The following is a 72,089-nucleotide window of genomic DNA, read 5'->3' as shown; positions in this document are numbered from 1 at the left end:
AATAGCCTAGTTTACAGTGTTTATTAGCCTAATATTTGTTAATATTTTGTGTCTGCATTAGGTCTATTTCTGAATTAAATAATAATCTTTTTTTTATACGCGTAGCGTATTTTAACCATTCAGCAAACCTTTTTAAACCGTTTAATTGATTATTAATAGGTGAATGTTTTTTTATACTGTTTGATTGATTTATGAGTAATTGAAAACCGGTGACTGTGAACGAATCAGCAGAGCTTTTACAAGCTTTTGTCATCGTTGAATTTTTCTCAGACATTTCCAAACGTCGAAATTGGGTTGCGCATCTATCTGTGCATGATGGTGTCCAATGCTTCCGGCGAGCGGAGCTTTTCAAAGTTGGGAATAGTCAAAGGAGAGCTGCGGTCTTCAGTTGGGCAGGAAAGGTTAACCTTATGAGCATTGAGCATGAGCCGCTGCGCAGCCTTGACTTCACTGAAACGATCGAAGAATTCGAGCTTGCAATAGGCTGTAAGCAGCTAGCGCGGTAGTAAGAGTTATATGCTTATAAGTTTATCTGGTTTAGATTGTTTCTTTTTTCAGACAATTTCTTTTTAATGTTGATATTACATAGTTTGATGTTAATCTCGAGTTGTTACAATAATAAGTCGTTATTATTATTCATGTTTAATAAAGGCTGGCTGGTTGCGTCACTTCTCTGTCGGTCTGAGTGCGCGTGTATGTTGAGTGTCGAACACACATGCACCAATGCCGAGAAAAAATAGGCCCTTTTTGGGCTGCAGCATCAGACCCAATTTGGTCTTAATCCGGCCCTGGTTATGAATACAGTAATTTCTGTTTTGTCAGTATCATGCAGCAGCCGTGAAAATATATTATTTTATTTATTTTTATTATTATTAGCTATTCTTTTATCTTGTAAGCACCGCTAGCAAATAATCTGCAGGATTAACAACCCGATCTCACGGCAATTCGTACATATTTTACGAGGTGGTTTATTCGTACGAATTCGTACGACCACACTCGTTTTGCCAAATCGTCTGCTCTTATCACGGACAGCAACAACAATAACAGATAAAATAATAATAATAATAATAGCCACAGTAGTGGAACCTGTAGTAGTCGTAGGCTAACACAGTGCAAGCCAAGTTGATTAAAACAGAATTTCTGATCGGGACAATAAAGGTCAAGCACATGAAGCAAAATATTGAAGAAAAAATAATAGGCGATAATATGATTGTTTAAAGTTAACAAATAAAGCAAAATCAAACAGATAAAAAGGTGGATGAAAGAGCAATACTGGCAATTAGCACAAAACCTCTGAGAAATTGGAGCACCAACTTGTAAAAGTGCTTAAGGTCAACATAACTACAATGCGTTCTTTGATTCTCGGTCTTATTCTGCCCTCTAGTGGCTCATACTGAACTTGACACAAGCCTTAACATAATGAGACTTATGTCGAAATAACGACTTAATAAGTCGAAATAACGAGTTATTATGTCGAAATAACGACTTAATAAGTCGAATTAACGAGTTATTATGTCGAAATAACGACTTAATAAGTCGAAATAACGAGTTATTATGTCGAAATAACGACTTATTATGTCGAAATAACGACTTAATAACTCGAAATAACGACTTAATAAGTCGAAATAACGAGTTATTATGTCGAAATAACGACTTAATAAGTCGAATTAACGAGTTATTATGTCGAAATAACGACTTAATAAGTCGAAATAACGAGTTATTATGTCGAAATAACGACTTATTATGTCGAAATAACGACTTAATAAATCGAAATAACGACTTAATAAGTCGAAATAACGAGTTATTATGTCGAAATAACGACTTAATAAGTCGAAATTACGAGTTATTATGTCGAAATAACGACTTAATAAGTCGAAATAACGAGTTATTATGTCGAAATAACGACTTAATATGTCGAAATAACGACTTAATAAGTCGAAATAACGAGTTATTATGTCGAAATAACGACTTATTAAGTCGAAATAACGACTTAATAAGTCGAAATAACGAGTTATTATGTCGAAATAACGACTTAATAAGTCGAAATAACGAGTTATTATGTCGAAATAACGACTTAATAAGTCGAAATAACGAGTTATTATGTCGAAATAACGACTTAATAAGTCGATATAACGACATAATAAGTCGAAATAACGACTTAATAAGTCGAAATAACGACTTACTTCATAACGAAATAACGACTTAATAAGTCAAAATAACGACTTATGTCAAAATAATGACTTAATATGTCGAAATAACGAGATATTATGTCGAAATAACGACTTAATATGTCGAAATAACGAGATAAGTTTCCTTTTTTTTTTTCTCCACCATGCGGTTCAGGGCTTCCGTATTATTCTATGGAATCTCTGCAAAAAATTCCTTTTGGAACCTTTATTTTTAAGAGTACATTCACTGACGTAGGGCTTATCAATGGTTCTGTTCTATCTCATTCAGCTAAAATTGTTAGAGAAATGAGTCAGGATGCTAAATATTTATTTGTTTATTTGTTTGATGAATGCGAGGCGAACACACCTGCTTTGAGTTACAATGAGCTCAATCAGTATCCACCCACAGCAGAGTAATAGCACACCTGTGTTTTGATGTTTACATGCAGACAGAGAATTCGACTGTAATGATTATCTGCATGTCTGTGTTTTGTAAAGATGAAGCCACTTATGTAAACAATACTTGATATGTTCTTTGCCTTGCTTTATGAAGCACTGCATGATTCACAAACAACATCAATAGGTAGAGATGCGTATGTATAGGCCTGCTTTAATTATGCTTTTGAATCTTGAATCTTAAGAGACAGTCTGAGACAGAGAGAGAGAGAGACAAATGAAAGAGTGAGTGAGTCAGATGGCATCAGTGGTGGCCACTTTGTCATAATTTATTTGAGGATTTATAAATATCCTCCTGAAAAAAAAAGGTAATATAATTCATTCCATTTGCCCTCCTACTCTTGTCAATCACACTGAGTCTCAGACTCGTCTGTGCATCTCACTAATTATCTATTCCGCATTTAAGTTTTAATTCAAAGCAGACAAAAATAAATTTATGTGCCTTGTTTACAGTTCATTATACTGATAGAAAAAATGAGATTTGGCACCTGATTAAATAACCAAAGTGTGTGTTTGTGTGTGTGTGTGTGTGTGTGTGTGTGTGTGTGTGTGTGTGTGTGTGTGTGTGTGTGTGTGTGTGTGTGTGTGTGTGTGTGTGTGTGTGTGTGTGTGTGTGTGTGTGTCTGTAAGAGGAAGGGGAAGGGCAATAGACAGACAGATGGAATTCAGTGTTGTGGCTATACTGTTGCTTTAATATTATTGGTTCCTGTATGATAAATTGCTTTCATCATTATACTCTGACAAACCCTTGACTGATTTTAATATCAGTCATATCAGCAATGCCAGACTTTAACAGAGAGTCTCCAAATCTTAGGATAGAGAAGCTCAAATGTATCATTATATCTGAACCTGGCAGGATATTCAGTAACACTAAAGCAGGGAATGTTTTAAACAGGGCCGGTCCATGGGATAGGCGACATAGGCAATTGCCCAGGGTGCAAAATGACTCGGGGGCGCCACAGGAATTTTTTTATTTTATTTTTTTCTTGGAAGTTGTTGCCATCTTGCGCTTCTACACCCATATATTAAGCAAATTAGTTTCTGAAAGTTAACATCATTTTAGTAGGCTACTGATCGATCTGATTAAAATAATGTTAGAATAAAATGAAACAGACATCAATGAAAAATATTAAGATTTGACAACTAATTTAATTAATTAATAATAATTAAAACACTTTCTGCGTCATGATGTAATTATAATACATCATCATAACACATTAATTACGCATGGCGCACGCAGTTAAAGGGGTCAAAGTTGCAAAGACTAAAGTCTCAAATCTAAAGAGATATTCTTTATAAAAGTCAAGTCAATTTATGTTATGTTATGTTATGTTATGTTATGTTATGTTATGTTATGTTATGTTATGTTATGTTATGTTATGTTATGTTATGTTATGTTATAGTAAAGTTTTGAAAAATCTGCATTTTCAGAATTTGTTTTTAGTGGGGGGTGGGGGACATAAATCTAAAATCTCACCTAGGGCACTAACAGAGCCTGAGCCGGCCCTGGTTTTGAGTGAGGTGAATGTTGTTTTTCATGATGACAGCACCGTGGAGTACAAGACAGATTGATACGTTTCACACTCTTAACTATAAACACTTCAACAAATTCTAAAGAGTTTGCCTAAAGATGCAAATTGTTTTGGGTGGGGTGAATTCGTGGCCTAATGGTTAGAGAGTCGGACTCCCAATCGAAGGGTTGTGAGTTCGAGTCTCGGGCCGGCAGGAATTGTGGGTGGGGGGAGTGCTTGTACAGTTCTCTCTCCACCTTCAATACCATGACTTAGGTGCCCTTGAGCAAGGCATCGAACCCCCAACTGCTCCCCGGGCGCCGCAGCATAAAATGGCTGCCCAATGCTCCGGGTGTGTTTCACAGTGTGTGTGTGTGTTCACTGCTCTGTGTGTGTGCACTTCGGATGGGTTAAATGCAGAGCACGAATTCTGAGTATGGGTCACCATACTTGGCTGAATGTCACGTCACTTTCAACTTTTCACTTTCAAAATGAAAACTTAAGAGGTTAGAGACAGATATTATGGAAAAGATAGGATACTCCGATGTGAAATGACAGGTGAGAAAAGACATGTCCAAATAAGTTATTATCATCTAAATAATCTATTCATACCTTGCAGAGCTGGTCTGTTTTAGAAAGAAAAGGGTTCCAGTGAGAACACAGCAAATATCACCTCATGGCGTATCACTGATCTGGCAGCAAAGGTTAATATATTATATAATTTCCTGTTGGCAGATGTTTTGTGTATCTGCTTGGAAAGCCAAAAAAATAATGAATCTAATTTTAAGTGGATGCCAAAAAATATTGCAGTACTTCCGAAAGCACCTCTCATTAAAAAAAACACAGCTCAGTCCTAGAGAATTAGTTAATTACAGACCGATCCCAAATCTCCCTTTTCTGTCAAAGATACTTGAAAAGGCAGTGTCCTAACAACTGTGTTTCTTCCTAGAGAAAAATTGTAACTGTGAGGATTTATAGTCATGTTTTAGACCGTACCATATACTGAGACTACAAATGACCTGCTCTTCTGATCAAGGCTGTATTTCTCTATTAGTGTTGCTTGATCTTACCACAACATTCTTTTGAACAGACTAGAAAATGATGTTGGCATTAGAGGAGTTACATTAGCAAGGTTCAAATAATACTTATCTGACTGTCATCAATTTGTTCCAGTAAATTAAGAGGCATTATATCGATCACAAGACTGACTTTAAGGTTAGATTATTGTAATGCTTTACTGGGTGGTTGTTCTGCATGCTTAATAAACAAACTCCAGCTGATTCAAAATGCAGCAGCTAAAGTTCTTACTAGAACCAGGAAGTATGACCATATTATCCCGGTTCTGTCAACACTACACTGGCTCCCTATTAAACATCGTATACATTTTAAAATCTTGCTTATTACTTAAAGCCCTGGATGGTTTAGCTCCTCAGTACTTGAGCCAGCTCTTATCACATTATATTCCTTAAAGGAACACTCCGACTTTTTGGGACTTTAGCTTATTCACAGTATCCCCCAGAGTTAGATAAGTCCATACATACCTTTTTCATTTCTGTGCGTTCTGTAAGTGTTATTTGACGCACCCACCGCTAGCCTAGCTTAGCACAAAGACTGGATGTGAATGGATAATGCTAGCATAGTAATCCCAATAAGTGACAAAATAATGCAAACATTTTCCTATTTACATGTTGTGATCTGTATAGTCACAGCGTGTACAAATAACAAGGCTATATGAGACAGAGACCATTTTTAATCGTTTAAATACTGGGAACTATATTCTCACTAGGCGTAGGAGCACAGCTTACGTTACTTGGGCGGAGTGATTAGCGCAGCACCCGAGACGCGCCGTGGTGAGTTCGCTCAGAGTTGGAGTAATAGAGTCAGTAATTACTAGATGGTACATTTATAGTGTACAGTCATAGGTGTTCGCTGTATTGTAAAGAGCTGCGACAATAAACAGGGGAGACCAGGTAATACTATGATGTTTCATAGAATTCCAACCAAAAACGCTGACCTGATGAATCGATGGCTACTTGTTCTGGGTATAGTTCCAAACACACCTGTAAACACCATCACGAAGTATTTCGTTTGCTGTACATTTTACTGTAGACGACTATTTTGAAAAAATGCAAGTTGCCACACGGACCATGAAACGTGTGCTAAAGGATACAGCCATCCCATCGATAATAAAGACAGGACAAATTGGATCACCTGTTGCTGCGGTAAGTGTTCCGTTATGTTTTGAGATGACTAACATTAGCCATACTGTAACAGTGCCATGCTAATGTAATATAACCTTAGTAGTGACACTATTACGTGAATAGGGGATCCGTGTATCCCCTTTATTGTTATTATTGTGTTGTCATGAACACACTGTATCGCTCAATAACAAATGAGCGGCGCTAAATGTAACTCTCAGGACTAATACATTCAACTTGCTAATGAATTGGAGGGGGATGGGCAGTTTTCTTTTTTGAGAAAATGTTTGTGAAATAGTAGGCTAACGTTACTGTCTGTGGGTTCATTGTGCAAAAAACTATTTGCCTTTTGCTATTACTTTCCCCATATTCTTGGGCTATTGTAATGCAATTATCTAACATTACTGTATTATATGCTGTTGAATATATTTGCTCAGCTGTAATAAATTGCATTTCAAATATATCAATTCCTGTAATAATTCTTTATACATTTTCTGTGATAATTATTAATCAGGATGAGATGAGTGTTCTACAGCACTTTGTAACTCCTCGTCTGTGTATCCTGGCTCAAAACTATATGGTTCTGGATCTTGGTTTGATACACAGTAAAATTACTCTGAGTCTGACAATTCCTCAAAGTCAGTCATGATCACGAGTCACGTCTAGCTAGTTAGTCACGTTTGTTTTGTTTACGGAACCATCAACAGGGCATCTCGGGTGCTGCGCTAATCACTCCGCCCAAGTAACGTAAGCTGTGCTCTTACGCCTATTGAGAATATAGTTCCCAGTATTTATACGATTAAAAATGGTCTCTGTCTCATATAGCCTTGTTATTTGTACACGCTGTGACTATACAGATCACAACATGTAAATAGGAAAATGTTTGCATTATTTTGTCACTTATTGGGATTACTATGCTAGCATTATCCATTCACATCCAGTCTTTGTGCTAAGCTAGGCTAGCGGTGGGGTGCGTCAAATAACACTTACAGAACGCACAGAAATGAAAAAGGTATGTATGGACTTATCTAACTCTGGGGGATACTGTGAATAAGCTAAAGTCCCAAAAAGTCGGAGTGTTCCTTTAATGTCCGCTGCGATCTCAAAACTCTGGCCATTTGATAATACCTAGAATATCAATATCAACTGCAGATCCTTTTCCTATTTAGTGCCCCAACAATCTACCTAGTGTTATATGGAAGTCCGACACACTCTGTCAGATTAAAACTAAGTTAAAGACTCTTCTCTTTAAACTGGCATACACATAACACTATCACATTTCTATAATTCAAATCCATTATTTACAGGATTGTTAGGCTGCATTAACTAGGTCAGCCCGAACTGAGAACACTTCCCATAACCCACTGTTACATCTTGGTACATAGTAAGAAGAATGGCATCTAAGCTAATATTTGTCTGTTTTATTCTTATTCTGAAGTCACTGCAGCCACCCAGATCCACATGTATCCAGACCAGATCTGACTTGTGTTGCAGCCTGTAATTAGACCACACCAACATTCATCTTTACAGAGGAGAACTGGCCCCTCCGTCTGAGCCTGGTTTCTCCGAAGGTTTTTTTTTCTCCATTTCTGTCACTGATGGAGTTTTGGTTCCTTGCCACTGTCGCCTTTGGCTTGCTTAGTTGAGGACACGTAATTTCTGGCAATATTGTTGGCTTGATTGCACAGACACTATTTGAAAAAAAGCTGAACTGAGCTGGATGATGACATCACTAAATCAACAATAAACTGACTTTACCTGAAAACTATACTTTGCTATTGCTCTTCTGTATCACACTATTTTCTTGTTTAACACTGTAAAGCTGCTTTGACACAATCTGTATTGTATAAAGCGCTATAAAAATAAAGGTGACTTGACTTGACTTGATTTGTTGTATGTAGTTTTGTAATTTTGAAGGTGAATATGCAATGCTTTTGTTTCAACAAAAATTGCCATTTTCAACACATTTACTTAAAAAATTGAATGTATATCTGATTGAAACATAATTGGATTAACTGGAATATATAAACTGGACATTACAAACCAAAACAGAGCCAGAATGAATGTGAGTTTGCTAAAACAATGCTTAAATAACTACTTTTAATAACTGCCATTATCCAGTAGCCCAAATAATGAAAGGGAAAGTCACTTCAAAGGTAGAGTGGGAGGAAGTTACACATTTTGAATAAAGGTAACAAAGACAGATGAAAAAATAAATAAAAAAATAAAGGAGAGGCAGAAGAATGTTCTGAGAATGTTAAGAGTGAGAAAGAGAGCTGGATCCTCCACATACACACACACACACACACACACAACCACACATGCTTGTGTTGTATGCCTCCATCAGATCAGTGTCTCCAAAAGGTGTTATTTCAGCTGTTAATCACATACTTCTCACACACAGACACTCTTCAGAGAGATAGTTGTTGCAGCCCTACACAGAAATAGCATGGCATATGTGCCAAGCTGGCAAACAAAAGACATAAACTTGTGTGTGTCACATGTGTGTGTGCCAGATTTTGTCATGATTACACACACTTAATTTGTTACAGGAAATACATTAGCATGTGAATGATACATGTAAATACATGGCTTTTAGAGGTTTTAGAGGTGAGAAATTGTATGTGTGGGTTTCACCGTCGTGGTTCTCACCTGCAGTAATAAGTGTCAGCACTGCACTCTCCTGTTCTCTTCCTCTCTTCCTTCATTACCATCCCATCAACTGTCCTTCACTCCCAAGGGAGGCACAGAGACAGAGCAGAGGCACCCACATACGTGCACATCACTTAACAGCCATCTCCACAAGCCATTATAGCTGCAAGATTATCAGTAAATAACACTTTTTTTTTCTTTAAACAGCTATCATATGACTCCAGAAGCCTCAGAATATAGCACATAAATGTCATATGGACCATTTTTGTATGCTTTTGTTACCTTTTTAAAGTATTAAATATCTGATCCTTATTTACTGTAATTATATAGACACTTAGTGCATTTTATTTTTTCCAAACTATCCACAGAAGAAAGTCATACTGGAAAAACAAGAGGGTGAGTAAATGATGACGGGATGTTTGGGTGAATTATCCATTTATCCAATTTTCCCAATTAAAATGCTATAGAAATATGAGATACTAAAATATGAAATGGAAATCCTTTCATTTAATGACTGCGATTCATAGTCATCAGACAGGTGTTATATTTAATCAGAGAATGGCACTGTTTTTCCACTGTATGTGGTTTTTCTAATACATGAGAATCATGGGTTAAAGCGAATGACAAGATTCTTAAATCACTGTATCACTACACTTCAAACTGATAATGTAATTTCCATTAGCAATGAGGTCTCATAAAGAAATCCTCCTGTGTGTGCAGCTGTTCAGATCAATTCCCATTCATGCATAAGCAGGAAGTGACAGGAAGGCCATAAACCTCTGCACTGTACTTTTTGACACTCCTAGTTGTGCTCTTGTAATACATTAAACGAAATCACAGAAGGTTGCATATATGGTTCTCTTGCACACCACGTGACCTATACCGAAATATCAATATTTACTTGATCTATAATCATCTAAAACATTATTACTGGAACAAATGCATGAAACAGCCTACGCTCACGCACAATCACTCCCTTGGTGCAGCTAATTTGTTTGCCTGTCTTTGTAAACATGGCAAGCAATATTTCAGCAGTGTATGAATGTGTGCTTCTGTAGACTAGCATGAACGGGTCTGTTTAGACACCTTAAAATTATCATTGGACACACATGCACGTACATGCAGATCCACACACACAAATACACACAAGCACAGTTTATCAGCCAACCAATTTTAGGAAACAAAGAAGGGACAGGATGTAATTTCAGTCCAAAAAATCGATATTGTCATGATTGGTTGACTGTCTGGACACATCAAGAGCTCTGCTGTATGTTTAACTTTAATGAAAGTCAGCTAAAATTCAGCACGGAATAGATGATGTCATGCAGCTTAGTCTTTGATTATGATAATATATGTACATATTTCTGCAGCTGATTAAGAAAAGCAAATGTGCAACGCCTGACACGGTCAAAAGCATTTACCATGACTAATTTCCATGGAAAAGGGGCTTGTGTGTGTTGGGGGAAGGTTGCTTTTGATCTTCTACATGGGGATCAAGGGTTATAGTGGTTAAGATTTAGGATTTGATAATCTATAGGGTTGCTGGTTTAAATACCAGAAGAAATCACCACTGTATCGTCACACACTTAAAGTCAGTTCATGATGCACTATTTGGAAACATTTGTGATTGATGTCATGTAGCGATAAATAAAGACCCTGTCGGTGGGTCTGTTGACTTTCTTCATCAGGCTATAATAACACAGGAGTTTTCGAAATAATGAAGCCAAGAACCCCCTTCCAAAATATACACGGTGTACTGTGTAAGAAAAATAGTAGGCCTAAGTGAGAAATTACTGTTTTATATATATATATATATATTTCCATATAAACAGTAAAAACAGTAATATTGTTAAATATTATTACAATTTAAAAAAGTAACTGGTTTCTATTTTAATTAGGGCTGTCCATTTAATGTGTTAACTCAATTAATTAGTTATGTGATTAAAATATTTTAATGGCCTGCCCCCAGACCTGTACGTCCTGTATGTTTAGTTTCTGAATGAATCCTCCTTTTGAACGAATCGGGTGAACCAATGATTCAAAGGACAATTCATAATTCCTGGATGAATCAGCCGTTTGAACAAATCGAATTAATTAATGATTTATAAAGACATTTAACGCCACCTACTGGCAGTTTATTAGAGTATCACTTTATTTATAAAAAAAAAAAGATAAATAAATACACATTGGGATAGTTCACCAAAAAATAAATAAAAAAATAAATCTGTCATCATTTACTCACCCTCATGTCATAAAGCTGTTTTGGTTACCAGTGACTTTCAGTCAAATAGAGGTTTCTCAGATTATCTTCTTTTATATTCCATATTATGTTAGGGCGTTGTTACCTAAACATGTGTAATACATTTCATGTTGAATCAAATTTTTTTTTTTTTTTTTATAAAGCTACTATTTGTAATGTCTAATTGATACTTTCTCATTTAACCCAGTGATAGCTTTATATAATCTTTTGTAGGTATTTTCACAGCCACATTTAATCACACACCACGTAATTAATTAGATTAGAAATTTTAATCGACTGACAGCCCTATTTTAATATATTTTAAAATGTCATTTATTCCTTTGATGCAAAGCTGAATTTTCAGCAGACTTTACTCCAGTCTTCAGTGTCACATGATCCTTTAGAAATCATTCTGATTCGCTCATTTGCTGCTCAAAAAAACATCTATTATCGTTATCGTTATCACTACTAAAAATAGTTTTGCTGCTTAATATTTTTGTGGGAACCCAGACACAAGGCTTCATTCTTTGATGACTAGAAAGTGCAATAAGAACAGCATTTGAAAGTGAAAGAAATAAGAAAAAAGAAATAAAAATCTTACTGACCCAGAACTTTTGAACAGTACGTGTACATAATGTTATCTGAAAAATAATATTAATAAATCAAAATAACTGTTTTTTTTTTTTTTTTGGTTTTTTTTTCTTTTACACTGTCTTGTGGCACCCCGAGGGTGTTCAGACCTCGTTTGAAAACCCTATTAACAGATACATAAAAAAAATAGACAAAGTTGTCACAAAAAAACAAAACAACAAAAACAACAACAACAACAAAAACAGATAGACCACTTTCAGGTGGGCCAGCATCTCTGTAGGAAACTATTTTGGGAAGTGTTTAAGGCCTCCTGAAAGGAAAGGTGTTGTGGTTATCTGTCCAATTCACACTTCATGGAGGTGAGAAGAGAAGAGGAAAAAAATGTAAGAGATAGACAAGCTATCACATGTACACCAGCCCCCTGATGACCCTCATCAGAGAGTAAGGGAAAACAGTACGGTTGTCACAGGAACACTGATGAGGCGTACCGATCCTAACAGGCACACCGTGCACCTTATCTCCAAAGCAATACGAGCTGATACACGTGTAAAGAGGTTGACAAGGCACTGGTGTGTGGATCTGCAGCCCTCCAGCAAGGCCATCTGTCCACACACATAACACCAGCCCTAATGAGGCAGCTAAAGGTCAGCTGTACACCGCTCCAGTCAGGAATGCCCTCAGCCACCCCTATGGACGGCCAGATGTCCTGATTGCAAAGGGCCACTGGATTAGCAAAGGTGGTAACTGGTGCGGTACCTGAATCAATGCCCTGCAGTAGAAAGAAAGAAATCGTAAAGAAGATATTGGATGTTCTGTATGTTTAATATCTCATAAAACAGACAGTCAAGTAAGTTACAATTGGAAACTACACTCTAAAAACTAATATTATGGTTTAGCAACAAAAAATTAACACAGCAGTTTGCATCAATCTTTTTTTATAAGTTATGACAACATTTATTGAAATTGTTTAAACAAACTACATTGAATTAGAGGAACTTAATGATTTGCAATTTTTTAAAGTTGATTACTCACAAAAAAATATTAAGTTGTTCTAATGTCGACATAATTGGGTTGTGGTGCTCAAACTATTTTTTTTTTTTTTCATTTCAACTTAACGTTCATCATAGCACACACTAAAAGTACCTTATTTAGCATTTAAGTTAATGAACAAATAAGATATCTGTCACTGGCATTAGCACAGTCATTGATCATATGGGCAATGTAGTGTATACCTTCATGTAACCAACCACAACCTTAACCACGAGCACTTCAACATAACAGAAACTCTTTTAATTATCAAACATAACAAACTTTTTTTTTTATTAGTTAACACTGAAATTTAAGTTTAAATTACACACAATAATTTGATGTAATGATCAACATTATAATTTCAACAGAACACATCAACCTAATTAAATTAACTAAATCAATAGATTAGAGATTATGGATGTTACTATTGATCATGCTTAACTAATTTGTAATATGCAGCATATGCACAACATTTGCCAAAATGTGAAGTACCCAGTGCCCAGGTAAAAATAATAAAAATAACCTAGCAAAATGACCAAACAGGATGAAGCCAACATTTTTTTTTTTTTTTTAACTTGAGACTTGTGACAACAACATACATTTTTAAATATGTGTTGTATAATTAATATTCAGCATGAATATTCTACAGTATGCAGTACAGTAATATTCCTTTCTGAATAAATCGTGAATGCGTTCATTCTATCAGGGTAATTTTGGATGAACAACTAGCAGAGAAATGACGATATTTCTTATATATGGAAGCAGATTGACCACAGGTGTGCACTGAGCATTGAACCTGCAAACTACATCTACATCAGTCCACCTCCACACTGCACTGCACAGTAATCTTCCTCAGCCTGTCTCTATCAGGCTTCCTTGACAGCTGCTCTGATATCCATTGACAGCTGCTCTGATATCCAGAATTGAAAATCATGCATGCTCGTAGCTGGACCAGTACAGGACCCAGATGAACGCTATAGAATACCAAGCTCTAGACATTGTGATGACGACTATAGGGGAGAAAAAAAACTATTTTCCTTCAGTACCCGGTGCTCAGGGACCGCAACAAATTGAAATCTGTCGGTCATGAATTTTCTATTAAAAGGGAGAAAATCTAGAAATATATACTCTGCAACTTTTAAGCAGCTGTCACAAAAGGAAATCAGCCATACTAATGACTTTGGATCCATCTGAAATAGAAATATCCAGAAAATGATTAGATGTCAAATGAACTGGTTTCATTACAGTTCCTCTATTCCTCTCAATTGCCACAATGCATTATTATGCTTTAGATGTAATTAAACTGACTAAAAAATAATCCTTTGGCTGAACTTAATTTAATTCAACACAGTGGTTCCACACAGTCAGAAATGGGTTTCTTAAACATTAAACTGTGAACTACATGGATGCAATACGATTACACATCAAAGTAATAAAAGACAGGTAATGCAGCTGACTACTAGGGAACCACAGCATACATTAGTATGCTAAACACATCTATTTCATTAATGTCAACCCCAGCAGAAACAGAGAAACAAATAGAGACATAATTAGCACAGCTGCTGTTCCAATCAAGTAAAATTAATTTGTTTAACCCAAGCTAAAGAATAATAATGCACATTTGATCAGATATACAGTAACTGCAGTCCAAGATTATGAGATGCATTATTTGAATGCTAGGCCAAAGAGATGTGTCTTTAATCTAGATTTAAACAGAGAGAGTGTGTCTGAACCCCGAACGTTATCAGGAAGGCTTTTCCAGAGTTTGGGAGCCAAATGTGAAAAAGCTCTGCCTCCTTTAGTGGATTTTGCAATCCAAGGTACTACCAAAAGTCTAGCGTTTTGTGACCTTAGGGAGCGTGATGGATTGTAGCGTGGTAGAAGACTAGTTAGGTACACAGGAGCTTAACCATTAAGGGCCTTATAAGTAAGTAATAATATTTTGTAACTGATACGGAACTGAATAGGTAGCCAATGCAGAGACTGTAAAACTGGGGTAATATGATCTTATTTTCTTGACCTGGTAAGGGCTCTAGCTGCTGCATTTTGAACTACCTGTAGCTTGTTTATTGAAGATGCAGGACAACCACCTAGAAGTGCATTACAATAGTCCAGTCTAGAGGTCATGAATGCATGAACTAGCTTTTCTGCATCAGAAACAGGTAACGTTTCATAGCTTGGCAATGTTTCTTAGATGGAAGAATGCTGTTTTTGTAACATGGGAAATATGATTTTCAAAAGACAAATTGCTGTATAATATAACACCCAGATTTTTGACTGTAGAGGAAGTAAAAGTACATCTGTTTAGTTGCAAACTGTACTCTGTGAGATTCTGTGTACTGTTTTTTGGTCCAATAAGAAATATCTTCGATTTTAATAGGAGAAAAATTATTGATCATCCAATCTTTTAAATTTTTAACACACTCTGTTCACTGTAAAAAGTAATTTGTTAAGTTTACTTAAGTCAATTGTGCAAACCCCTTGCCTTAATTCAATTAAGTAATCTTAACTTTATTTTTTTAAGTGTCATTTAAATCTCTACTAATATATTAAAAAATAAATAAACTATGCAATTGCTTTGTTTTACAGTTGTTGTTTTATTTTCTAATTGTATTTGCTGTCTTGTGTCAGTAGTAACACAACAACAAAAAAGCAAATTTTACTTTTTTTTCCTCTTGTAGTCTAATAACTCCAATTTCACATTGCATTGCAGCATTAATAGAAAAAAAATTACAAGAATCCAAATGAAGTTCCAAGTGACCAACCAAAGAGAACGCTAATCACTATAATGGTAAAAAAAAAAAAAATATTTAATAAAAAAAAATAAAAAACCTTTTAGGAAATTCAACATCAATTTATGAAGTCAGCTTATGTTATGTTCTCTCAAATATTTCAGTTGTATTGACTTTTCAACATGACTTTGGGAGACGAGTGAATGCAATTAGTAAAAGATAACTGCAGACATGGAGGAAATGGGTGAAAAGTCTATTAAGACTCTTTCTTTTCTACTTCTTCTGTTGTTATGTTGCTCATTTGCAACATATTAGTGCACTGCTGCCTCTCACTTGTTTATTGGTTCCTTTGTGGCTACTTGAATAATTTAAATGTCACTCAAAAAAAGTAAATTGTTTTATTTGCCTTGAAAAAACCTGTAACTTAATAAAACCCAGTAAGCATAACAACTAATTAAAGATAACTAAATATATCTAAGTGGAACAGACCTTTAATCCAACAAACTAGATGCTCTTAAGTACTGTTTACTAAGTTGTTTAGTTTAACTATTGCATCCATCTGAAAGTTTGCATAACGCAGTGTAATTAAGTAAATTCAACAAATTTGTAAAAATCAGTTAAGTTTACTCGCTTTTTTAAGTAGATTCAGTGATTACTTTTTACAGCTTAGATAATTTAGAAGTTTCATCTGGTCTCGTTGAGATATATAGTTGAGTATCATCAGCATAACAGTGGAAACTAATCCTGTATTTTCTAATAATATTACATAGGGGCAACATGTATATTGAAAATAGCAGAGGACCTAGGACAGATCCTTGTGGCACTCCATATTTTACTGGGGATAAATGAGATGACTCCCCATTTAAATAAACAAAGCCTGCCCTTGAATACTCATATAGTTTTGTAATCGATCTATGAGTATGTCATGATCTATGGTGTCGAACGCAGCACTAAGATCAAGTGAAACTAGCATCGAGATGGAGCCTTGGTCTGACGCAAGAAGCAAGTCATTTGTAATTTTAACAAGTGCAGTTTCTGTGCTATGGTGGGGCCTGAAACCTGACTGACATTCTTCATAGAGATCATTGTCACTAATTTCAATGAAGCAACATACACTTCTTCTACTCATCATTCTCCTAAGCACAAGCTCCACTCTTCACCACAACTGCAACCATAAAAACTCCAGTGTAACTGAAACTATTCTCAATTTCAACATAATAACACTTTAAACACTATTAAGTCTTCCTCGTTTTTCATTTCTGCAGGGTGGGAACTGAAAATCAACTGCTCAAACCATGGACTCATTGTTTGACTACTTAGCACAACCCTGTTAGTCTTTGCTGGTAGATGTCGTAACTACACAATCTGGTTCCAGTGTTATTGTTAACTAAAACTAGCAAAAAGTGTTTTCATAATTTAAATAAAGTTTAAATAAAAGTGTAAATATTAGATTTATATTTTTTTACTTAAAAAAAGTACAAATTGGAAATGTGTCCTTGGCAGCTAATTTAAATAAAATATGTTTAAGTACTAAAGTTAAAGCTGATGCAAAATATTAATAAATACTATAAAAGTAGTTAAGAAATACTAAAATAACACTGTCTGGTTCTAAACAGCATCTTTCTCCACTGACCATTAAAAAGCATTCAGATAAAAAAAAAATGTTTACAAACAACATATAAATGGCAGAAATATTGCGATAACAGCTGATGTTTAACCATGTCCCGATTATTTTTTTAAGTGCTTTTAGAAGGTTCAAATGTTGAAGAATTATATTGCATTGGGCCATATTAATTAATAAATCAAGAAAGCAACTTTACTTGTCTCACAGATGTGTTTGTTACCTCACTCTATGGAACTGTGTATTATTTAAAAATTTGCATGATTTTGATTTTATTTAAATAATTAGATTAGATTCAAAATGCATTTTATAAAAACTGTTTAGAGCACACAATCGGTTAACAGATTAAATGTGGCTAGATGTGGAACAAGCAATATTTAGTTCAAATGTATTAAGCTGAAGCAAATTGGATTTTTTTTTATAATAAATATATAAACCTGGCTATTGTGTATTTAAAACACATTCAGTTTAGTCTTCTTACAAAAAATCTCATTTGTTTCATTTATGCCTGAGTGAAAAATATGCATCAGATTAAGTTTATTAGTTTAAATGATTTAATCCAAATGGATGGAAATTTGACGTGCAAATCAAGTAAATATTTTTTTTTTTCTTAAATATTTTTAGAGTGTATTAAATAAACACATGCAACCTGGCGATTTTACTTATGGTTATTTAAAGGTGCAAATAGCATGTATCTTAAATCAAGTTTTACAAAAAATACTGTATTGTACACTGTCCCCTTGCAACATTAAAGTGAGAAAGTAATGACAGAGAAGAGGAAGTAAATGGAAGTGATGAAAGCTTGCAGTCTTAGGTACGTGTACCGCACAGGTGAGATCCAGTGAGAGTGATTATTGACCTCTGTCCCTCAAGTCTCCAGTGTAAGAATGAACCGAGACACTCATCAGGCCTATATTAGTCTGCTTTTAGACAGAGAGATGGGGGAGTGAGAGATGGACACTACTGATGAAGTGGAAGAGGCTAAAACCTATTATAGCCCCTGTCATCTGACACATGTATAATCAAGTGAAAAATATAGTGTGTGGCTGTACAGCAAAATTACCTTCTGCTTCTGCCTGTGAAATATAACAGCATGTGTCAGACTGACACGTAAGAAAGATTATTAGCAACACATGTCATGCACACACACATACACCATGTGAGATGCACTGAAAATGTTTAATTTCCTTCTTGACCTCAGATCTCCCGCACATGCCCAGTCCCAAAGCGCCTCAGTAAATGTTAGCATTAGCATTTTGGCATTTCAAGTGTGTTTGCAACACTGAGTGTGTGCGTGAGAGTGTGTACTTATATCAACAGAGAATAAATGTTATAGGTCCCATCTCCTTATGCATACTTGTTAACCCCCATGACCCTATGGCTCACTAAGGCACAAAGCAAGATGGTGGAAGAGAGAGAGAAAAGGAAACAGAAGATTAATTTGGAGTTTCGGATGTAAATGTGCAAGGTGTGATTGAGTCAAGGAGACTGGGGTGCATTGTAACTTTAACTTTTTTAAATTAACAGATTTTTAAATTGTGTCTTAAATGCTTGCTGAAAGTGATGTGACAGGATGAATGGAAAACAAGATAAATATCATGTTTTTTTGTTGTTGTTTTTTTTTAACCTTAACATAAAGGTCTTCTCGTAATTTCGCCCACACACAATGATGCATGCTGGGAATAACATATAACCCTGGTTGCTGCTTTTGCTGTGTGTAAGTGTGTGTCCATATGCATCTGTGTGTTATTGTGTAAAGCAGTGTAACAATGAATTCTGTTAGAAATTTCCGAAAATGTCAGTCAGCGCGGTGGGCTTTTCTCATTATAACAATTCCACACAATGGAGGCTAAAGGTTATTTCACAGCACAAGTCAGAGATACTGTATAATTAAACTGTCCCGTGTACATCACTGAGTTAGCACATCGGCTGAAGTGCCACTTCAAGTGAGACACAAGTACATAATGGCTGGTTTTATCATTTTACCGTAAATGTGGTATGGTTTCATGCCTTGTATGCTACAACACAATAGATTCATGTTAACAGTAATTTCTGAGAGCAGTTTGATACTCAAGTGTGACTATCAACTATATGATTGATTCATTCCTAATACTACAAAGCAGCATGCCTGTGTGTGCATGTGTGTGAATAACCAAACCTAAAACCCAATAAATTATTTAATGAATGCAGTGTTCTTACCTTTACTGACATATTTCCTACTGAAACAAGAGCAAGACTTGTCATAATTAAATAGCTAATAGACTTTAGTTCGGGTTAACTTTTAGTCACTATATGTGACCCTAAACCACAAAACCAGTCTTAAGTGTCAATTTCTAAAATTGAGATTTATACTGTACATCATCCAAAAGCTGAATAAATAAGCTTCCAATTGATGTATGGTTTGTTATTATAGGACGATATTTGGTCGAGCTACAACTATTTGAATATCTGGAATCTGAGGGTGCAAAAAAATGTCGTTCCAAACCCATAAAAGCTTAGTTCATCTTCGGAACACAATTTAAGATATTTTGGATGAAAACCGGGAGGCTTGTGACTGTCCCATTGACTGCCAAGTAACTTACACTGTCAAGGTAATAACCGTAGTGCCATTTTGGAGAATATGACACAGGCAGCAGAACAAAGCTTTTACGGGTTTGGAACGACATGGAGGTAAGTGATTTTGACAAAATTTCCATTTTAGGGTGGAGTAACCCTTTAAGACCGGTTTTGTGGTCCAGGGTCACATATGTACTATATATTCTATTAAGGGGAGTGACATTCTCATATAGAGAGCATTTGATTGGACAAAGATCTGTTCATTCAACAGTTAGTTCCGATCCTATAATTTGATTGGCTGAGTGACATTTAAAGAGAGCTGATGTTCAGTATAACAGCTAAATATTAAATTGAGAGATTATAAAAGGCAACAGTGTGAGTTTTTTTGTGCCTAGATGAAACAAAAAGACTAAGACTCTTATTTCACAGAGTGAAGGTTCAAAATAAGGGTCATATATCATAGGTGAATGTGGTGTGAACTTGTACTCCTCCATTGTTTCTACTCAACTGTCTTTGTCTGACTGTTCAGAGATTTCCTCAGAAGCACCAAATATGTCCTTGTGTGTATGTGTTTAGCGTTCTATGTGAGTGCTCCAAAATACGTTTCATCTGCCAGCTGTCGAGTCTGAGACAGCCAAACTGGAAGCTCTTTGAAGTGTGAAACGCTGGAGCTGAGCTGCATTCAATCATGTGTAAAATGCCCTACACACACACACATATATAACAATATAATCCAGTTTCACTGAATGCTGCATTCATTGAAAGGTGGGCTTCAAAATCAGACATGTATACATCACAATTACTCATAATTAGGATTATTAAACTTATAGATATTATGGATGTATTATGTTTAGTGAACAAAGCACTAAATGGTGCAGATATGCAGTCCTAAAATCTGAGACCAGTAGTGAACATGCTTCTATTTTGCATGCTTTTCTAACTTAATACAAAAAAGTACACCACTGTTCAAAAGTTTTTTTTTTCTTGAAGTAAATTAACACTTTCATTTAGTAAGGCTGCATTAAATTGGTCAAAAGTGACATTAAAGACATTTGCATTGTTACAAAAGATTTCTGTTTCAAATAAACACTATTTTGAATATATATATATATATATATATATATATATATATATATATATATATATATATATATATATATATAATATATATATATATATATATATATATAATATATATATATATATATATATATGTATATATATATATATATTGTATTAATATTTGTTACCATTTATAACAGTATTACTGTTTTTACTGTATTTTATATCATATAAATGCAGCCTTGCAGTGCATAAGAGACAGAGCTCAAAAACATCTAAAAATCTTTTGTGTTCAGGATCACTTTTTATGGTTGTGTATTATCAACATTACAGAATTTGGAATTAATAAGGTTCCATCTGCATTTCGAGTAGTTTTAAGATTTTTAGCTTCATACTTTTTGCATTCCATTCGACTGTTTTAAATAAAAAGTCCCAAAATGTACACAACATTAAAAAATCTATCACATAATGTAAATAAGTTGCGACAGAATAAGAATATGTGAATAACTCAATTTTGACAAAAATGTCAGATAGAACCTTAATTCCAAGGGGACAACACACACACACACACAGTTCAATACACATACGTAACTATAACCTTGAACAATACCTCTCACAAGTGCAAAAATTTGTCTGTGCTTGCAAATGTCCTTAGTTGCATGTCCATAATGGACAAAAACCTCATTCACCCTGACCCTCATCAGCTAAACATCATAGGAATGCAACAAAACAAAACAACACAGGCCAATCAAACAGTGAAGGCCACAAAGGTGAGAAAACCAATTAGCATTAAGGATCCAACAGGCCGATGCAGATGTGATTACAGGGTCTAAATTACTTCATCATCCTCTGTGAAACTGCACATTCTACTGCAGTGTCTAAACAAATTGTTTGGAGGGCAACATTGGGGCAGGATGAAAAATACAGATATTGGTCTATTTTAATATATAGTTTTGGTCTATGTCTCACAGCCCTACTAGTAATAATTAAAATAATATTTTTCAACATAAAATACAATTTGTCAACTTTCTTTTTAATCTCCAGATAGGCTAGTTTACTCTCTTTCTCGTACAAAGTCACTGTTGGTTAGATGACTTATTTGATAACGGTATTCTGCACCATCTGGCTTTCCATATGATCACAGAGCACCCTGGGAATTACAATTCCTCCGGAGGTTATGGTGTGTTCTTTTTGTTAGACCCACGATAGGTTTATTTTCGTATTATGCCTCGTTTATCTTAATTCAGTTTATATATGGTGCTGTCATACAGAGATTTCTATACCACGACACATACTGCACCAGGTATTTGAAGCTTAGCATCAACACAAAAGCATAGTAAGGTGGACCAAAAACAGATAGAGTCTGTGTGTGCATTACTTGTGTGACTGTGTATCCCCTGGGTTTTGTTTCAGGCCTGTTTAAGCTAGCCAACATCAGGAGAGCATGCATGAAGTGGATAGCTTCTCTTCAGTAGATCCCCTCAGAGAGAGAGAGAGAAGATAGAGGAGAAAGAGTGAGTGTGCATCTGGGGATCTGGCTTACTTATCACACACTGGCAGGACAGACCACTCACCACAGGGACCTACAATCATTATGCTTAGTCACTCAGCATGTCTCCAGCTATAAAAACAAATACTCCCAAACTGAGGACACATACAAATACAGAAACACCCTCCCATGATCATTTCTATATTACATTGTCATATAAACATAATGTGGCCTTTCTTTGAATGAAGGGGTCGTAATCAAATACACCTGAAATACACTGGACAAGACATGTCTTAAAAGGTCAGCACACAAAAATGGAAATGTTATCTTTATTTACTTCTCCTTAGAAGTGTTATTTCAGTCCTATACATTGTTGTTTTTACCTGAAAGTTGCTGTTTTTATCTAATTAAATGAACATTAAAATAAAAGTATACTTTTATTTAACAAGGATTAAACAGTGAAAGTAAAAACATTTATATTGTTTCCAGTATTTTCCATATCATGTAAATGCTGTTTTTTTTTTATTGTTATAAGTATACTTTTATTTAACAAGGATTCAACAGTGACAGTAAAACTATATATATCTATATATATATATATATATATATATATATATATATAGATAGATAGATAGATAGATAGATAGATAGATAGATAGATAGATAGATAGTATAGTTTTTTTGATAGTATAGTGTCCCCGTCACAACAATGGGGCGTTAGGACCCACACAGACCACAGGGTGAGCACCCCCTGCTGGCCTCACTAACATCTCTTCCAACAGCAACCTAGTTTTTCCCAGGAGGTCTCCCATCCAGGTACTAACCAGGCTCAACCCTGCTTAACTTCAGTGGGCAACCAGTCTTGGGCTGCAGGGTGATATGGCTGTGAGAAGAATTAATTAATGCTCATGAAAAAACTGCTGATGTGAAATTGGATTACATCATCTCTATTTGCTGTTTCTGTGTGATTGCATTTGCATGTGTAAGTGAATAAAGCTCAGTTTTACACCCATACCTATAACTGTACATGTGGCATGTCTTCTCCATTGCATGATTTGTGTGCATGTGTATTTGTGAGTGAGAATAAGGGTTTATATATCTAAAACTACAAACTCGATTCCAAAAAAGTTGTGACAATGTACAAATTGTGAGTAAAAAAGGAATGGAATAATTTACAAATCTCATAAACTTATATTTTACTCACAATAGAATATAGATAACATATCAAATGTTGAAAGTGAGACATTTTGAAATGTCATGCCAAATATTGGCTCATTTTGGATTTCATGAGAGCTACACATTCCAAAAAAGTTGGGACAGGTAGCAATAAGAGGTCGGAAAAGTTTAATGTACATATAAGGAACAGCTGAAGGACCAATTTGCAACTTATTAGATCAATTGGCAACATGATTGGGTATAAAAAGAGCCTCTCAGAGTGGCAGTGTCTCTCAGAAGTCAAGATGGACAGAGGATCACCAATTCCCCCAATGCTGCAGCGAAAAATAGTGGAGCAATATCAGAAAGGAGTTTCTCAGGGAAAAATTGCAAAGAGTTTGAAGTTATCATCATCTACAGTGCATAATATCATCCAAAGATTCAGAGAATCTGGAACAATATCTGTGCGTAAGGGTCAAGGCTGGAAAACCATACTAGATGCCCGTGATCTTCGGGCCCTTAGACGGTGTAACCACAGTGGTAAACATGGCCTTGTCCCAACTTTTTTGAGATGTGTTGATGCCATGAAATTTAAAATCAACTTATTTTTCCCTTAAAATGATACATTTTCTCAGTTTAAACATTTGATATGTCATCTATGTTGTATTCTGAATAAAATATTGAAATTAGAAACTTCCACATCATTGCATTCTGTTTTTATTCACAATTTGTACAGTGTCCCAATTTTTTTGGAATCGGGTTTGTAAATCATATAACCTTGCCATGCAGTCTGTGCTGTAGGCGACATCCCAATTTTGTGTAAATCCCAGAGACAGACCTTTCAGTCTAGGAAATAACTTTGTATAAATGCTATATCGGTAACCTTCAAAGGTCCAGAGAAATTTACATAATATATGGATAAGTATGGTAAATTAACAAAAATAAGTAAATAAATACAACTAACAGTAAAAAAAGTACAGTATTTGTCATTATAAAATACTACCATTATTAAATGTGAAGGCTTTTTTCCTCTATATAAAAACCTGGAATTGAAAATATGTCCAGTATACTGAATGACTCCTTTTATACTACAGTCTTCATATTAAATATATTGTGTGTGTGTGTGTGTGTGTGTGTGTGTGTGTGTGTGTGTGTGTGTGTGTGTGTGTGTGAATAAAGCACAACACAAAATTTTCTTCAAATATACACTTCATTAATTTTCATAATTTCCACCATTAATGTGAATCAAAAACAAAACAAACAAATATCAAAAGAAACTCTCACACTGATATGGCACATTTTGCATAATATGTAAAACTAATATGATGTTATGCCATGAAATGAGTCTGACTCAGATGCGGCTACATTCTCATCTTGAAAAGGAGTGGAAATAAAAACACATGAATCACATGATCTTGTCCGGCCTAGTGATCAAGAACAATCCTGAGGAGTATTTCAGGAATATATATATGAATCACCATCTTTTGACTAGACATCAGAGTCAGTGGGAAATGTCTCTTTCAACATTTAGGTGTCATGGTCTTCTTAGACTAAAAGACATCAGCGAACAAAAGCAAAGAACAAAGAGGGTGTCCTGTGATTTAGCCTCGAGTGCTTGAGTCATGACCCTATCAGTCATTAAAGTGACATTATAAATTCATGCCTCAAGAGATGTGTTCAATCAATCCAAATTCTGCATCTTATCGATTCATCACTGTCTGTAAACCACAATCTTCATGCAATGATATATCCCTGATGTAAGTGCTGCTGCTATGCTTTTTTTTTTTTTTGCAACAAAATATCATTTGCTCAGCATTACAACCATCTCTCTGTCCCTCTCCTCTCTTTTTTTCTTAATTTTTCCATCTGTCTCATTGGCTTCATGCCTCTTTCTTACACTCTTGCCCTCATCACCTCTGCTCCTTCTTTCCTCGGTCTTCACACCAGTTCTGGCTCCAGGGGACCATCTGCCAGAAGGAGGGACATGACTACAGGAAATTGGGAGGGTGACTCAATAGGCAGGACATTAATCTGATAGGGTTCCTAAGCAACCTGCTGGTCCAGTGAAGAAGTAAAGGTATGGGAGAAAGTGCATATATAATATATATATATATATATAATATATATATATATATGGATATATATATATATATATATATATATATATATATATATATATATATATATATATATATATATATATATATATAATATATATATATATTACAATGTGTTGTCAAATTGATTCATGTTTTTTTAATTTGCTGGTGCGTTTTCTATTTACACGTTTCCATAAGTTGCAGTGCGTTGAGCTCCCTCGGCCACTGTGTAAAACAGAAAATAGTTATTTTACATTGTTATAGCATTTCACAATGTTGTAGTTTTTTGATCAAATAAATACAGCCTTGTATAAATGAGTATAAGAGACTTATTTCAAAAACAATTTGAAAATCGTATATAGTGAACTTTTTTTATATTGACTAATGTCTCATTCTAGGCATTCTCTGATACATTGTTAATATTTCAAGATGTATAAATTATGTATATTACTTTAGATGAACATGAACAATATGGAGTGTTGCCATGGATGACAGGAGCCATATAATAACAAGAGCTAATGTATTATGAATGGACATGAATTAAAAATGAACAATAGAAAATGTATAAATTAACATTAACCTAGATTAATAAATGTTGTAAAAAAATTTGTTCTTTGTTAGGTCATAATTTCTAATGAATTAAGTAATGTTAACAAACAGAACCTTGTTTTAAGTTTAACAACACATTTTACCAACAATAACTCAGCAACTTAATTATCAAAGATACTTTTTTATGGTAATTGTATTTTAAAATCTAAAGGAGGCTGTACTTTCAGCCTCCCAAACACACACACACACACAAAGAGCGAGATCTGAGTAATGGAAATTTGTGATTTGACTAATGGATAATGGATAATGGACACAGTAATGGTGTGCTTTTCTGAGCAGTATACTTTAAGCCAAGAGATGATGTGAGGACAGACTGTTTTGAAGCTCATTAACACTGAGAATCTGCTGGTTTTGGCTTTTAAGTAAAGTGCATATAATCACACAAACTTATACACAAACACTTTTATGTCAACATTCTTGAGAATACTAAAAGAAATTAAGTTTCTTTTAAATATACATGAGCATATATTTACCTCACTGTTCTCATTAACTCATCCAGCATCTCTCCACCACACCAGTTCCACCTCTTTTTCTATTCTATTTATAAAACTGCATTAATTGCTCATGCTCAAACCCATTCAATACCAAAATTTGTTTAGCTTAAAAATTTGTTTAGCTTTGTTAAGTGTTATATGGACTGTATCATTAATGAAACCTAATTAAAGGGAAAATTCTTTCTTCATTTACTTGCCCTCATGCGGTTTCCAACATGCAGGACTTTATCATTATAAAGGGAGAACTTCTGTGCTGATTGCTTCAATGCAATTACAATAAATGGGGACCATCAAGATGAAACAACACAAAGCAGTATATTTAAATTCATCTGAAGTCTTATGATAGATTTGTGTGAGGAACAGACTAGAATGTAGGTTTATTGCCATTCACTGATAATCATCCCCTCCAGTGAGCTGTGAACTGCTGCAACTGGACCATGAGCTTGAGAACTTGAGAACCAGTGCAGTAAGAATCATTTTGATGGTTTGTGAACTAATTAACAATGTTGAAAGAAGTAATTAATAAGATTTTTTTGAAATTTTTTTGATCATTCATCACTGCTGATAAGAAGCTAAACTAAACTAGCCACACGCAGCGGCTTCTCTCTGTCCCGACAGAACGGTGTTTTCCGTGTTTTTTGTCTTGTGAGTCGCAGTGTTTTTGTACGTCGTCATCGCGTCTATCTGTCTTTTAAGCGCGCATACAGTCGTGAGTTTTCTGCTGGATGTCGGCAGAACCGCATTTTTAGAGTTAAACTCCGCGCACGCGGAACTGCTGCGAGATCTCGAACTGCTCCGGAGGCCTACATCATCACCGACCCCCTCTACTGCATCTCGCCCACAGCGGAGGCGCCACAAGCGGCGTGAGAGGAAGCAGAAGAGGGGTAAGCGCGGAGGTATCCGGGCTAGGCTAACGGCTAACCCACACAAGCCATCCATCCCCACCGTCGTACTGGCTAACGTACGCTCTTTGGACAATAAACTGGACTACATCCGATTACTACGTTCAACTCAGAGGACTGTAAGGAGACTGTTGTGTGTTTGTATTCACGGAAACATGGCTCAGCGACAGCGTTCCGGACTGCGCCATTCAGCTCGACCAGCTGACGTGCTATCGAGCAGACAGAGCTCGCGTCGCGGGAGGAAAAAACCCGCGGCGGCGGGCTTTGTGTTTACATCAATGACGCGTGGTGCCGCGATGCTGTTGTGATCTGCAAACACTGCTCACCCCTGGTGGAGTTTATGATTATTAAGTGCCGGCCGTTCTATCTGCCGAGGGAATATACTGCCATACTGCTCGTTTCGGTTTACATCCCCCGAACAACAGCAACAGCAACAGGAACGATGCACTAAATGAACTGTACCAGCACATCAGTGAGCAGCAGACAGCACACCCCGATGCTTTTCTCATCATAGCTGGGGATTTCAACCATGCTGACTTAAAGAGTGTGTTTCCTAAAATACACCAACACATTAACTTTCCAACAAGAGGTAAAAACATTTTAGACTTTGTTTACACCACACAGAGAGGAGCTTACAAAGCCCTCCCCCTCCCCCACCTCGGTGCCTCAGACCACATCACTGTCATGCTAATGCCTGCATACAGACCGCTCGTTAAAGTCGCCAAACCAGTTCAGAAACAGATTCAAGTGTGGCCAGAAGGATCGTCTGAGGCTCTTCAGGACTGCTTTGATACAACTGACTGGAATATGTTTAAGCAGGCTGCCACTTATAATAACTCCACTGACCTCCAGGAGTACTCGGAGACTGTCACTGCCTACATCACCAAGTGTATTGAGGATGTAACAGTCACAAAAACCATTACTGTCCGGGCCACCAGAAGCCGTGGATGACAGGGGTAAGTCTACAGACTCCTGGAGACGCGGAACGCTGCCTTCAGAGCTGGAGACGAGGGGGGCCTGAGAACAGCCAGGCCCAACCTATCCCGCGGCATCAGAGAGGCTAAGAGACAGTACTCCAGGAGGATAGCCCATCAATTCAGCGACAGCAGAGACACTCGGAGCCTGTGGCAGGGGATACAGACCATTACGGACTACAAGCCCCACAGCGGACCTGTGACAGCACCATCTCCCTGCTGAACGAGCTGAACGCCTTCTTCGCTCGCTTTGAGGCACAAAACAGCTCCACTGCACAGAAGACTCCACCTCCTCCCAGTGACCGGGTGATGATGCTGACCCCAGACAGCGTGAGGAGATCCTTCAGCAGGATCAATGCACGCAAAGCTCCGGGTCCTGACAACATTCCTGGGCGTGTACTGAGAGACTGTGCAGCAGAACTCACTGATGTCTTCACAGAATCAGAATCAGAATCAGAATCAGAAAGAGCTTTATTGCCAAGTATGCTTGCGCATACATGGGAATTTGTTTTAGTGACATAAGCTTCCAGTACACAGAGACAACAACACACAAAAAAAAAAAAAAAAAAAAAAAAAAAAAAAAAAAAAAAAAAAAAATAAATAAATAAAAAAAAAAATGCAGATAAATAAGTGTATAAACAATTGTGCTATAAATGATAATGGAATTGGATTGAGTAAGATGCAGGGATGTACTAGGATGAAGGGGTAACAAATAAATATAAGGATATTGCACATTTTTATTGTATAAGTGGGGAACATTTAACTGTTCATGAGGTAGATTGCTGTAGAAGAAACTGTTCTTGTGCCTGACTGTCCTGGTATTTGCGGCTCTGAAGCGCCGGCCAGATGGCAAGAGTTCAAAGATGGGGTAACTTGGGTGTGAGGGATCCAGAGTGATTTTCTGAGCCCTTTTCCTCACTCTGGATGTATACAGTTCTTGAAGGGTGGGCAGGGGAGCGCCAATAATCGTTTTAGCAGTCCGAACCGTTCTCTGTAGTCTTCTGATGTCTGATTTTGTAGCTGAACCAAACCAGACAGTTATTGAAGTGCACAGGACAGTCTCAATGACGGCTGAGTAGAACTGTTTCAGCAGCTCCTGTGGCAGGTTAAACTTCCTCAGCTGGCGAAGGAAGTACAGCCTTTGTTGGGCCTTTTTAACAATGGAGTCAATGTGATTGTCCCACTTCAGGTCCTGAGAGATGGTTGTTCCCAGGGAATCTGAATGACTCCACTGCAGCCACAGTGCTGTTCATGATGGTGAGTGGAGGGAGTGCAGGGGGGTTTCTCCTGAAGTCCACGATCATCTCCACTGTTTTGAGCGTGTTCAGCTCCAGGTTGTTAAGACTGCACCAGACAGCCAGCTGCTCAACCTCTTGTCTGTAAGCAGACTCGTCACCGTCCTGGATGAGACCGATGAGTGTGGTGTCGTCTGCAAACTTCAGGAGCTTGACAAAGGGGTCTTTTGAGGTGCAGTCGTTGGTGTACAGCGAGAAGAGCAGGGGGGAGAGAACACATCCCTGAGGGGCACCAGTGTTGGTGGAGCAGCTGTTGGACATGAATTTCCCCAGTCTCACTAGCTGTTGCCTATCTGTCAGAAAGCTGGTGATCCACTGACAGATAGAACTAGGAACAGAGAGCTGGGTCAGTTTGGTCTGGAGGACTGTTGGGATGATGGTGTTGAAAGCCGAACTGAAGTCCACAAACAGGATCCTCACATAAGTCCCTGTTTTGTCCAGATGTTGCAGGATGAAGTGCAATCCCATGTTGATTGCATCATCCACAGACCTGTTTGCTCGGTAAGCAAACTGCAGGGGGTCCAGTAAGGGTCCAGTGATGTCCTTCAGATAAGCCAGAACCAGTTTTTCAAACGACTTCATGACGACAGATGTTAGAGCCACAGGTCTGTAGTCGTTAAGTCCTGTAATCTTGGGTTTCTTTGGAATGGGGATGATGGTGGAGCGTTTGAAGCAGGAAGGCACTTCACACAACTCCAGAGATCTGTTGAAGATCTGTGAAAAGATGGGGGCCAGCTGGTCAGCACAGGTTTTCAAACAGGCTGGTGTGTAACGCCATCTGGGCCATTTTCAACATCTCACTTAGTCAAGCTGTTTTTCCCACATGCTTCAAAGCTACCACCATCATTCCAGTCCCGAAGAAGCCATCTCCATCATGCTTCAATGACTACCGTCCTGTTGCACTTACTCCCATCCTCATGAAGTGCTTCGAACGGCTAGTCATGCACCACATCAAGTCTGCCCTCCCCCCCTCACTGGACCCATTCCAGTTTGCATATCGGTCCAACCGGTCGACCGATGATGCCATCTCAACTACCCTCCACTCAGCACTCACACATCTAGAGGAAAAAGACTCATACGTCAGAATGCTGTTCATAGACTTCAGTTCAGCATTCAACACAATCATCCCTCAACAGCTCATTCACAAACTGGTCGAGCTGGGGCTCAACACTTCGCTGTGCAACTGGCTGTTGGACTTTCTGACTGGAAGACCTCAGGCAGTACGTGTCGGCAGCAACACATCCAGCACCATCACACTGAACACTGGGGGCCCCTCAAGGATGTGTGCTGATCCCCCTCCTCTTCACTCTGCTGACCCACGACTGCACACTGTCACTCAACTCCAACCTCTTCTTTAAGTTTGCGGATGACACGACTGTGGTGGGTCTCATTAGCAACAGAGATGAGACAAACTACAGGAGCGAGGTGAGCCGCCTGGCCGGGTGGTGCAGTGACAACAATCTCTCTCTGAACGTGGAGAAGACGAAGGAGATTGTTGTGGACTTCAGGAGAGCGCACACTCAGCATGTTCCTCTGACCATCAACGGTGCGACTGTGGAGAGAGTGAGCAGCACCAAGTTCCTGGGTGTGCACATCACAGAGGACCTCTCCGGGACCGACAACACTGCAGCACTGGCCAAGAAATCACAACAGCGTCTCTACTTTCCTCCGCAAACTGAGGAGAGCCAGAGCCCCACCCCCCATCATGTACACCTTCTACAGAGGCACCATCGAGAGCATTCTGACCAGCTGCATCACTGTGTGGTATGGCGCCTGCAACGCGTCCTGCCGGAAGACTCTGCAACGCATAGTGAGAGCAGCTGAGAAGATCATTGGTGTCTCTCTACCCTCCCTCCAGGACATTTATGGAACACGTCTCACTCGAAAAGCCCTCTGCATTGCAGGTGATCCCACTCACCCGTCACACAGCTTCTTCAGTCTGCTCCCATCAGGGAGGAGACTGCGGAGTCTCCAGGCCAGGACCAGCAGACTGAAGGACAGCTTCATCCATCAGGCTGTCAGGAAGCTGAAACTCGCTCCCGAACTTACCCCCCCGTCCCTCTTCTGCCTCAGGCACCACTGAACTATGAACCCCCCCCCCCCCCCCCCCAGGTCCCACATCCCCAGGTCCTTCCACCCCCCCTCCCTCTAACATACGAATGTCATGCACCAGTCACTTTGTGCAGCAGTGGTCTGCTCACTACCTCATTCACCATGGATCTGACATCATTCTACCTCCTCATCAGTCAGTTTAATAAAATAACTGCTCTGAGCCCTTTGTCACTTTGTCACTTTTAATCAGACTGAATAAGATATTTTTTTTATGCACTAAAAATCTTTTTATCTGCACTGTTTTGTTCACTGGTTTGCACTCTATCTGCCATGTGCCTTGCGCTGCTTTTATTTAACCTTATTTTTATTTTATTTTTTCTATTATGTCTTTTTTACATTCCCTTATTGTATAGTTTTATCTTATATTTTATATTTTGATCTAGATTTTTAGGCTCTACTGTTAGTGTTATCTGTATGCACCGGGGGTCTGAGAGTAACGCAATTTCGATTCTCTGTATGTATGTACTGTACATGTGGAAGAATTGACAATAAAGCAGACTTGACTTGACTTGACTTGACTTAAATGAATGATTGTCAGTCTTCTCACACTATAAGGCATTGAATGGTTTCAGAAGACTTGGAATAAGGGCAGAAATCTTAAGAAGCAATTGTCTGTCCCACATTAAAATGCATAAACTTATTAACATTCAGCCGAGCTTCTTAAATTTTAAATTAAATTTTATAAAAATGAAAACTGGTACTGTTATATGCGAATTTTGATGACAAGACATTCATCACCAATGACTGTTTGATTCAGTAAATATAGTGTCATTTCATGCCTGCAACTATTTTAATACTTGTTGGATTCTTTCCTAATTGCATTTGTGTGTGTTTTAGCTATTTATTATTTTGCTCTAAGGGAGACATATACAGTAATTTTAGATATTGACAGAGTTGTTACTATTCATTAGCATGAGGGAAACCAGGAAAGTTCATGCTGTTCCTTTATTACACTAATTTTTGCTCTGATTAAGCCTTTGACGCAGAGGGTCTCTTGTTTACACAATCCCCCTATTCTTCTCCTCAGCTCATCTCTTCATATTTTAACATGCAAGCACTCTGTTACCACATCAAAGGGATCAGCTTGTCCAAGAGTGTAATCCCAAATACTGGCTCCGTCAGTCCATGTGTGTGTGAGAATACTGTACAGTATTTATTCATAGTGAAATACATAAAAAGATACATTTTGTTAAATGTTTTCATTTTCAACAGAGGACTCCTACTGTTTTCATATTACTGTCTCTGTGTGTGTTTGCATGCACGCATGTTGAAAATGTGCAGTTACATATTCAGAAATGCAGAAGTCGGGCTGGTATGGTCAGACAGACCCAGAGGAGTCTGATCCAAAAGGTCATTTAACACCTTACAGAAATCTAATGTGACTTTGCAGTAAAGCAAAGAGCCTGTGAATAGACTTGGACAATACAGTATCAAGTGTGTGTATGTGTGTGCATGTGTGTGTGTGTGTGTGTGTGTGTGAGAGAGAGAGAGAGAGAGAGAGAGAGAGAGAGAGATGTAGAATAAAACCTGGGATCACTACATTATACCATTCCATTTTATCTCATCAGCACCCATATGAAAGATCTTTTACAACATACACAGGAACTACAGCAGTGCTCAACATTTGAAGGAATGGTTGCCCTTTTTTTAACCACTCACCCTTCACAACCATTACTGCTCTTTGACATTCAAAGCCAGCAACCTTTAAGTTTTGTATTTGCAAGCTTTGCTTCAAGGGAGCTAAATTAGTTCTGTCAAACCTGCTATCCTGCAGCAAAATAAAAAGAGTCCTGGACCCTGTCATCGTTTGCAAATCTACTAAGACCTTCTTCAAGCATTTTAAAAACAGCATATGGTTAATCTGCATTTTTAATGTATAAACTGGCCAATCATCATTTTTTAAGGTGTGAACATGTAAAACCAGATGTGAAATCCAGCTGGAAGTGCTTCCTGGTGGAATTGCAAGAATAGTAACAGCAGTTCTGTTGATATTATTGATGGTTTTTGTTAATCTCTCAGCATTTGATGATGTTCAGCCACTATGTTTCCCACATGCTACCCAGCAGGCAGTGTTGCTCACAGTGACAGTGCATGTGTCTGATTAAATATGAGCCTGACACTCAATTAAGATCCTGAAGCTCAAAACATGTAACACACACACATACACAGGCAGACAACAATTTCACTGTTAAAAAGACAGAGGAGCGCATGAAGGAGCAATGATGCTCTCGTCGTGTCCAACAAGAAGCCCTTCTCGGGCAGATCACAACCATAATAGGTCCAGCTGACATCTATGCCATACATTTCCTGTTTCTGTGACGCAAGGAGTCAATGTTTGCCAGGTTAACATGGCCTCTGAGTGACAGCATTTTGCAGCACAAAGCAATATATAGCCTACCTACCTTGAAATCTCAACGTTTTTCAATTTTACTGGAAAAAAAACACCTTTACTCGCAGAATAGACAGAGTGCGGGAAAGAAAAAAAGCCATTCGGCATATTAGAAGACAGTGAACCATCAAAAAGATGTACAGTACGTGCACTTGTTTTAATTTTAAACGATAACATTTGTGGTATAATGTTGATTACCATACAAATAGATGAATAAATGGGGCCAATTTTATGATGATTTAAAGCCATCATTTACACTAAAATTTTGGTTAAAACATGCTTTGCAATATTTGAGGTGTGAAGTTATTCTTGTGATTTTTGATAATAGGTTGCTATGTTCCATTAAAGCTGTGAAACTGGATATAACTTTACATAGAGAAGGTTAGTAAACATTTTTATTACACTCAAGTAATTTTAGCATGCATATTAAGTACTGTGTCTATATTGTTGAAACAGTGACTATTTAAACATTACTGGATTGGGCCCATTCATTTGAGTTTTAAGTGCCACACTGTAACCAGATCTTAACTTTCTGAACCAGAAATACTTTTATTTATTACATTTTCTGAAGCTAAATCTCTGTGTGCTCCTTCTCTGCTCCTGACCTTTGTTAAAAATCCAGAAAAGTGTCTTCAAGCCTGATATCCGTTAGCCCAGACAGCTTAGTTGGCGGTGAGCCCCATCCGAGACACTTACAGGAGCAAACATCAGAAACAACGTAATCAGGGAATGAAAGGGATTGACTTTTCATCGCCTTTGTTAATTCAATAAATCTATGAAGATCTGCATAATTAAGCATAAGAATACCAGAACAAAGATCAGTGCAAAGCGTTTTAAAATAAATACAATTAAGCGAGTTTCATGTATGCTTTATATGTTTAAATTTACTTACATAAGCATTATAAAACTATTGCTTTTACCTATTACACTAAATAATTACAATGTATGTATGCCATTAAAAGAAAACTCAGTAAACATCCACAAATAAATCTATTAAGCTTTGAGGAAAGCTCCAGCATCATTTATCAGATGTCACTTAGTTTGATATTTTTTACCTAATGCAAATAAATTCACACATTTTAAAGTGCAGCTTTAGTGTCCAAAGCTTTAGTGCTTACATATTTGGGGCCAGAAATGATCAATACTTGGTTAAACAGTGCACAAAATGAATGTATTGTTTAAATGGCATAGTTATGCATGGATTGCATCCTCTTTTGTTTTGCATGGCACAAGAAGAAGAGGGCTGTCTGTAAACATCCATCGGTAAAGAAAGTCCTAGACTTAGCACAGAAACATGAATACAGGTGTGTGTGTTTGTGTGTGTTTTCCTTGCAGCAAGAGGTGAGTAATCAGAAATCACAACATACCTTGGCTCTGTACTCACAGATGACATGCTCACCCTGCTCTTAAATCTTTAACCAGAACTGCCAATCACTTCACACACACATTAAGCTAATATTCAAAAAACAGACCTCGGGAAATCTGATTACTGGTAAACAAAGTCATTGTGATTCTTTTTAAAAATCTAATATCAAAGAAACAACCATAAAATTACTATTTAATACCTAAGGCACCTTTTAAGCCTGGCCAAGTATTAGGAAAATGGATGATAATGAGACAACCGGTATATACCAATGGTGAGAGAACAAAGCATGCAGCTCTTTGAGAGGAATGTTTTTTTAGCCTTGCATCTCTGGTGCTTTCTTTCACTCACTATATTTATTTCTCTTTAATATACTGTACAGGATCTAAATTACAAAAATGCTGGGCCTAGATGCTTTAATACTGGTGGTAAAATGACAGCTGTTTACTGCCAAAGTAAGAATATGACTAGGCTAAACTAAAAATGACTTGGCTGTTCATTGGAATGGAATCAGAAATTAAATTCAGGACAAAGTACGGTGTTGAAAAAGGAACTGTGCTCACCTTATTGTTAATGTGATAAGTGACACATTATGGTTGACTTTTCAGCAAAACCCTGTAAAATCCAAGAAGGCTTTTGTGTAACTAATCCAGCTGAGACAAAACCCATGAGCTCTGTAGGAAGCAGCTCCACTGATGCTGAAACTCCATGTAGCTGTCACTCAGAGCATTCATCTTGCTTCTTTGATTTGTGCTTTCTGAATGTCAAAGACTTCAGACAGTGACAATTGTTATTATTTTGCTGCTTTCATCGTTCACTCACTTTTACTTTGCTATACAAAACAATAAAAGGATCACAGATTTTATGAATTAAAGCAGTAAAAATGTAATTCTTTTCTCAAGGTATTTGATCATCTGGTCATAATTTGCCATACTTGGATTATTAATACCAACAACAAAATGTTTCTTCTCCATAACAACTACTTTAGCTTGTTATTGTATCATTACTGACCATATTCATAATGGCTATCTTTAAAGAGCTACTGCCCCCCTGTGGTTAACAGCCCTTAAAGGGATAGTTCACACAGAAAATGAAAATTCTGTCATTAATTACTCACCCTCAAGTCGTTCCAAACCCGTAAGACCTTCGTTCATCTTCGGAACACAAATTAAGATATGTTTGATGCATTCTGAGAGCTCTTTGACCCTCCCATAGACAGCAAGGGTACTACCACGATCAAGATCTAGAAACGTAGTAAGGGCATCAGTAAAATAGTCCATGTGACATCAGCGGATCAACTGTAATTTTACGACGCTACAAGAATACTTTTTGTGCGCAAAGAAAACAGTAATAACATCATTTATTCAACAATTCTTCTCCTCATCCAGTCTGTTGTGGCTTGCCTCCATTTTGGGTAGTGTCACGACGCATGCGCACACTTCTGCTGTGTGTAAACAACGCATACACGTGCTGACGCATGTCCGTGTTGACATAAGCAGCAGCACAATGCGTACTGTATGTGTTGTTTACATGAAGCGGGAGTGTGCGCATCCGTTTGTGATATTTCCGCATTCATATTTACATTTTTCAGCAAACCAGGGAGACTAGGAGCATGAGATTGTCCAGCCATGATTTCCTGTTCCACAGGATTATAAATATGAGGAACACAAAGGCCAAATTCCCTTAATCTTCCATCACAAGGAGTAAAACCAAAGAATATAGTTCTGATGTGCAGAACAAGATTGTTGAGCTTCACAAAATAGAAAGTGGCTATAAGAAAATAGCTAAGGCATTGAAAATCCTCATTTTCACCATCAGGGCAATAATAAAAAAGTTTAAATCAACTAAAGATGTTACAAATCTGCCATGGAAGAGGACGTGTGTCTATATTGTCCTAATTAAATATACTGCTGGATCTTTATTTTTTGCTGTTGCTGGTTCTTTAATGTTGTGGGCCAATTTTTCTACCGGAGGTCCTGGACATATTGTTCAGATACATGGCATCATGGATTCTATCAAATACCAAAAGATAAAAAAAAAAAACATCTAAACCTGACTGCCTGTTAAAGATCTTATAATGAGGCATGGTTGCATCAGGACAATGATCCAAAACAATCATCAAAATCAACACAAAATGTGTTCAACCTCAGGCTGTCATGTTTCAGGTTATAAAGAGCTTAAAGAAGTAACAGGTTATACAGGTAGGTCAGTCCTGCTGCCCTGTAATCTACAATAAACACATTCACCCAGATCCACCATTCTCCTGCTCATTTCTGACCTCAGAAAGAAAGATGAAGGAATCTACAGGTGTCAGATTTCACAAACTTATACAGACATTAGCTTAAAAATTAAAGGTAAATAAAAACATTTTCCCTAAAATAAGTATCTTTTAAAATGCAATAGATATTTGTTTTTCATAAATATGCAGTGTAAATATAATTCTCAGTATAACTGTTGTGAATGTGTTGTCAGGGTGTGATCTGGATGAGAATGAACAAGCGGTTGAGCTGATGGGACACTCAGAAACCCGAACAACTAACATTGACATTTACTCCACTAAACAAAACAAACTCTGAAGAAATATGCCCACATGAACAGAGCGAGAGACACACAGGACGAGTCAAACTGCTGAATGAAACCTCTCCGGGAAATCTCTTTCTACAGATATCAAACTTGACCACAGAGGACCAGGGAGATATCGCTGCTCTGTCTCGTCTCAAGGACACGTCAACATCACACTCAGTGTTCATGTAATTTTCTTACATGTGTTGCAGTTGATTCTTTAAACATATTCATTCATTAAATATCATTTGCCTGTTTTCTTGAAATGTTTATATTTAAGGTGTACAAGTGAGCTTTTCTTTTTCTTTTTTTTTGGGGGGGGGGTTAATTCTAAAAACAAAGAAATGTAAAATAATAACAATAATATTAATAATAACATTCAACTTCATGCTTTAAATCGTTGAAACTGCATGGCCATAATTTTTGAGGCATTTCTAGTCATACTGTGATTATATTGCTGATTTGTCTGACATTTGACTGGTTTGATGTTTTAATCATTTTTGACTGAAATGTTTTACTTTCTAGGAAGAAGAGATGTCTATAAGACAACCAATGATGGACTAGTGCTAGTGTGTAAAATAATAAATAAAAAAAACAGGTGAGCACAAATTCACATAAACATTCAGAAAATTATTTAATATGTTGATACAGTGCATGCCATGCTATGAGAGATTATTAGTTTGGGAGCATGAACTTCCAGTGTGTGTGTGTGTGTGTGTGTGTGTGTGTGTGTGTGTGTGTGTGTGTGTGTGTGTTTACAAGCTGAATAAAATAAAGAGCTGCATCTGTATATATGTGTTCTGACCATGTTGTCTCTTTCTTTAGGGTGATGCAAATCCTGATAGTGTTACTCAAATAGTGTAATTCAAAGAGAGTACCTAAAACAGGGTCAGAATGAGGTCAGTCAATGTGTATGCTGTGTGTACATAAATGCATATATACACTACCGTTTAAAGGTTTGGGGTCAGTAATTATTATTATTATTATTTTTTATTTTATTTTTTTTAAAGAAATTAATGCTTTTATTCAAAAGGATGTGTTAAATTAATAAAAAGTGATAATAAAGACTTATATTGTAAGAAAAGATTTCTAAATGCTGTTCTTTTTAACTAAACTCATCAAATAATCCTGAAAAAAAGTATCACAGGTTCCAAAAGAAAACTGATATAATACATCAGGGGTGACGAACGTCGGTTCTGGAGAGCCACAGCCCAGCAAAGTTTTGTTTCAACCCTAATTAAACACACCCGAGCAAGCTAATCAAGGTCTGAAGGGTTACTAGGAAGCTATAGGCAGGTGAGTTTTAATTAGGGTTGGAGCTGAATTCTGCAGCACTGCAGCTCTCCAGGACCGGAGTTCACCACCCCTGTAATACATTGAAAATAAAATAATAATAGAATAAAATAAAATAAAAAATCAGCATATGCAAATTATTTCAGAAGGATTCATATGACACTGAAGACTGGAGTAATGATGATGCAAAATCATCTCTGCATCACAGAAATCATTATTTTAAATGGTAATAACATTTTACAATATTACTGTTTGTTTCTGTATTTTTGGTCAAATAAAGGCAGCCATGATGAACAGAAGTCACTTCTTTAAAACACATTTAAAATCTTACTGATCCCAAACTTTTGAACAGCACTGTACATATAGGTATTTTTTAAACAAAATCTCTATGTCTTTTACTGTCTCTCCAGGATGAGGTGACATATTCTTCTGTTGCTTTGTCCATATTAAGACTGACATACAGAGGTAGAGCACTCCGAGAACGCCAGCATCAAATGAAGTTAAAATATACACTCTAAAAAAAGATGGTTCTTTAAAGGTTCTTTACATGTAGAACCAGGTCTATTTAGAACCATAGCACCCTGAAGAACCCTTTTAATGCTGAAATAACAATATTAATAAATAATATATACAAATAATATTAATAATGATATAAATATGTTAATATACTAATATTAATGGAAATAAACTGTTACTTTAAAATTAAAAATGTTACTTATAACACCATTAAGGTCCTAGTATTTTCAAAGCATGGATCTTTATGGAACTCTATAAAAAGGGTTATATTTAGCACTAAAAGGGGTTCTGCTATTGTTATAAGCCGAAGAACCCTTTTCTTGTACTGTTTAGAACCATTTTTCTTAAGACTGTAGGTGTAGCCTACCATTTTTACCATGCATGTAAAATATATGGCCTATGTTGCAGTCCTAACTTCAGTTTTTGTCGTTGCAAGGAGCTTTTACTTTTACATAGCAAACAACTGCGGTGCATTTTTTTAAATAAAAGTTATGTAAAATTAAATAATCCCTTAGTTGTCACTGTCTCACATACATGGGTTTAAAACGGAATAACCAACCGTACCTTCTATCGAACGTGCCGGACTGCTGCTGCCAAAACATTGCGTATGCACATTGGCCAATATCGAAAAGACAAACAGCATGGGATCAACAACACAAAGGCTCGTGAATGACACCTGGTGGCTAGAATTTGATAACTAACGTCTGTGAGAGCGCGCCTCGGGCAAGATCGAAGTTCACAGCGTTGCTCTACTGCGCGCTCCCGCGCTGGAGATCTCCGTGCCGTCTCCGCCTGTCCACCCCAAGCGCTCTTTGTTTCTTGCGACAAACGCCATAAAATGGAAAGGAAATATAGGTAAGATCTTAAAATACAACTATAACTGCTGATGATGTTTTAACTGACCAGTGATATGTATACTTAAGGGAACTTGTGATCATGTATAAAAAAATAACTGGTGTTGCATTAAAATTAGGTCAGTCAAAAGTACAGCGTCTTTTCAAACAGTCACAGAAAGAATATAAACAGGCTGTCTGTTTTCTTTTGCTTGAAATGAATGCAATTAAAATGAAACCAAACATTTTGTTCGGTCTGTAAGACCCCACGGATTTATTTAGAATAACGCTGTTTTTGTTTCCATGCAGCTGCTGTACTACAGTCTTTATTCATGTGTTGCTGCATCCATTAGGCTATGCCAGAAACATCAAATCCTATAGATTTTCTAGAGTAAAAATGAGGCATAGTAATGTCTTTAGGACAATAACTGTGAATTAGAGTTCACACAATTCTGTGTCTTTGTAATGCTTAAGTAACACTTTACCTTTAACAATTTAACTTTAATAAGAAGCTGTTAACATAACAGTTATTATATAATGCCAAAGAGATCACATTGGGGTCCAAAATTCTGAGAAAACAAAATGCTTCTATTTCGCCTGCTTTTCTAATTTGGTGCAAGTTTAATTCAAAATTATATTAGCGAAAAAAAAATGAGTGTTAACCTTATCATCACCCATAATTTGAGAAAAAAAAAATGTATAACTCAATAAAAATAGAATAAAAAAAAATATTGAATTAATTAAATGGTTTGTGCAAAGAATTCACATGATCTGTGTCATCCACTTACTTATTAGTTACCTAAAAATCTGAATTATTTCTTTTTTATAACAAAATTTTAAAATCCTAAAACTTTTTGTTAACCACTGGATTAAATATAAACTTGGATTATGGTCTCATATTTCTGCACCCCACTTTGTATCAGTATAAATATATATAGTTTTCTGGATAAATATTATTACTGAAAGTTATCATAAAGTTTTACCAGTCACCCCTTTATAAATGACCATAACATCCATAACTTCCTATAATGAAACAGAAGACTGTGCTCATACTAATGTATACTGGCTTAAAAACACAGCCAAATTCATAAATTTATGTACTGTATAAACTTATTATAAAACTTATATATATAACATGTAATATGGTTTTTACCAAAATGGCAAGGCAACCACACTATACACATAGCGTTGATTGATTGATCGATTGATTATCAGTGACTTGGGGTGTGTTGTAACTGAGTTTCTTAGGTTTATAGATCACTTTAGGCTCACTATTCAGTGCTTTTAGAAGTTTTTATATTTAATCTTATTGTCTGGACTGTGGCTATCAAACTAAAGTCTGTCTATCTATAACTAAAGACTCGCTTACTTATCAAGCCAGTGTGTAAAATATGTGATAACATAACTGCTTTAGTGTCCCCAAAATACACTGTGTTTGTCAAATCTGTAAAGGTTAATCCAGTGTCTCTGAATGCCAGGGTGAATTTGAATTGGTGCCTATGAGGAGTGCACAGTATGATACGGCCAGGGGAGTTCAAATTAATCGGATTAGGGAATTACAGCATTCCAAAACATAATTTCACATAATCACCTCATCAAAATATTATTTCTCATATGTTGTAACAGCTGTGCATGTTCAATAAGCATTAAATCCCTAAACAGACAAAATATTGTTGGGTTTATAAATATATATATATGTGTGTGTGTTTTTATTGATTGCATTGTTAACATTACATGAAAGACAGTGGTGGAAATGAAATGATAGACATACCTTCATGATACTCAAGGCTTTTCATGATCAAATCGAAATATTCAGGTTTTTATTAAAAGGGCAAAGCAAACACACCATACATATACGGTACAGCAATAATGACTGTGATACATAGTAAACACATGGTGTCACATATACTGTGAGCAGGTTAATGATTGACTGATCAAAGGTCTGATGGGTGTGACCTTTACAAACACACAATTATATACACAGGTACAGAAAACACTTCTATATTAATTTTTGTCATTTTTATACTCATAAAAAAATGGCTTTTAGACTGCTGTCAGAGAGGCCCTAGAATGAAAGGATGAGAGGACAATCTGAATAAAGCTTTACATATTTATTTGAAAATATCTAGATAAGAGTTGAATGATCAAGATAAGCATCTCTGTATTTAGTGAAGCATAAGGAGAGTAAATAAGAGGAAATGTTTTCAACAAGACATTATTTTCTCAGTGCGTCACAATAATACTGAAGTCTAATACTTCTTTGCTATTTTGGGCAACACAAAGATAAAACTAAGCTTTTATTAACTAGTACAATGCTTAGATTGCTTTGGTGCAACTAATCATAGTAAAAATACAAGTGATAGAAAATAGTGTTTCATATACATACATTAATAATAAGATAAATGATAGATAGATAGATAGATAGATAGGTTAGACCATTTATAAGGTTTATTGATATTATTGATATAAAATGGAAGTCTTATCTTTATTTCTTCAGAATCGTCTAGCTTTTGGAAACTCCAGCCAAACAGCTTTTTGACAATCCTCCCCGTTCTTCGTCATCTGTAACCATGGAGACGGTGGTGATCGTGGCCATAGGTGTACTCGCCACCATCTTCTTGGCATCATTTGTGGCGCTGGTGGTTGTGTGTCGTCATCGTTACTGCCACCCTCCGGACTTTCTGCATCAGTTTGATTCCAAGTATGCACTTGAGTATACACTAGAGAATAAGTCATAACGTCATTCCCACACTGAGGATTCAGAAGGGATCACCATTTTGCATTCCAACACTTCATTCCTAGCCATTGAAATAATGATTTTTTTTTTTTAAATCACTTTCTCTGCCTCTTGTTTATCCTCATATTTCAGACCTACAGTTGATCTGATCGGAGCGATGGAGACTCAGAGTGAACCATCAGAGCTGGAGCTGGATGATGTAGTCATCACTAATCCTCATATTGAGGCCATGCTGGAGAATGAAGACTGGATCGAAGATGCCTCGTATGCCTTCTCTCCATGTTCATTCTCACAACCATAACCATTTTCAGTGATAATAATAATATTCTGGTTTTGATACTTTACTGATATCATTTTCTCTTTCCCTCAGTGGTCTTGTGTCTCATTGCATTGCGATTTTGAAGGTAGATTTTTGTGCACAAATTTAGCATTTTTCTTGACCAAACACATTGAATACATAATATAATATAATAAGGGATCAGTAAGATTTTTTAAGGTTTTAATGTTATGCTCAACACTTATTTGATCAAAATTACAGTAAGAACAATAATACTGGGAAATACACTGCCTGGCCAAAAAAAAGTAGCTTGGATTTAAATCAGCAAGCTCTTAAAATTTAATAATGTTGTAATTTTTGCAGTGATTAATGTGTTTCTGGTTTTTATCGTGTTGTCTATTTGCTAACAATTCTTTTAACCCCAACTAATGCAGAGCGTAAATTTTTATTTCTCATAACCATGTTGGAAGCCATTCCCTTGTTCCAAAATGACAGTACCAAGTTCATTGGGCTCAAACTGTGAAAGAGTGATTCAGGGAGCATGAGGATAATACTGGTCATAATACAGTCCTGATCTTAACCCTATTGAAAATCTTTAGGTTAAGCAGGAGTTGACTTTACAGAGGGGTTTGACTCTCTCATTGTCAATACAAGATCTCAGCCAAAAATGAATGCAATTATTGATGTAAATAAATGTTTTGATGTTAATAGTTTGGAAACAATGCCACAATCAATGCAAAATTGTGTATTATTATCAGGCAGTGTATTATTACAAATGTAAATAACTCTTTTGCTTCAGAAATCATTCTAACACTTTAATATATCCTTGCTGGATAAAAGTATTTATTTAATTAAAAACACTCATGTATGTATAATAATACACAGCATTTTTGCTTTGGTTTAAAGAAATCATTGTCCTGGTTCTGTACAGATATGCCACACTCTCACCGAAAAGCTAGTTGCCATGACAATGGGCTCTGGAGCAAAGGTCAAAGCACCTGCCAGCTTGAATGACATCATCACCGTGGCCAAACGCATCAGTCCAAGGTAAGTAGTTTGAGCAGTTGATATGACACATCTGAGAGTGTTGGTACTGACCATGAGCTGCTGTGTGCCCTCACAGGGTGGATGACGTGGTTCGATCTATGTACCCTCCACTGGACCCCATTCTTCTGGATGCCAGGTAACTTCTTATGCTGGCAGGGACTAATGTAAGTTTACATTTCTGCAAAGAAGTGACTTTACCAACTTATTTTTTGGACCAGGGCCACAGCATTACTTCTGTCGGTCAGTCACTTGGTACTGGTGACACGAAACGCCTGTCACATGTCTGGCAGCCTGGACTGGATCGACCAATCACTGCATGCGGCCGAGGATCACATGATCGTGTTGAGAGAGGCGGCTTTAGCATCTGAACCAGAGAGAGGTTTGCCAGAGAGAGAGCAGTCAATCTGAGTCACTCACAAGACTGCGGCAGACATATAAAGTACACACATTCAAGAACATGTGCATGAATGCACCTGTAAAGAATATGACAATTTAGTGGACAATACCTCAGCGCATCCATGATATGAAATCTTAGTTTAGCCTTGCTTTCAAACATTGTTTCTTGAACTCTTTCACTGTATCTCATTTTTATCTCTGTTACATTCCAGTTTAATCGGTGGTCATGCTGTCTAATATTTCCTCATGCTGAATTTATATGTAGATGCTAGAGCCAAAAAGTGTCTGAGACAATCAAAAACAAGAACATATAAACGAATCCCCAAAATGCTAATTGTTATCACTAAGTTTGTTAGCTAAACCATATATAAACAAAACAAGGTCTGTCTTTTCTTTCTTGTCTCTCATATTTGAGTCTACATAGTGTATTGTTTTAATACAATACACTCTCAGAAAAGGTACAGGTATGGTGCCATTGAGTAAAATATTATAGTCAGTACTTCAGATTCTTTTAAAATATTGTTTTTTTTGATTATGTGACAGCAAAAGTGACCACCCCAGTGACAGCTTTTGTACCTTTTTTTCTGAGTATACATACAATGTTTTCATACGTTATTTACATATTTTCATTACTCTCTCAAGTTCTATGAAATTTTAAAATCTTTTCACTTTTATTTCTCTCTAAAAATACACAAAAAATTAAGCAGCAGAAATAATGGTTCATTTATATATTAGTTTATAAATCACAATCGTACAATCACGTTAAGTTGATACATCACTTTCATATTACTGTAGTAGTTTTTTCTTATTTTTTCTCTCTCATGATGTGTACACTACTGTTTGGGGTCAGCATTATTTTTTTAAGTAATTGAAAGGAGTCTCGTGCTCACCAAGGCTGCATTTATTTGATCAAAAATACTGTAAAAAAAAATTCATTTGGCAATTTAAAATAATTTAAAATGCAATTTTTAAGGTTCTTTGATGAATAAAGAGTGCAATAACTGTATTTATTTGAAATAGAAATATTTTGTAACATTATAAATGTCTTTACTGTCACTTTTGATCCATGTAATGCATCCTTGTGAAATAAACATTAATTTCTTAAAAAAAAACACCCAAACTTTAAACAGTTAACTAGCTGGTTGTGAAAAGTTATGCAGCAAGTAAAACTCACATTTTTTGTCCATCTGCTATCTAGACATGGCCTGTATTTTTTCAAGAGTCACATGAAGTCTAAATCCCCACTAATTCTCTCCCTCAACCCCCCACTACACTTCACACTTTCAGCAGCCACACACACACACACACATTCAGAACTCAGTTATCAATCATATGCTATTCCGTTTCAATTATAAGAATACTGTATATTGCAGCATTCAGTTGTTGATTATGAGTATTTCCTCGTTTCATTTCCTCTTGGATATTTGAGCAATCTTGTTACTGACATTTCTTGTTTGTTCCTCTATTTGTTCTTTGACTCTTGTACTGTTTATGTATTTGAGCTTCGTAAAGGTGAATAAAAGTTTCACAATGAAAAGACGTCATTATATTTTTATTTTACAATAAACATTACAAAATTCAACTATAAGTTCAGTAAAACAATTAGACCTCTATTCACATGTGCGGCTTTGTGGAGAGAGGATAGAGAGAGGGGAGGAAGACAGGGAGAGATAAAAAAGAGGGAAGAGAAACAGCTGCAATGGAGGATGGGGAGGAAGAAAAGAAAAACACGACAGTTATTTCTCAAAGTCAGAGTAAACAGTTCTGTCTAGCTTTGAGTAGAAAGCTTTTGGGCAAAATAAGTGCTGGACATTAGGCATTAAAAAAAGCAGCAGACCGAAAGGACACACACTCACAGTCACTGTTTAACACATTCACACTGTACGCATGAGCGCCATCAAGAACATGTCATCTTACAAACACATCTTTAAAAATATTGCTTCTGTTGAGTGTAGGTCACACTCAGTAAAGTCCTTTACTTTTCTTCAGGTCCGTTTTTTGTAAATCTGATAGACAGTTGTAGTCATTCCATGTCATTCCCAAAGCAACCTAAAAAAAAAAAAATCATTTTTTTTCAATATCCTGCTGGACTTAATAGTTTAATTAATATTAGCCTCTGTTTTCTAATTTGATTGGCTGACATTGAAAGGCACACAGATTTTTTTCTCAGTTTTTTTTTTTCAGTCTGCTTGTAACCCAAGATGTGTACCCAAGATATTCAGAGTTATGTTTAGGGTAGTTAACTAGACATCCATATATTCTGCATTTTCCCCCAAAGTTATACTATCATTCAAATCTTTGGGGTCAGTAAATGTATTTTTAGCAAATTAATACTTTTATTCAGCTAGAATGCATTAAATACATGTGACAGTAAAGATATTTATAATATTACAAAATATCAAATAAATGCTGTTCTTGTAAAATTTTATACATCAAAGAATCATGAAACAAATGTAGTGATATTACACAAAAATATAACTATTTATAGAACTATTTTCAACACTGATGATAGTAAGAAATGTTTCTTGAGCAGCAAATCAGCATATTATAGTAATTTCTGAAGAGTCATGTGACACTGAAGACTGGAGTAATGATGCTGAAAATTCGGTTTTACCATCACAGGAATAAATTATATTTTAAAATATAGTTAAATAGAAAACAATTATTTTAATATGTAATAATATTTTTACATCATAACTGTTTTTTTCTGTATTTTTGATCCAATAAAGGCACCCTTGATGAGCATAAGACCCCAAACATGTGTCTTTGAAATAATTAATTAAATATCTTTATTATTAAAATTACTAAGATAAAACAGCCCTTAAACTACATGTACAAATAAAATTAACTGCTATGTGTTGCTTTACATGTCAGTAAGTCAAAGGTTTGGCTATGCAAGGCTGGCTAGATATACGTGTAAATGAAATATGGATATAAAATGCAATTTTAGAGATATATACATATAAAATATATATATAAAGATAACTGATGACAGTGAAAGGCTGCTGTTCAGATACTTTTGAAGCTCATCTTGTCAGTCAAACTGTATTATAATCTATATTATGTTTTACTGTTAGACCTTGAAATCATGCTGAGACAGGTAGTTCTCCAAGTGTAACGGATCCACGCCTTCAGGTAAAGGTCTCTTCAGCAGATCCTTCAGGGGAAACTGGGTCTTATTAAGAGCAGCTAGAGCATCCTGCACCAAATTCAGCTTTTTACGCACTGTGCAGTCCTGGAAAAAAAAAAAAAAAAAAAAAAAAATATATATATATATATATATATATATATATATATATATATATATATTATATATATATATATATATTTAAATGACACAGACCAGTGTAAATCAAATAATTCTGTACATGCGCATGTATATGATGATGATGATGATGATGTGTTCTCACTCACCTGTACTTCCTGTGTCATTCTCATCTCCCATAAAGGGAAAATATTTGTAAAGGTGAGAGGCTCTGCCCCTTCATCAATAAGATATGCCATGGGAGGCCGTCTGGGATTCCTCTCTGAATGCAAAACACCAAAAATAACTTACCAATCTGAAACGGAAGGCTTCTGAAAGGCATCTGTGCTTTCTCATATCTATTTACCTTTGCAGTACTGCAAGGCAGTCTCCAAGGCGCACTTCTTCTCTTTGTCCCAGTGGGGGCGCTGTGAGATTGAAGTTTCACAACTTTGCCATAAATACACCTCCAGATAGTTATCCAGCAGGAATATTGCTACAAAGAGAATGGTGCAACACCACAGAAATTTGAGAGAGAAAAGAAAAAGGATATTATTTTAAGATTTTCTCATTTTAACTGTTTGTCATCTTCCATATGTACTAAACATTGCTTTAACATGGGTTAAAAGTTAACCTATGGTTAAGTGTAGTGTTAAAGTAATTATGTATACACCATCTTATGCTTCTGTGTACAGTATGTGAACTTGTTTACTCTCACCTGGATGTGGCACGGCATATAACTTATCCTGAAGGAAGGGCATTGCTGTAATAACAACATTTACATGGGAGGGGCTAATAAGCTCCACCCCTTTGAAAGTTCCAGATTGGGCGCTCAGGTGATAAAGGCGGGGAGTAAAATTAAATTTACCAGGATCTAAAAGAAAAAAAAAACATAGACGATCTCTTGTGAAAAATGTGCATGACAAAGAGTAACAAGTTCACGTGATTTATCATAGTTTGTTATACTACATCACACCTTGCAGCATGCAGTCATATGACTTCCTGTCCTCTAGTCCAATAGCATTCCAGAAATCTGCTGGCTCTTTCCCCTCCTCCACTTCCTGGACATTCATAAAGCTGCCAGTTCTCAGACTCAGCTCAGGTGGGCACCTAATCATCACATTAACCACATGAAATCAATCACAATCTGGCAATGTGCATCTTTCATTATGTTTCATGGGTTTACATTATACTTTTTACAGAATTCTAAAGGAGTTGCTCACATTTGTGTAAGGCGTTGGACCGTCTGCTTGGCCACCTGACGTGCTTTGCTGTGGGCTTTGCAGCCATGCCATAGGTAGATCGCCCCCTGATGGCTGTTCAACAAGATCAACGAGCCACGAGACCTCAGACTAGAGCAGGAGCACTGTACCTCCAACAGACTGCTCTCCACTGGGACATCACCCCTCACACAGAACAGATGCCAGCCTCCTGAAACACATACCGAACACATAATGTCAGATGTTTTAATTGGACCCATAATAAGGGAGAGGATTAGATACCACAATGACCAGACCTGTGTCTCTGCTTTGTTGTTGTCTATAAATGACCATTCCTCCCTGGAACAACTGCAGAAAACAGGGTGGCTCCTCCCCTTCTGTTACTAACACCTGAGAACTACACTGATTGGTCAGTGCTGGTGACAGGTCCCGCCCACTGATACTGGAGTGCCGCCCTTTCCAGATGAAAAGAGCAGATTGTTCCTGACCTATTACTATTTGATCCCCTGTGAAATAGAAAAAAAATTAACTGACACAAATAGAAGATTGTTTACATTTATGCAGAATAACTTTTTTTATTATTATATAAACAAAATATTTAAATTTTCAAACTTTTCATTTTCCAAAAATGTGAATCTCTCTCTCTCTCTCTCTCTCTCTCTCTCTCTCGAATTAGTTTATTATTCTGTTTTAAAGGTGTAACAAATAAAAATACATAACTTTCTTTGTAACTTGATTTTAACCGATAAAGTTATAGTGTTGCACCTTTTCCTTCAAGCAATATTACTCTTCAAATTGTTATTTTTATAATTTCTTTTCTTCTTAAAAAAATCATGAGTAGTCTAATTGTTTTTGGAATTATTTCTAAATGAATTCATTATTCTGTTTTAAAGTTTTAACAAATTAATGAATAAATAAATAATATTTCCCTTGATAATAAGTAAAGCTTGTTAGGAATCGCTTCCATAACATAAAGAAAGCCATTCAGCTTATAAGGTCTTACCCACACATTAACTCACCTAAGGCTGTGAGGCTGTACGTCCAGCGTACAGCATATGTGCTGCCCTCACTGAACTGTCCCAAGCTCTCTGGGGCAACCTCACACTCCTCACCCTCTGAAATAAGCCACGTTTTCACTGCAAGAGTGCGTAACACTGCCTGCCGACCATCATTCAGAGTGACCGTGTCCCGTCCCCTTCGTACATCCACACCATCCAGAACAATTTGCGATGCCTCTGAGAGACAGACTCCACCGAAGAGAGCTCTGGCATCACATGACCACTGCTCAGCTGACACTGGCTGGGGAGATGACTTGAGTGAGGGGGTCTGTAGAAGAAACAAAAGACAGCAAAAATGAATCAAAAGTTAAAACTAGTCACTAGAGGATAGTAAGAACATAAATTCTGTTTCAACTAACTGTAGGTGGAAGTCATATGTATAAAAGAGGAACATGAGATATGTATTTTAAATTGTGTGTATCAGTCTCCTCACCTTCACCTCCTCTTGTATGGAAGGAGCGATGTAATTTTTGTTCACTTTTGTCTGCTCAATTGAGTTAGCAAACTTCTCTTTGAACAGTATTGTCTCATTTTGGTCAAACAGACGGCCAAAAAGTGCCCAGTCTGGCCGTCCAATACCCTGCCTGAACACACAAATAAGTACATTTGTTTGTGAAGACAAAAATAGGTTATGCTTAATATAATGAAACTTATATATTTTTTTATTTATTTATTGTGTGTGTGTGTGTGTGTGTGTGTGTGTGTGTGTGTGTGTGTGTGTGTGTGTGTGTGTCCTGGTATTACCTTCTGTATTGTGTTAGGATGTGCTGTTATGGTTAGTATAGTAATAATAAGGATAGTAGTAAATTTTGACCCTATGGAGACTTTTTGGATCCCCATGAGGAAATAATCTTATAAATCACCCAGAATAAAGTTTTTTGAAAATCTAAAAATGCAGGAAGTTTTGTATGAGGGGTAGGTTTAGGGGTAAGGTTAGGTTAAAGGGATTTAAATACAATTTGTACAGTATAAAAACCATTACGTCTTTGGAATGTCCCCATAAAACATGGCAATCAGTGTGTGTGTGTTACATAATGTATGCATTTTTACATAAAGTTAATGCAGCTTAAATGCTGCTTTCAATAAAAAAGATGGGGAAAAATGTATATACTGAGACATTCTGAAATTCATTGTAATATTTCCAGTGGTTATACTAATAGGTTAATGTGTAATATAAAAATCGTATTAATTTAAAAGAAGGCAAAACATGTATTTTTACCAGTGTACTTTTAGACCCCAATGTAGCTGAATATATGAAAATACTCCCATTAAAGTGAACCTACTTGTGAATATGGGCACTGCCACCAAAGGGATCCAGAGGGTTGATCCTGCAGTTGCTGTAGTCATACACCCCGTCCCAAACCTGCTGAGCCAGCTGAAGGGCCAGTTTCCTCTCGCTGGGGCCCACGTCTTTCCCGTGCCACAAATAGAGCTCGCTGCCGAAGTCAAACAGCAGAGTCTAAACGGAAAAAGTACTGTCATTACATTTCACTATACACCTTAAATGTGGTTTAATCGTGTGTAATCACAAACTGTTAAACAAAACAACTGCATGTAAAGTACATGTCATTCATTCTTTAATAGTATGGTGACGAGGACCTGAGAGGAGTCCAGAAGACTGAAGTCTGGAACGACAGCCCAGCCCTGCTCTTGAGGACTGAGTCTGTCCTCCTGCAGCCTATAAATACAGTTTGACTCTGTTATGGCTCTCTCATAGTGCTCATCATCATCATCAGCACTGTCTGGACCTGCAGACAGAAACACACACATAAACATATAAATGTAATCTGAGCAGTTTTGAGAAATAAAAGTGTTTATGATAGCAAATTTTCTGTTATGTCTCTTGCCTTTATAATGGGTCTGTCCGCCGAGAAGGCTCCAGAACTCTGCTGCCTGCAGGCTGTCTGTATTTACACCTTCATCCAGGTGAACGACACCTGTTGCCTGACAACCCAGATCCCTCTGGGTCACAATCACTGAGGCCATTTCAAAAGCCTGGAATAAACCGTTAGTTAACATCCAGAAACTAAAACCAATTCCTGATAATCTCCCAAAAATATACTGTTGAAGATGCAAAAATTGCTGTAATGGCTTAAACAGGAATCACTGTTTCTGCATGAACTGATGTACCTTTTCTCTCTCAATGGTGTTGGAGAGTTTGCCAGTCCAGAGGAAGCAGTGTGATGGTGTGACCAGAAGAAAGCAGTCACCACTGTTAAGAGAGCGTGATAGCGGCTCCACCAACCGCACCTGCACCTGCCTCCACCCTGGATGAACAGAAACATGCACAGACTACATTACCCATGTTACTCTCACACGAAACTCAGAGGATCTTATGGAATTTCCAAGTATGTAAATCTGAGAAATCATGTGTGCTTCTGTGCCTAATACAAATAATGCAGAATTTTACAATGTATACTACCACTCAAAGGTTTGGGATCAGTACAATGTTTTACTTAATGCTTTTATTCAGCAGGGATGCATTAAAGAAGAACATTAGATGAATATTAGATACACTATCATACCTTTAACCTGAATGAGCATAAGTTTGTTGTATGGCACTGTGGGTATGCTCCCTTTTCCAGAGGAAGAGACATCAGCTGGGGTGCAGTTAGAATTTTTCATAGCTTGAATAATAAAGTGATAAAAATATATATATATATATATATATAATAATTATATGACCAAAACAAGTATGATGATGCTAAATATGTTTCATGCTGTTAATACATTAGATTAATCATGACAAAATCAGCTAAACTGTCAATGTCATTGGCGGACAAAGTCTATACTAATTCAGTAATATAAAACGGTTCGAAATTTTCATTTTAAACCTGTATTATTCTCTATTTTGCTGTTTTCTTCAGACTGCATGAAATCCTGTTGGATGTCCTCTCGGGCAGCAAGAGCGCGTAATGGATTCCTCGAACCCTGGGTCCTGCGGGACGGCCGAACTGAACGCCTGTGCTCGGCTACAGCTGAGCTCAAACTAAACACAAACAGAGTGTTAGCCTATGTCTTCTCACACACAGGGAAATCCCTCACAGATGTCCAGATGCTGGCTTTACATTGGTGTGTTGGTCTGACAGAGAGTGCTCAGGTCTGACTCTGTGTCTCCTCCAGTGGTAGGATATGCTGGTAGTGAAGAGTGTTCAGAGGTCATCTCAGCAATAAACATCGGACTCTCTTGGACTTCACTGGCGCAAATGGTTTGTGTTTCTTTAAAGATTAGTTTGGCAGAGTCTTCCTTCTCACAGCTTGCCTGAAATAACAGACAAACTGAATTAGTTGATATTCTAATATATTCTAATATCCATTATTATATTTCAGTGTTTGAATAGACTACCATTCAAAAGATTGGGGTTGGGGTTTTTAATGTTTTGTAAAGAAGTCTCATATGCTTAGCAAGGCTATATTTATTTGAATAAATATACAATAAAATGAAATATTATAATTTAAAATAATTGTTTTCTAATTAATTACATATTTTAAAATGTAATTTATTTCTGTGATGGCAAAGCTGAATTTTTACTTCAGTCTTCAGTGTCACATGATCCTTCAGAAATCATTTCTTATTATTATCGATGTTAAAAACAACTGTATAGTTGTGTAAATATTTTTTGTGAAAAGTGATACATTTTTTCAGGATTATTGCATGAATAGAGAGTCCAAAAGAACAGCAGAATTTGGTAACAATGTAGAAGTCTTAATTTTCACTTAATAAAGGTATTTCTTTTTTTTTTAAATCTTACAGACCCCAAACTTTTTAACAGTAGTGTCTACTTATCTTTAAAAATACCTTGACCCTCCCCGTCACCTGTGGTTGGGTTTGAGTTGTGTTGGAAACCTCCTGAGCTTCATAAGAAAGATTCCTCTGGGGAGGGAGAAAGAAAGAAAGAAAGAAAGAAAGAAAGAAAGAAAGAAAGAAAGAAAGAAAGAAAGAAAGAAAGAAAGAAAGAGAGTATAATAATAGCAATTGTCTACGTCTGCCAGTCAAAGTTAAATCAAATCAATGATATGCCATTATTGACGGTTAAATGTTTAAAATAATTTGCTCAAATGTATTCAACAGACCTTAATAAGACAAGGCAGCAAAAAAAAAACACACATTCACGACACACCAAACAGTAAAACAGATTTTGTATTGAAAAGCACATACTTAGAGCAATAGCAGTTTATGAACACATTCATTACATACAGTCACATGAAAATTTACACCAAATTTTCTACATGGACATAAAAACATGAAAGAAATTCTCACCTCATTGAAAAACATCACATACTGAGGTGTGGAGCTTGAACGAGTGTATATAGAGGAAAATACGGGCTCCTAACAGGAGAGGAGAGGAGAGGAGAGGAGAGGAGAGGAGAGGAGAGGAGAGGAGAGGAGAGGAGAGGAGAGGAGAGGAGAGGAGAGGTTGATTAATTAAATCTCATTCTCTTCCTTAATTATATGGTTAATTAAATAGAATGAATACAAAGACAACCAATGAAACTCACTTTTTAACACTTAAAGTAATAAACAATGATATATGGTAATTTATTCAGTTAAAGTAACTAAAACACTTCCAGTCAAACCTGTAAAAACATAATATTCTTACCCAGCATTGAGTTTGAAGATTAGACTCCGCTGTAGCGACATTCTCATCCTACAGGGGGCAGTGTGGAAACCAGGGAGAATAAAGACACAGGAAATATTAAAATTTACACGTGACTCACATGCTGCATGCCAATGCACATTTAACACAAACAAGCAGGCTGATGCATTTATTTACTGACAAAAATATGTATAAACCTCCTAGTAAATATGACCTTAAATTCGCTTCTAACTCTCTGTAAAAACACAATGAAATTATCATCTACTGTACAACACACATACAGTTCACAAACCTGTGGCACACTGCTTAGACTGATATTGCACCATGCTTTATCACTTTGCTTCTCCTCTTCTTTCTCACTTCCTGCTGAGTCTGTCACCCTGTGGAAAAGATTTTCTGATTTAATAGGGCCAAAACACTGCAGAATTAAAAATAATAATAATAAAATTTGAACAAACACAATCCACCTATTTTTTTAAACGCAGAAGTAAGCTATTTTCTGTGAATGTGCAATTAATATAATAAATAATAATTATACATTAAATAATAATACCACAACAAATACAAAAACAATAGTTTGCAGTATGAAGCAGCATAACAGACTGTTTTTATAATGAAATGAAAAATCCAGTCTGTTTTAAAGATTTATACATTCCAGTTGTATGACAAATTTCTATCAGAATGAATTGACTGATCTTTAAATTCTGTGTGTATAATGAATTCTTTATATATGTGAAGAATTTAATCAACATTAATTCAAAGAATTTTGATACCAAGGATCCTAAACAGGAAGTGAGGCTGAATCTTGATCATATAGAGTAAGAGTACGAATCACCTTACTCTTATTGGATGTGCAAAGTTTCAAGTCAGCACCACCTACTAATCTGTATCTGTTTGTACATTTTTTAATCAATATGTTGGAAAAATTGACTGTGAAAGAGTACCATATATACAGTATATATTCTGGTAAAACATTACATCAATTGTTTATTTACTGTCATGTTTAAACAAATGAGTGCACCCTTCTTGTAAATCTTAATGAGCCCAAACGTTTGAAAGGTAGAAAAAAAGTGAAAGGGAGGGAACCTGTCACTGATGGCTGATTCTCTGCTCTGTTCTGTGATCTGGAGGTCCTCTGATAGAGATGGACGTTCCTCAGGCTTTGGAGCAGATCTCCATGTTCTGCCAGAGGATGCAGAGGCTTCCTTCCTTGCCCTTTGCCTCCAAGGAGCGCTCAATAGAGGAGCCGGTTCCACAGGTGACACCTGTCTCTCCTCTATCGCGGCTCTCTCTCTCCTCTCCCTCCCATTCTGCTCCAGGTCGTGTCTGTTCAGGTTATCCCTTTCTCCGCTTTTACTCCTCCACACCACTCCCTCCGAAGAATTGTTTTTCAAGATGCCTTTAATCTGCACTGCATTCTGGGAGTTGCTGTCTGATGTAGGCTTCAGATGGGGTGCTGAGGTGAGTTCGGAGAAGGAAGCGCTCAGCCCAGAGAGACGTACTTCAGTAGGCTTCAGATTGATGGATTCAGCCTGCTGTCGGTCAGAGAGGTGAGACGCCAGATGAAGAGAATGAAGCTGAACAGGGCTTTTCTGAAGCTAAAAGTGGAAGAAAGCTTGTCAACATCTTTGAAAGAACCAAAGCAGGTACTCTAGAAGTTAAAGTTACAAAACATACAATCCCCTGTAGAAAAAAAATCATGTTTATTTATGTTGTGTTTTGCTTCTAGTAATCACAGACATGCAGACCTATACAGTATGTCCACTTACCAAATTGACCTCATCCACAGTGATGGGCTGTGTGCGGTAACGTACACCCTTCTGTCTGCGTCTCTCAGAGGCCTCTAGAGGGTTGTTGTCTCTCACAGGACTCCCCACAGCACCCAATATTGGCTGAGACAGTTTGTTGAAGAGAGCCAGTTTCTCACTCATCGATAGTTTAGTGCCAGCATCATCCACTACCTCAGGCTCAGCCTCACCTGACTGTGGACTGAAGAAGGAAAAATAGACAGTGAATAAGCTCATCTTTTCCCAGATACGCTGCTTGTTTTTAACTCTCAGAATTACTGTTTAAAATAGCATTGGCACTTCTGCTGTAAGTATAGCTAGATATTGTAAGACAGATGGAGTGCTGAGAATGTTGAATCAAAGAAGTCCTGCCTACCTCGCTGCAATAACTGTTTCCTCAAAGGTGATTGGCTGAGTGAGTGCACGAGGGTCATTGTTACGGTGAACTCTGCGCTCATAGAAACGATTACTGGCGCGAGGTTTGAGGAACGAGGATGCATCAGGTGAAGCTGTCTTCTCCAACTCCTGAATTAAATAAAAAATTAATATAAAAAAAAAGATATCAGAATGTTCAAGCTATTCTTTTCCATAAAATGAATGTGAGTGCTGACCAAGGGCCATCAAACTCAAATAATGACCATTCATGTTGGCATACACTCTAATATAACTCCACGTTTAGCCCCTGGTGAATATCATTAATTACATCAGCATGTGGATGACTAAATGACAGAATTATCATTGTTGGGTGAACAATTCCTGTAATTTCTGTAACGCCAAGAAAATCAAATTGCAATGCTCTGTCTTTGGCAAAGTGGGTCAGTGGCAGAATGAATAAGACAGAGCCTGGGTTGGCACTCTGGGTAAGGAAGACACAGTAACCAGTGAAACCCAGTGGGCCATACTGTAACCAGACACACCAGGTGTCTTATTAGCACCTACGACCCACAGACAGACAAGGCAAAAGAACAGAGAAGAAAAAACATACTGGAGCAGGAATACAGAGAGAATACCTCAAAATTACAAGTACCTAGTAAAATAAATGACAGTGTATTCAAAATTCATTGTCTAATATTTCCTAGCAGCATCCGTTTATTTTTCACAATTTATATGTTTTTATATGAACAAACTCTGGAGGATTAAAAACATCTTTGTATGTGAGTATATGTTCTAATTTCTGAAAATATAAGACAATGATGCCTGACAAAACAGAAAGGTCATAAAAGTACTAACTACTAAAACACCAAAAGGTGTATTTTATGGTAATGGATAAGTATACGGTATTTATAATTAGCTTCTATTGAGAACAGTAAATTGGGAAGTCCCCAAACAGGTAAATATATACAAGGTGTGTGCGTGTGTGTGTGTGTGTGTGTGTGTGTGTGTGTGTGTGTGTGTGTGTATTCCATCCATGGCAATGACCTTTTTTTTTTCAGCCTGCAGCAGTTGCTAAAGAGATATGGTGGGCTCTTGTTTCACCTACTTTAAACAGAGACATCTTGGCAGCTACACTCATCTTGGCTCTGTCATCTGTCTTTACATCCACTGCAAGAAAAACAGCAAGCACACATTATGTGGAAAAGGCTCTCTAAGTTACACACATGCATTTTACTGCATTAGACTATATTACTCCTAATGTGGCACAATGTAAACTGAGTGAACTCTCCCTGCTAATTTACACACACAGACACATGTTTATCTATCAGATAACATACCATAACTACAACTGTTTTGATTAAGTCAATTATAATGAATTAACTGTAACTCAAACCTTTACATTAAAAGACTTTTTGCTGTTTCAGAATTATTTTAAATATTATTTATATTGTTTTGTAATTGAGGATGTCCCTAAAGAGAGGTTTTGTCAGACTTCACTCAGTTCCGAGGACAAATTCGGCCACAAACTATAGTTATCTAAATGCATACGTGCATACGTGCATTTGATTCACCTTAGATCGTAATGGCCAAATGTCTGTGTGAGATCACTAAATGTCTAACAAACATATCATACATACTCTCTCACACACTCATAAACACATTGCACTGTGTGTGACCAAATGCACAAGCGGCCAGGCAGATGTATTCTTCACCTGTGCGTATTTCTCTAGACTGGCAGATTTACAGCTGATCTCAAACACACACATACACACACTTCTTCCCTCCGTTTGTCTTTCAGGTCATATGTGAACTTAGTTCATTATATTCTAACTGTTTTTAGATGATTCGATGATTATATGTCCTAAAAAGCATGCCTTATATTTGTCACTCTATCAACTTGCTCTAGTATAACCTTCTAAGATTTATCTTGTCTCTGGTAATAAAACAGAGGTCATTATAACTGTTTATGACAGTATCCACTTAGTTACAACATATGCATGTGCAAAAGTGTGTAAGAGTGTGTTTATGTTTTGGTTTACTATGGTATCCTGCACACTTTCACTAAACACACAGTCTCACTTTGTTCCATCTTTTTACTCCATCATAAAAATTTTATTTTTTAATACGTATGTTGCATTAATACTATGTAGAGGTAGAGTTACAAAACTTTTAAAAGATCACTCAGACTAAAGCTACGTGACCATTTACAAAAAAACTCATCCATATGTACCAACAACAGTATATACACTACCGTTCAAAGTTTTGGGTTAGTAAGATTTCTTTTTTCTTTTACAAAAAAAAATTAAAAATCAATACTTTATTCAAGAGTGCATTAAATTGATAAAATATGAAAATAATTACATTTATGATGTTAAAAGATTTCTAAGGAAACTAATAAATGTAAATGCAAATCAAAGAATCGTAAAATATATATATATATATATATATATATATATATATATATATATATATTTATATATATATATATATATATATATATATATATATATATCATGATTTTCACAAAAATATTAAGCAACATTGATAATAATAAAGGTTTCTTGAGCAGCAAATCAGCATATTAGTATGATTTCTGAAGGATCATGTGACACTGAAGACTGGAGTAATGATGCTGAAAATTCAGCTTTGCATGAAGGAATAAATTACATTTCCATATATATTAAAATAAAAGATGTTTTATTTTAAATTGTATTAATATTTCACAATATTGCCATTTTTACTGTATTTTTGATCAAATAAATGCAGCCTTGGTTAGCATAAGAGATTTCTTTAAAAATATATATATATATACCAGCCCCTAATTTTTTTAATTTCATCAAAAATTAATTACAAAAATATTTCAGTATTATAACATCATCTTTGTTTTCATCTATTTACCTTGTCACAGTTATTTCTACTCAATTCCAAGAGTTTTCAGAGTTTTAGCTTAATTCTCTTCATCAATAATTCAATTCAAAACTGCTGAAAAAGTTCAATGAGCTTCTCACTGCAGGTTTTAACTTTGGCACCACATTAATTAATTAATAACTTAAATCACTTAAATTAAAAACGCAGCAATTTTAAGCACTTACTTTGAGAGGTGTCTTGATTTTCATTGTCCATTCTTCTGTGAAACAAATAAATTAATTAGAATTCTCAAAGAAACAGGACAAATCAAACTCGCTTTCACTCAAACAACACTCACTCAATCCTTCTCATGCAAAATAAGGGATACACAGAAAAGTGAGATGACTTCACACCAGATCTGCTTTAACAAGCCTCTCCTGCATTACAGGCAGTATTGTGACAGACACAGACACATCTGTGCAGGTTATAAGCATGACATAATGCTAACTATTAAACTATGAGCTCTCACACACACCCTGTTTGATGATCCTATCAAGCACATAAGATACATACTGAACTCATTTCCTGACTCAAAGGAAAGAACTGTGCTGACTTATGATCTCTGACATCTGTTAATATATTCAAGGTAGTTATGATAATGAAAGGTTTATTTTAATAGTATTAAAAAGTCATTTGATTTTACTTCCAAATTATTAAATGGCAACACACACACACACACACACACACATTTATATATATATATATTAATGTCTTAATCTGCATGACCATATTCTACATCCCTTAATCCTACCCACAAAAATAAAAAAGGTGATTGCAATATAATAACTTTTTTTATTATTATTATTTTGAGAACTCGCAATTTTGAGGGGAAAAAAAATAAGAATTGTGAGATATAAACTCAGAATTCTGACATTTTCCTTGCAATTCTGAGGGTTCTGTCTCCTAATTCTGACTTTTTTCTCAGAATGCTGAGTTTACATTTCTCAACTTTCCACCACTGAAGAAAAAAAAAACGTAATTGCTATACTTTTCATGTCACAATTCAGACTTTACATCTCGCAATTCTGCAAAAAAGAAAGAACTGAAACTCAGAAATGCAAGGGGGAAAAAGTCTGAACTGTGAGATAAAAAAATCACAATTAGCTTTTATTAATACCATTATTATTATTTTTTTATCCTGTGGCAGAAACATTCTCCTATTTATGTACATATACTACTGTTCAGAAGTTTGGGGTTGGTGCAATTTTTAAATGTTTTTGTGAGAAGTATGTTTTTTTTTTTAACAAAATATTTTTTTTTTTTTTTTATGTGCAGTGTAGAGAGTGTAATTTTGAAATATTTTTATAATTTTTTAAATATAATTTTTTGTTTTAAAGAAAAGCATTACCTTCTTTACCTTCACTTTTGATCAATTCAAAGCTTCCTTGAATGAAAGTATTAATAAAAAAAAACTGCTTGCAATATTCTGAAAGGTACTGCAATGAATCAGAGGCATTTGCATGTATGAATGGTTCTTGTCACATGATAACAGGTTAATGACAGGCAAAACACCAAATAAAGTTAGTGTGTTGGGTAGTAAGCAACTGCTGTAAGAGAATGAGACAAAGGAAAATATTAGAAAAGGACTCTGCTACTCCTCACAGCACACTGAAGATGGTAGAGTGTTAGACGGCATCAATCACACTGTCCCAAAACTACGGGAGCACATTAACATTGTGTTACCACCACAAAATGTGCACAGAACACTATTTATAACATAAAGAGATAGATAAACTCCAGTGTACCCCAACATTTAATATGTAGCATACAAGGTTATAGATCCAGCCAACATTGAATCCAGTGCTTAAAATATTGTTTAGAATTTAGAATAGTCAGAATTTTAAAAAATAAATAAATAAAAATGTGATGTAAAAATTTAAGATTTTAAATGTTTGAAAGTCTTTTAAAAGTGTCTATCAAAATATATACTGTATGTGTGGATGAATTTAGTCTATTAATTTGTTGATTCAACCGGAGCTATTTGTAATTATATTTACATATTTACATTTACATTTATACACTACTGTTCAAATTGGGGCTCAGTAAGATTTAAGTCTGTTATGCTCGCCAAAGCTGCCATTTCTTGAACAAAAACATATGAAAACAGTAATATTGTGAAATTAAATTTCAATTTATAAATGCTTTTTCCGATTTGAAAATATTTGAAAATGTAATTTATTCCTGTGGTGACAAAGCTGAATTTCTTCAGTGTCACATGATCCTTCAGAAATCATTCTAATATGCTGATTTGCTGCTCAAGAAACATTTCTAATTATCATCAATGTTAATAACAGTTGTGTTGCTTAATATTTTTGTAGATACTGATAATTTTTTTTTAAAGATTTATGGATGAATAGAAAGTTCAAAATAACAGCATTTATTTGAAATAAAAATCTTTTGTAACATTAAAAATTATTATTTTTTTTTTTTTATTTTTTTTTACTGACCCCACACTTTTGAATGGTAGTATATATACATTATATTAGTATGTATTGTATATTAAAATATATACAGCTTTTGTAAGACTGTTGTGAATACAATTTCAAATATATTTTAAAGTTGACACTTTATGAAATATTAATATTATGCAAAATTCCGGTGTTAGAGTTAGCACTGGCCAGATAACTGAAAAAGTAATGGTAATGCAAACAGGTAATGAAGGCAATGCAAACAGAATAAAGCAGGAAATGAACACACACACTGAGGCATCCCTACACTCTATCAGATGGAGCTGGGCACAAGGTTTTCTGTAGAAGAGCATTCTTCAGCTGGCCTACTGATACATGAGTGTGTAACTGAGGAGTGTCAGGGGTTGAGGGCCCATGGGAGTCTGGAGGGTTTTCCCCAGCCACTGTACCATACAAGCCCAACAAACATTCCCTGGAGAGTGTGATGGAGAGAAGCAGAAGACTTCAACTAGAGACAAGAACCGGAGGAAATAAAGTGTGCAAGGAAGGGACAGCTGAGCTGAGAGACCAGAGGGACAGGGGTTAATAAAGAGAATGATAAAAGTGTAGCTGGAAATTTAAGTTTTATTTGAATTGCATATATAATTTCCATCCATTTGGATTACAGAGTTTTGACAAAGCAAACTAATAAACATAATGTGATGCATATTTGCCAGTCATACATAAATAAAACAAATAAGATTTCTATAATAGTACTAATAAACTGAATGTGTTTTAAATACACAATCGCCAGGTTTATAGAGTTATCATCAATAAATCGCTTACTTTTTAACTAATCCACAACTATAGCCATATTTTAAGCATATTCATACTTTTCAACTGAATTAATGTAATTGTTTTCACAATAAACAGATGCATGCTGATTCTAAGCAAGTTGAATGAATGCCTTTTAAAAATATTATTAAACAAAACCAGACAGATACAAATTGTGAATAACAGAATATGCCATAATATTTTGAGTACAGAAATCTTACCTGTTTTGTTTATATGATTTTCAAACATGCATCACATTGTTTATTAGTTTGTTTATGTTAAAACAATGTAATTCAAATTCAAATAAGTTCGGACATATATACAAATATATATATATATATATATATATATATATATATATATATATATATATATATATATATATATATATATAGATAGTGTATTAAATCCTGGCTGATGTTCCTAAATATTTGCAAAAGATTTCCCAAAACTCCCTCCTTGCAATTAATGTCCTGTTATGTCCACAAAATAACCAGGAATGTGTTTAAGGAAAGTAAACAAGAAGAATTTTGAGTTGATATTTTCAATATAATAAAAAAATATATTGGAATATAAGAGTGAGGAATATCACAAATGTTTACAAAGGCACAGGAAAGCTCACCTGTTTTGGTGTGTGTTCTCTCCACGGGCGTTCACCTTACATCCATTGGAGATTTTTTCAGGACCAGGCCTCTCTTCTAGTGGTGTTTCTTCATTCCTCCCCATCCCTCCATTCATACCTCCTGAAACAGACTTATCCGCATAGGTAGAGTCACGGACGCCGTGTCCTTCCTCCTCCTGGCTGCCGTAATGTTCAGCCAGTTCTCTGCGTCTCTCTGCTTTGTAGCGAACCATCCATTCAGCTCTGGACTCTTGGGATCCACTTTCCATTTTGTCTATATACCATTAACTTGGAATTTGGACTTTAATTTGGAAAAACAAGGGTGGAGTCACAACTGAAGAAAGTTTGGTTGGTCAGAAGCTCAAATTACAGCAGGTTCCTCTAATAATATGTTTGAGTACCATCCTGATTACTTCCCGAGGACATGGCACTGTTGAAAAACAAATAAAAGAGTTCTTGATTGAAACAGATGTATTCATAAGCTTGACTTACAGAGGTGTCACATATTTATAAAGAGGACAACGCGAAAACAAGTCCATACAACAATCATTCACACACAAATATAGACTCCTTTTACTTTTTCAGTTCGCAGTCCATGCAAGGCTATAAACCAACCTGTAAAACTAGCAATTCCCTTTCCTAATTATCTGTGTAAGTGTGCTCCATGACCTCCTCTTGCACTGACACTCTACACCACTGAAGTGCAGCTCAACTCAGCAGTCTTTGGGGGCAAGCCATTCATCAGATAAGCGGATCCATCAACACCCAACACAGGTGTATTTAAGTATATTTCAGTCTCAGCAAGTTTACTGATATTTTCATATTAACATTAAGTCAAAATAGTAATAACACTTACAATTCCTCCCCAAAAAATGACTCGTACATAAAAACAAACATCCACTTAGACCAGCTTAAATGACAAGATTCAAATTCCAAGAAGCATGCAATATTGCAAAAAATTACTTAGCTTGCTAAATGTGTATCAGGTATTTTCAAAGACCCCACTGACCACTAAAAATCTCAAAAAAAAAAAAAAAAGTTATGCGTAAGTAAGATTCTCTTATGCTCACCATGTTAAAATGTTATTTATTCCAATGATGGCAAAGCTACATTTTCATGATCGTTCAGAAATCTTTTTAATATACTGAAACATTTATTATTGTCATCAATGTGGAAAACAGTTGTGCTGATTAATATTAATGTGGAAACTGTAATGCATTTTTAGGATACATTCATGAACAAGAACAGCATTTATTTGAAATAAATGAAATCTTTTGTAAAACTATAAATATCTTTACTGTCAGTTTTGATCAGTTCAATACATCCTTGCTGAATAAATATTTTAATTTGTTTAAAATATTTATTCATATTTATTCATCATCTATCAAATAGATGATGATGGTCAGAGGAACACGGTTTAAGGAAAACTATCATTCAATGTAGAAATTACTATTGTTGTTAATTTAACAACTACACAAATAAAGGTTCTTCATTAGAATTAATGCATGGAGCCTTTCCATTGTACAAAAGTTTCTTTATAGTGGAAAAAAAAATTCTAGGGCATTTCTGTGTAAACAACCTTTTGGAAGCTTTATTTTTAAGAGTGTATTGTAAAGACAGTAATTTCTGAACAATAACATGAATAATGCATCTGGTCTGAGAAGAGCCTGCAAGCCATCATCTTGTTAGTCACACTTAGCTGTAATACATGACATTACCCAAACAGCACAGTTCAGAGCATGCCTTCCTAAACTATCATTCATGAATCCACAGATATAGTTACCTAGTCACAATACAAACACAGCTTTACTCATACATAAATAATGATATCATCGTGTTTTCACCCATATAATATAGACCTGACATGTGGTGGACGGTCAACCCATGAAAGCCCTCCAAGAGAGCTGCTGTAGGGAATGTACCATTGTGTGTGTTTGGAAAGACAGACTATAGTTGGTGATGAGACTGAACTATAATTACCCATTACTCATGTTTAAAAAAAAAAAAAAAAAAAAACTTTAAAAGTGTTACGAACAGTTTTTGAAATGGGAATATCTAATGATTGTTACAGTCTTGAAGTTTAGTCCATCAAAAGAATGTGTGTGTGTGTGTGTGTAGGGGCTCCTCTGCTCCTATAAGCAAACTGAAAGCATCAGCATTCTGCCAGATCCTCTCACAACTGAAACAATAGGCCCAGTATAATAACAGAGCAGAGATGCAGCAGTACTACAGCAGAGAATGGGGTACCACTTCACTCAGTGAGCCTTATATGGTTGTAACAATATAAAACTTCACAATCATGGGAAGAAGGAGGCGGGAACCGGCGAACACTCAAATAAAACTTTAATAACCAAATAAACATAAAATAGCGCGACAGCCCCTCACTGGCGACTGCCGCACACAAACAAAAACCAAACCACAAAATAAAACCCAGGCCTGGTCCTCTCTCGTCCTTCACTGTCATCGCTCCTCTTTTGTATCCTCCCAATCTCCTCCGTGGGACTCGAGACCGGTGAGTGGAGCTGGTGTCACTCATTTCCCAATCACTCCACCAGCCTTGTTCCGTTCCCACGGCTCTCGGCCCCGTCCCACTCGTCACAATGGTGTTTCAGGAACCTAGAGTTTGAGCTCTCAATTCTACTGTACTCATAACATGAGGAATCACAATTTTCATGATCTTCTAATTTAATAGTGTTCTTCCTCCAAGAACTCTAAGGGACAATTTTCAACTAAAACTGGAAAACTTTTAATGCATTTTGCCAATTCATCTATGCGACAATGGTGTTTTGGGAGCTTGAAAATGCAAACTTTTGCAAACTTTTTTGTTATATGAGCTGCACAGGAAAAACTATTCAAATAGTCAAGACAGTAAAGGTTTTTAACGTAAAAATGTAAAACAATTTGTTTCATTCACATACAGCTCATATATATATATATATATATATATATATATATATATATATATATATATATATATATATGAAGATCCTGTTCACTATTGCTTTAAAAAAAATCAACTTACAATGCATTCAAATTATACATTTACATTTTGTAAATGTAACTGAAATTAGTCCAGCATAAAAGCATAAAAAGTATTTTTGTTTCAATATGCCTCAAACATTGAAGAAAACCATGAAAAAGTATTAACCAATTCACATAAAATGGTTTCTATGCCACCAAATGTCATCCTTCAAACAGGCATCACCTGTCACGACACGCACACAAACAGGTAGATCCAATTGCAGTATGTTTTATTAGGATAATCCAAATCTCATGGTCAGCCAGGCAAAGGTCACAATCCAGGTAAGCAGTCCAGAAACAAGAAACATACACAACATCCGAGAACCACGACAAACCAGGGTGACATTCAACAAGGACTCCGTGACAATGACAGAACAACCGGGGTATTTATACATAAGGAAATGACAATGCTAACGGGGAATTGGCTGAGTGCAATGATTGATAACCACGGACAGCTGAGTGCAATGAGCAGTGATGAAACAGACAAGACTATGGGAAATGCAGTTCTAAAGTGGAGTGACGATAAGGGGAAGTGAGACCTCTAGTGGCCACCCAGGGAGACACAGAACAGACGCCGTGACACTACCCCCCCCCTCTAAGGAGCAGCTTCCAGATGCTCCTCAGAACAAAATAACCAAAAAACAAAGAGACCAGGAGGGAGGTGGACTGGTGGAGGCAGAACAGGGGGAGGGATGGCGGGCCAGGCCCGTGTAGGGGAACTGGGACCGGCAGTGATGGCTCCCCTGGTAGCCCAGGTGGCTCGGTCAGATCAGGGGGCCATGGTGGACCCGAAAGTTCAGGGGACCACGAGGGACCAGGCAGTTCAGGTGGCCACGGTGGACCCGAAAGTTCAGGGGACCACGAGGGGCCCGGCAGTTCAGGTGGCCACGGTGGATCAGTCCATTCTCGTTGTGCAGACGGCCAGGGAGGAATTCGCCATTTGAGTGGCCCGAACGGAACCTGCCAATCGGGGAGCCAGTAAGGATCAGGCTGTGGCGATGGCCAGGTCACGGCATTGGGAACGGCATCGGGAACGGCCTCAGACAAGGGCACCGCCTCGGGAACGGCCTTGGACACGGGTATCGCCTCCGGAACCATCTCGGGCCCCGCATCGGCCTCCGGAACAGCATCGGGCACCGCCTCGGGAATGGCCTCAGGAACGGCATCGGACAAGGACACCGCCTCGGGAACGACCTCGGCATCGGGCACCGCCTCGGGAACGGTCTCAGGAACGGCCTCAGGAATGGCCTCAGGAACGGCATTGGACAAGGACCCCCGCCTCGGGAACGGCCTCGGCATCGGGCACCGCCTCGGGAACGGTCTCAGGAACGGCCTCAGGAACGGCATTGGACAAGGACACCGCCTCGGGAACGGCCTCGGGCACGACCTCGGGCTCCGCCTCGGGAACAGCCTCGGGCTCGACATCGGACAAGGACACCGCCTCGGGAACGACCTCGGCATCGGGCACCGCCTCGGGAACGGTCTCAGGAACGGCCTCAGGAATGGCCTCAGGAACGGCATTGGACAAGGACCCCGCCTCGGGAACGACCTCGGCATCGGGCACCGCCTCGGGAATGGCCTCAGGAACGGTATCGGACAAGGACACCCGCCTCGGGAACGGTCTCAGGAACGGCCTCAGGAATGGCCTCGGCCTGCGCATCGTGCACCGCCTCGGCCTCCGGAACAGCATCGGGCACCGCTTCGGCATCGGGCACAGCCTCGGGCACCGCCTCGACCTGCGGAACAGCATCGGTCACCGCCTCGGCATCGGGAACAACATCGGGCACCGCCTCGGCATCGGGAACAACATCGGGCACCGCCTCGACCTCCGGAACAGCCTCGGTCTCGGGCATTACATCGGGGAACCGTCTCTGGCACCGCACCTGGCACCGCATCGGGCACCGCATCGGGCACCGCCTCGGCATCGGGCCCCGCCTCGGCATCGGGCCCCGCCTCGGCATCGGGCACAGCCTCGGGCACCGCCTCGGCAACGGGCACCGCCTCGGCATCGGGCACCGCCTCGGCATCGGGCACCGCCTCGGGCACCGCCTCGGCAACGGGCACCGCCTCGGGCACCGCCTCGGCATCGGGCACCGCCTCGGCATCGGACATTGCATCGGGCACCGCCTCGGCATCGGGCACCGCCTCGGCATCGGACATTGCATCGGGAACCGCCTCGGGCACCGCCTCGGCATCGGGCACCGCCTCGGCATCGGCACCGCCATAGCCTCGGCATCGGGCACCGCCTCGGGCACCGCCCGGCATCGGGCACCGCCTCGGCATCGACATAGCATCGGGGACCGCCTCGGCATCGGGCACCGCCTCGGCCACCGCATCGGGCACCGCCTTGGCATCGGGCACCGCCTCGGCATCGGGCACCGCCTCGGACATTGCATCGGGAACCGCCTCGGGCCACCGCCTCGGCATCGGGCACCGCCTCGGGCACCGCCACCGGCATCGGGCACCGCCTCGGCATCGGGCACCGCCTCGGCATCGGGCACCGCCTCGGCATCGGGCACCGCCTCGCCTCGGCAACGGGCACCGCCTCGGCATCGGGCACCGCCTCGGCATCGGGCCACCGCCTCGGCATTGGGCACCGCCTCGGCATCGGGGACCGCCTCGGGCACCGCCTCGGCATCGGGGACCGCATCGGCATCGGGCACCGCCGGCATCGGAACAACATCGGGCACCGCCTCGACCTCCGGAACAGCCTCGGTCTCGGGCATTACATCGGGCACCGCCTCGGCATCGGGCACCGCCTAGGCATCGGGCACCGCCCTGGCATCGGGGACCGCATCGGGCACCGCCCTGGCATCGGGCACCGCCCTGGCATCGGGCACCGCCTCGGCATTGGGCACCGCCTCGGGCACCGCCTCGGCCTCGTGCATAGCATCGGGAACCGCTTCTGTCTCGGCCACCTTCTCGGCCTCGGGCATTGCATCGGGAACCGCCTCGGGCTCGGCATCGGGCACCGCCTCGGGAACGTCCTCCTGGACGGCAGCGGCCTGCTCGGGAACGTCCTCCTGGACGGCAGCGGCCTGCTCGGGAACGTCCTCCTGGACGGCAGCGGCCTGCTCGGGAACGTCCTCCGGGCTTTGAGGAACGGCTGACGCCTGTCTCCTCCTCCTGCGGCCTCTATGATGACGTGCCGGTGGCTCCTTGACGGAAGACTCAGGCGTTGAGTCAACCATCTTGTCTGCCAACACAGGTGTAGATTCGACCCTCCTGTGCAGTGGTGCTGGGCTGGTGGTCATCTCGTGCTGTGGTGCTGGGCTGGCGGCCATCTTGTGCTGTGGCGCTGGGCTGGCGGCCATCTTGTGCTGTGGCGCTGAACTGGCGGCCATCTTGTGCTGTGGCGCCGGGCTGGCGGCCATCTTGTGCTGTGGCGCTGGGTTGGCGGCCATCTTGTGCTGTGGCGCTGGGCTGGCGGCCCTCTTCTCTGGAGACACAGGTGTGGTCGAAGTATCCCATTGAGCACGATGGCACAGGTAATGGGTAAACCCCCAAAAGTCTAGGATCTCCAGCCCCTTCATCTCCCACTGAGGTAAAGGGTCATCCAGACAGTTGTTAAAAAAGTCCTTCAGTGCTGCATCGTTATAACCCATCCCGACCGCCATGGTCCAAAACAATTGCGCCAGGCCACCCACCTCACTCCCCCTTTGACGAAGGGTGGTTAAGTTCCGGAATCTCCCCCTCCGTTCCTCCATGGTGGCTGGGGAACCGATTCGAAATCCCACACCGCTGGATCTAGGCATGACGGAGTCCTTCTGTCACGAAACGCACACAGACAGGTAGATCCAATTGCAGTATGTTTTTATTAGGATAATCCAAATCTCATGGTCAGCCAGGCAAAGGTCACAATCCAGGTAAGCAGTCCAGAAACAAGAAACATACACAACATCCGAGAACCACGACAAACCAGGGTGACATTCAACAAGGACTCCGTGACAATGACAGAACAAACCGGGGTATTTATACATAAGGAAATGACAATGCTATACGGGGAATTGGCTGAGTGCAATGATTGATAACCACGGACAGCTGAGTGCAATGAGCAGTGATGAAACAGACAAGACTATGGGAAATGCAGTTCTAAAGTGGAGTGACGATAAGGGGAAGTGAGACCTCTAGTGGCCACCCAGGGAGACACAGAACAGACGCCGTGACATCACCTTTATGGGACATGAACACATCATTAAAGGGATACTCACCCCCATGTTGTTCCAATCCCGTAAAAGCTCCATTCATCTTCAGAACACAATTTAAGATATTTTGGATGAAACATGGGAGGCTTGTGACTGTCCCATAGACTGCAAAGTAAAATAACCTGTCAAGGTCAAGGCACAAATTCAGGATCTGACACTGCAAAATCAAAACATGCATCAAAGCTTCCATTACTAATTCAAAAACATCACTTTAGAACTAGCAATGACAGCTTTCACATGATGGAGTGGTCTGGTGCGAGTTCATGAACTTACAGCTACAATCATGATGGGATTCCAGCATTTCTAGCCCCCATCCCGAGCTATGATCAGGTAATGTAATGTCACAGTTATATTTAACCTATAATGACAGACAAAGTAATAGCCTTAAGACAAGTGGTAAACAGTACAACAACAAAATGTTTAAGATGCTAACCAGGAACAGAATGAACATAAATAAATGGCAGTGGATGACAG

The 72,089-nt window shown here is 37.7% G+C and overlaps 2 protein-coding genes across 2 annotated transcripts; one reads left to right on the top strand and one right to left on the bottom strand.

Moving 5' to 3' along the window:
• The first annotated feature begins 40,767 nt into the window (after positions 1–40,767).
• On the top strand, positions 40,768–45,825 carry tmem98 (transmembrane protein 98). The gene is made up of 7 exons (XM_019084227.2): positions 40,768–40,922; positions 43,398–43,601; positions 43,770–43,901; positions 44,008–44,041; positions 44,846–44,961; positions 45,038–45,097; positions 45,180–45,825. Exons 2-7 carry the CDS (start codon positions 43,471–43,473, stop codon positions 45,367–45,369), a joined length of 663 nt encoding a protein of 220 aa, XP_018939772.1. The 5' UTR covers positions 40,768–40,922; positions 43,398–43,470; the 3' UTR covers positions 45,370–45,825.
• A 1,069-nt stretch (positions 45,826–46,894) lies between these two features.
• Positions 46,895–61,033, bottom strand: LOC109050294 (supervillin-like). The gene is made up of 26 exons (XM_042721644.1): positions 60,732–61,033; positions 58,745–58,806; positions 57,641–57,789; positions 57,247–57,466; positions 56,564–57,075; positions 55,770–55,857; positions 55,481–55,528; positions 55,141–55,209; positions 54,679–54,753; positions 53,948–54,141; positions 53,714–53,868; positions 53,405–53,506; positions 53,010–53,146; positions 52,727–52,874; positions 52,479–52,627; positions 52,163–52,338; positions 51,313–51,463; positions 50,841–51,147; positions 50,118–50,327; positions 49,825–50,032; positions 49,578–49,711; positions 49,320–49,475; positions 48,969–49,097; positions 48,772–48,884; positions 48,437–48,592; positions 46,895–47,406 (listed from the first exon to the last, which is right to left on the bottom strand). Exons 1-26 carry the CDS (start codon positions 60,760–60,762, stop codon positions 47,320–47,322), a joined length of 3,966 nt encoding a protein of 1,321 aa, XP_042577578.1. The 5' UTR covers positions 60,763–61,033; the 3' UTR covers positions 46,895–47,319.
• Between the last annotated feature and the right edge of the window lie 11,056 nt (positions 61,034–72,089).

The sequence above is a fragment of the Cyprinus carpio genome, chromosome A3 (assembly GCF_018340385.1).
Source record: "Cyprinus carpio isolate SPL01 chromosome A3, ASM1834038v1, whole genome shotgun sequence".
In the NCBI taxonomy this organism is placed as follows: Eukaryota; Metazoa; Chordata; class Actinopteri; order Cypriniformes; family Cyprinidae; genus Cyprinus; species Cyprinus carpio.
This window is presented reverse-complemented; position numbering and strand designations above follow the sequence as displayed.

Bases quoted from the DNA above. Each gene is read 5' to 3' on its own strand.
- tmem98 (XM_019084227.2), top strand. From the start codon at position 43,471: ATGGAGACGGTGGTGATCGTGGCCATAGGTGTACTCGCCACCATCTTC. The intron at 43,602-43,769 runs GTATGCACTTGA...CTCATATTTCAG, and splicing joins CTGCATCAGTTTGATTCCAA to ACCTACAGTTGATCTGATCG. The intron at 43,902-44,007 runs GTATGCCTTCTC...TCTTTCCCTCAG, and splicing joins GACTGGATCGAAGATGCCTC to TGGTCTTGTGTCTCATTGCA.
- LOC109050294 (XM_042721644.1), bottom strand. From the start codon at position 60,762: ATGGACAATGAAAATCAAGACACCTCTCAAA. The intron at 50,033-50,117 runs GTCTGGTCATTG...TATGTGTTTCAG, and splicing joins ACAACAAAGCAGAGACACAG to GAGGCTGGCATCTGTTCTGT. The intron at 49,098-49,319 runs GTGAGAGTAAAC...TTCTCTTTGTAG, and splicing joins ATATGCCGTGCCACATCCAG to CAATATTCCTGCTGGATAAC.